The sequence below is a fragment of the Mustelus asterias genome, chromosome 14 (assembly GCF_964213995.1).
Source record: "Mustelus asterias chromosome 14, sMusAst1.hap1.1, whole genome shotgun sequence".
Lineage (NCBI taxonomy): Eukaryota > Metazoa > Chordata > Chondrichthyes > Carcharhiniformes > Triakidae > Mustelus > Mustelus asterias.
The window spans coordinates 3248416-3320504 of NC_135814.1; the positions used below are offsets into that span (position 1 = coordinate 3248416).

General features: G+C 45.9%; 2 protein-coding genes across 3 annotated transcripts in view; both read right to left on the bottom strand.

Annotated features, from left to right (window-relative positions):
• Nucleotides 1-23737: 23737 nt before the first annotated feature.
• LOC144504072 (C-X-C chemokine receptor type 2-like) lies at nucleotides 23738-27531 on the bottom strand. The gene is made up of 2 exons (XM_078229237.1): nucleotides 26430-27531; nucleotides 23738-23868 (listed from the first exon to the last, which is right to left on the bottom strand). Exons 1-2 carry the CDS (start codon nucleotides 27529-27531, stop codon nucleotides 23738-23740), a joined length of 1233 nt encoding a protein of 410 aa, XP_078085363.1.
• A 40754-nt stretch (nucleotides 27532-68285) lies between these two features.
• Nucleotides 68286-72089, bottom strand: part of LOC144503438 (C-X-C chemokine receptor type 2-like) — a 10081-nt gene continuing 6277 nt past the window's right edge. For both annotated transcript variants that reach the window (XM_078227746.1, XM_078227747.1), the window contains one exon: nucleotides 68286-69947. In XM_078227746.1, coding sequence (XP_078083872.1) covers nucleotides 68895-69947 — 1053 coding nt within the window. In that variant the 3' untranslated portion in view covers nucleotides 68286-68894. The remainder of the gene's footprint in view (nucleotides 69948-72089) is intronic.

Sequence of the window (72089 nt, forward strand, 5' to 3'; positions counted from 1 at the left end):
TCCTGGGACGTTGGAATCAGCCGCGAGAATGGCGGTTGAATTCAAATTCAAACCATTGCCCGTCCGCGCGCGCGCGAGCCTCAATCCTGAGCGGGAGCGGGAGCGGGGGGGGGGGGGGGGGGCCTGGAAACTGCTGACGGCGCGAGTCTCAACCCTGAACGGGAGCGGGGGTGCCTGGAAACTGCTGATGGCGCGAGTCTCAACCCTGAACGGGAGCGGGGGTGCCTGGAAACTGCTGATGGCACGCGCAGAGCGTAAAGAGTGGGAAAAGCAGCGTTGGGAATGGCTGCCATGCAAGGGTGCAAAGAATGGGACAAGGAGCAGAAACAAGCAAAGGTTCATTGTCCAATACTGCAATAAACTCACGATTTTAAAAGAAAAAATAGACAAAGCGAAACCTTAAGAGTCGGAATTCTTACAATGAAAGGGAGGGAAGTTTTTTTTTAAATTCATTTTTGGGAAGTGGGCATCAATGGCTGGGCGCGCAGTTACTGCCCTTCCCTAATTGTCCTTGAACTGAGTGTCTCGCTCGGCCATTTCAGAGGGCAGTTGAAAGTCAACCACATTGCTTTGGCTCTGGAATCTCATGTCGGCCAGACCGGGTAAGGACGGCAGATTTCCTTCCCTAAAGGAGATCAGTGAACCAGATGGGTTTTTTTCAACAATTAACAGAACGGTTCTGGAATGGAATGATCCCTGAACAGAGTGGCTTAATTGGGAATTTTGGAGACAGTGGGAAGTGCTAGTAAGTGAAATCTGTTGAAACTGAAGTCGAGTTTAGCAACTCATCTTAACATTAGAACTTTAGAAATTCTGAAAACAGAACATGCCTGCCAGTGGCAGTTAACTGTCAGTTTGTGGCACCTGAACATAATTGGGATTTTGGAGAAAAAGGAGAATGATCTCGTATATAACATTAATATATATAAATGACTGAGGAATGTAGATAATAAGAATTAAATTACAGCTACAGGAGCTGACCTGCAAGAGCACAGTGGGACCAAGCAGAGCATTCCCCACACACTCGGTAGGTAGTGGATAAGTTGTTTCCTCCACTTTAAAGCTACATGAAGAGTTCTAGCTTTTAAAAAAATAAGTAAATTTCTACTGGGCATAAATTTAATGTTAGAGTCTTTAAGCTAAAGTTATGGCAGGGGAGCTCAGTCCTGTGTGTTGTACCGCCTGCAGCATGTGGAATTTTGTAAACATGCTTTGCAGTTTGGATGACCACGTGTACAGGAAGTGCCATTGGTTTGACCAACTTGAGCTCCGGGTTTTGGAGCTTGAGCATCGGCTCGAGGCACTGAGGTGCATCCGCAAGGCTGAGAGTTCCGCGGATACCATATTTTTAGACATTGTCACCCCATAGTTTAAGGAAGTGCAGTCAGAGGGAATGGGTGACTGTAATAAGTCTTCAGAGGGAGAAGTCCCTTCACCAAAATCCCTTTATTTACAATTCCAATAGCAGTACACAGAGTGCGTTCGGGAGTGCCAGAGGAACTGTCACTTCCGGTTAAATACAAGGAAAAGACTTCCTGATTGGCCCATCAATTGATTCCTTAATCAGGGAGTTCATATTCCAATAGGCCAATCTCAATGGCCTGATTGAAATCATTACAGTGACCACCAGTCAGAAGAAGGGAGGCAGGCAGGGAGTTAGGAAGGCCCCAGAGTGCATCTCACTCAAGAACCATTTTTCTGTGTTGGAAAATGGTGGGAGATGGCTCCTCTGGGGGAACTGCAGCCAGAGCCAAGTTCACAGCACTGTGGGTGGCTCAGCTGCAAAAAGCGGGGAGGAGTAAAAGTGGAAAAGCAACAGTGAAAGGAGACCTAATAGTGAGGGGTGTGGACAGGCCTTTCTGCGGCTGCAGACGTGACTCCAGAATGGTGTGTTGCCTCCCTGATGCCATGGTCAGGGATATCAATAAACAGCTGCAAGGCATTCTGAAGGGGCAGGGTGAACAGACAGAGGTCATAGTTCATAATAGTCACATAGTTCATGATCCATCAAAGATGCCAAAAGACAATACCGACCAAGCTAGAGTCCCAGGCTAGCCTCACCGACCCCCCGCCGACTATGGCAAGGTCTGCAAGACATAACAAGGCTACAAGATGAAGGCATGTAAAATCACCGGCTACAACGCACCCCTCCCTGATGAGCTCAATGCATTCCATGCCCGTTTTGAGCAAGAGGTCAGCGAGAGCATGTCCTTCACCCTGGAAGCCCTGGATGAACCTGTATCTGGGGTCACCATTGCAGACGTCAGAGCATCTTTCTCGAAGGGCAACCCACGGAAAGCGACTGGCCCAGTCGCGACTAGACCAGCGTCTACTACTACCTCTGGCAGCTTGTTCCAGACACTCACCATCCTCTGTGTGAAAAAACTGCCCCTCTGTCTAAGAAAAACCAAGCAGCGTGCCTTAATGACTAATGGCCGGTGGCTCTGACATCCACCATTATGAAGTGCTTCGAAAGGTTAGTCATGGCACAAATCAATTCCAGCCTCCCGGACTACCTGGATCCACTACAGTTCACCTACCGCCGCAACAGGTCCACAGCAGACACCATCTTCCTGGCTCTGCACACAACCTTGGAACACCTAGATAACAAGGACACCTATCTCAGACACCCATTTATTGACTATAGTTCAGCCTTCAACACTATTATTCCCACGAAACTCACCTCCAAACTCATGGCCTGGGCCTCGGCACCTCCCTCTGCGACTGGATCCCGAACTTCCTAAGTCACAGACCCCAGTCAGTAAGGATAGGCAACAACACCTCCTCCACGATCATCCTCAACACCGGTGCCCCACAAGGCTGTGTTCTCAGCCCCCTGCTATACTCCTTATACACCTATGACTGTGCAGCCAAATTCCCCTCCAATTCGATTTTCAAGTTTGCTGACGACACCACCATAGTGGGTCGGATCTCAAACAATAACAAGACAGAGTAGAGGAAAGAGATAGAGAATCTGGTGAACTGGTGCGGCAACAATAATCTCTCCCTCAATGTCAACAAAACAAAGGAGATTGTCATCGACATCAGGAAGCGTAAAGGAGAACATGCCCCTGTCTACATCAACGGGGCCGAAGTTGAAAGGGTCGAGAGCTTCAAATTTTTAGGTGTCCAGATCACCAACAACCTGTCCTGGTTCCCCTCATGCCGACACTATAGTTATGAAATGCCTCTACTTTCTCGGAAGATTAAGGAAATTCGGCATGTCAGCTACGACTCTCACCAACTTTTACAGATGCACCATAGAAAGCATTCTTTCTGGTTGTATCACAGCTTGGTATGGCTCCTGCTCTGCCCAAGACCCCAAGGAACTACAAAAGGTCATGAATGTAGCCCAATTCATCACGCAAACCAGCCTCCCATCCATTGACTCTGTCTACACCTCCCGCTGCCTCAGCAGAGCAGCCAGCAGAATTAAGGACCCCATGCATCCTGGATATTCTCTCTTCCACCTTCTTCCTTCGGGAAAAAGAAACAAATGTCTGAGGGCATGGACCAACCGACTTAAGATCAGCTTCTTTCCTGCTGTCATCAGACTTTTGAACAGACTTACCTTGCATTAAGTTGATCTTTCTCTACACCCTCGCTATGACTGTAACACTACATTCTGCACTCTCTCCTTTCCTTCTCTATGAACGGTATGTTTTGTCTGTATAGCGCGCAAGAAACAATACTTTTCATTGTATGTTAATCCATGTGACAATAATAAATCAAATCAAATCAGATCAGAGATAGAAAATGGGATGAGGTCCTGCAACAGGAATTTAGGGATCTAGGTAGCCTACTGAAATGCATGACCTCAACGGTTGTAATCTCTGGATTACTCCCAGGGCCACGTGCCAGTGAGTATAGGAATAGGATGGAGCAGATCAATGCATGGCTGAAGAGATGGTGTAGGAAGGAGACCTCAGGACATATCAAAATGCCTATTGCCAATTATTTCTGGAGTGCAGTCAATGTCGTAAGGAAACTTAGATTGGCCAATAAGGAAAACAGCTGCTAAAAAAACAGTTACTTGAAATTTCAATTTGGTTGAAACTGCTTTGGTCACAATTGATCCTCAGTAATTTGAATGTTGAACAATGTGAGTTATTAAGACTTTCTAAACTACATTCTTGCAAGTGGTTCAATTGAAATTGCTTCATGGGAACGTCATTCTTTTTAACAAAACCAACAGGGGATTTTATCTCAAATATCTGAACTATATCATAGTCTGATGTCTTTTTCAACTTTCAACTATTTATCGAGAATGGAAGAATTGCAAATGTGACTACATAGTGGACTTGTTAGCAAAGTTAAGCTCCATAGGTGTCACAATCAGAAGAACATAAGGGCCGCTTGTTATGCCCAGCATTTATTGCCCATTCGTCATTGCCGTTAAGTTGATGGTGAGATGCCTTCTTGAACCGCTACATCTATGTGGTGTAGCTACACTCCAGTACTGTTAGGGAGGGAGTTCCAGGATTTTGACTCAGCAACAGTGAAGGAACAGCAATATATTTCCAAGTCAGGATGGTGGGTGGCATGGAGGGGAACTTTCAGGTGGTGGTGTTCCCACAACATATCAAGAGAACCAGTACCAGATTAGTCCAGTTGGGAAAGGTGACTGACCAGGGTCTGGGCCGGATTGATAGCGTGCATTGGACTGTCAAACAAAAGAAACATAGAAAATAGAAGCAGGAGTAAGCCATTCGGCCCTTTGAACCTGCTCCACCATTCATTATGATCATGGCTGATCATCACCTTCCCCCATTTCCCTTGATCCCTTTAGTCCCAAGAGCTACATCTAATTCTTTCTTGAAATCACACAATGTTTTGGCCTCAATTACTCTCTGTGGTAGTGAATTCACAACTCTCTGGGTGAAGAAATTTATCCTCACCTCAGTCCTAAAAGGTTTTACCCCTTATCCTCAAATTATGACCTCTAGATCTGGATTCCCCCGCCAGTGGGAACATTCTTTCTGAATCTACCCTGTCTAATCTTGTTAGAATTTTAAAAGTGTGATATGTGTGTATATATTGTATGTTGGGGTGTGGAGTGCCTCTTTTAAGAGTGCGGGTCAGGTGACCTCTGGGTAATTAGCTCCTCTCAGCCTGAGACCTTGTTGGGCAGTCTTAGACCTGACTGTGAATGAGTGCACACCTTAAATAAAGAGCTCCCAGTGTTCAAGTTATCAAGTCTACCTCGTGATTCTTTCTGCACCCCTAGTCCATTGGGGCATTCATAATAACTGGTGATGAGGCTGCTTCAGGGTCTGTGCATCCTGCTGGCATTCCGTTCTGGTGAAGGGGGGGGGGTGAGATCAAGTATCAACACAGGACTTCAAAGAACGACACTGGAAAAGAACCACAGTGTGGCAACCCGTGAAGAAAGGTAGGAGGTTCTGACCGCCATTTAGTCCATTCAAAGGGAGGTAGGACTTGCCTGGCAGCCGGCTGAAAACGTCGTGGGAAGTGAACATCAAGGGGACTTGGGCCGCAGGCGGCTATTGGTGACGGTGGAAGGAGATTTTGTGCCTAGGCTTGTGTGGAAGAGTGCGCCGAGGGGACTCGAGCTGCAGTCGACAATGGCCAATGAGTGTTAACGATGGTTGTCAAGGGAGCAGCTGTCATGGTAACATAGGAACAGAGGAAATGGGAGCAGAAGTAGGCAAATTCAGTCCTTCAAGCCTGCTCCGCCATTCAAACAGGTCATGGTTGATCTCTCCCTTGTCTGAAATCCACCTCCCCACCTGGTCCCCATATCCCCTTATCCCTTTTTTATTAGAAAAGAAATGGACGCCAAGGGGATTCAGGCTGTGGGCGGCTGCCAGCAAAGGTGGGATGAGGCTTCAGGGCTACACTCATTGACCAGGAAAAATTCCTGCAGCTGAAAAACATAGGCAAGTCTAGGAAAGAGGACCTGTTTAGAGATTATAAAGAGCTAGGATTCAAATTAAAAAACAGGTCCTCAAGGGTCATAATCTCCGGATTACTGCCCGAGCCACGTGCAAATTGGCATAGGGAGGCAAGAATAAGGGAAGTTAACACGTGGCTGAAAGAGTGGTGTGGGAAAGAAGGGTTCTTTTTCATGGGACACTGGCATCAGTTTTGGGGCAGGGGGGACCTATACCGTTGGGATGGTCTCCACCTGGACCGAGCTGGGATCAGTGTTCTGGCGAAGAGAGTAAATGGGGTGGTCAATAGGACTTTAAACTAGAGATTGGGGGGGAAGGGAAAATCAGGGAACCAAGAGGTGAAGGAATCAGTGGGAAGCGTAGCTGCTTAGGATTACAAAAAATCACGAAAAGACAGCACTCAGGAGAGGTTACGATAGTCCCCATCTCACAAAATATGACACAGTGTCTGGAAAGGCTCAGTAGACCAAGGTCCACCACACTACGAAAACAAAAAGGGACGGTCAATAGGGAATTAAAGGTGCTATATTTAAATGCCCGCAGTGTCCGGAACAAGATAGATGAGCTTGTGGCCCAGATTGTGACTGGCAGGTATGATGTGGTAGGCATCACAGAGACGTGGTTGCAGGGGGTTCAGGACTGGCAGTTAAACATCCAGGGATTCACAACCTATCGAAAAGACAGAGGGGTGGGTAGAGGGGGCGGGGTTGCCTTGTCAATTAGAAATGAAATTAAATCAATAGCACTAAACGACATAGGGTCAGACGATGTGGAGTCTGTGTGGGTAGAGTTGAGGAACCACAAAGGCAAAAAAACCATAATGGGAGTTATGTACAGGCCTCCTGACAGTGGTCAGGACCAGGGGCACAAAATGCACCACGAAATAGAAAGGGCATGTCAGAAAGGCAAGGTCACAGTGATCATGGGGGATTTCAATATGCAGGTGGACTGGGTAAATAATGTTGCCAGTGGACCCAAAGAAAGGGAATTCATTGAATGTTTACAGGATGGCTTTTTGGAACAGCTTGTGATGGAGCCCACGAGGGAACAGGCTATTCTGGACTTAGTGTTATGTAATGAGCCAGACGTGATAAAAGATCTTAAAGTAAGGGAACACTTAGGAAGCAGTGATCATAATATGGTAGAATTCAGTCTGCAATTTGAAAGAAGGAAGGCAGAATCAGATGTGAAGGTTCTACAGTTAAATAAAGGTAATTACAGGCGCATGAGGGAGGAACTGACAAAAATCGACTGGAAGCAGAGCCTAATGGGAAAGACAGTAGAACAGCAATGGCAGGAGTTTCTGGGAGTAATTGAGGACACAGTGCAGAGGTTCATCCCAAACAAAAGAAAGGTTATCAGAGGGGGGATTAGGCAGCCATGGCTGACAAAGGAAGTCAGGGAATGCATCAAGGCAAAAGAGAGAGCCTATAATGTGGCAAAGAGTAGTGGGAAGTCAGAAGATTGGGAAGGCTATAAAAACAAACAGAGGATAACAAAGAGAGAAATAAGGAAGGAGAGGATCAAATATGAAGGTAGGCTAGCCAGTAACATTAGGAATGATAGTAAAAGTTTCTTTAAATACATTAAAAACAAACGGGAGGCAAAAGTAGACATTGGGCCGCTCCAAAATGACGCTGGTAATCTAGTGATGGGAGACAAGGAAATAGCTGAGGAACTTAATAAGTACTTTGCGTCAGTCTTCACAGTAGAAGACATGAGTAATATCCCAACAATTCAGGAAAGTCAGGGGGCAGAGTTGAATATGGTTGCCATCACAAAGGAGAAAGTGCTAGAGAAACTAAAAGGTCTGAAAATTGATAAATCTCCGGGCCCAGATGGGCTACATCCTAGAGTTCTAAAGGAGATAGCTGAAGAAATAGTGGAGGCGTTAGTTATGATCTTTCAAAAGTCACTGGAGTCAGGGAAAGTCCCAGAGGATTGGAAAATCGCTGTTGTAACCCCACTGTTCAAGAAGGGAACAAGAAAAAAGATGGAAAATTATAGGCCAATTAGCCTAACCTCAGTTGTTGGCAAAATTCTAGAATCCATCGTTAAGGATGAGATTTCTAAATTCTTGGAAGTGCAGGGTCGGATTAAGACAAGTCAGCATGGATTTAGTAAGGGGAGGTCGTGCCTGACAAACCTGTTAGAGTTCTTTGAAGAGATAACAAATAGGTTAGACCAAGGAGAGCCAATGGATGTTATCTATCTTGACTTCCAAAAGGCCTTTGACAAGGTGCCTCACGGGAGACTGCTGAGTAAAATAAGGGCCCATGGTATTCGAGGCAAGGTACTAACATGGATTGACGATTGGCTGTCAGACAGAAGGCAGAGAGTTGGGATAAAAGGTTCTTTCTCAGAATGGCAACCGGTGACAAGTGGTGTCCCGCAGGGTTCAGTGTTGGGGCCACAGCTGTTCTCTTTATATATTAACGATCTAGATGACGGGACTGGGAGCATTCTGGCCAAGTTTGCCGATGATACAAAGATAGGTGGAGGGGCAGGTAGTATTGAGGAGGTGGGGAGGCTGCAGAAAGATTTAGACAGTTTAGGAGAGTGGTCCAAGAAGTGGCTGATGAAATTCAACGTGGGCAAGTGCGAGGTCGTACACTTTGGAAAAAAGAATAGAGGCATGGACTATTTTCTAAACGGTGACAAAATTCATAATGCTAAAGTGCAAAGGGACTTGGGAGTCCTAGTCCAGGATTCTCTAAAGGTAAACTTGCAGGTTGAGTCCGTAATTAAGAAAGCAAATGTAATGTTGTCATTTATCTCAAGAGGCTTGGAATACAAAAGCAGGGATGTACTTCTGAGGCTTTATAAAGCACTGGTTAGGCCCCATTTGGAGTACTGTGAGCAATTTTGGGCCCCACACCTCAGGAAGGACATACTGGCACTGGAGCGGGTCCAGCGGAGATTCACACGGATGATCCCAGGAATGGTAGGCCTGACATACGATGAACGTCTGAGGATCGTGGGATTATATTCATTGGAGTTTAGGAGGTTGAGGGGAGATCTGATAGAAACTTACAAGATAATGAACGGCTTAGATAGGATGGACGTAGGGAAGTTGTTTCCATTAACAGGGGAGACTAGGACGCGGGGGCACAGCCTTAGAATAAAAGGGAGTCACTTTAGAACAGAGATGAGGAGAAATTTCTTCAGCCAGAGAGTGGTGGGTCTGTGGAATTCATTGCCACAGAGGGCTGTGGAGGCCGAGACGTTGAGCGTCTTCAAGACAGAAATTGATAAAAACAAAATGGCAGCCAGTTTCAGTGCCAGAGGCCCCTTCGATGAAGAGGCATAGAGCTGGATACCTTATACAGAGAACTTCAGTTCTTACCTGGTGGCAAATAATGTGGATGAGGACTTGGTTGTACTGGTTTTCTTGAGTACCTTAGGAGCAAGACCATCGCTATTTCAAGGAGTTTGAAACAACTGGACGAACTGGCTGATGATATTTACTGAGAATTCTGCGATGCGTTAAATGCTCATTTCACTCCTAAGCCATTAGTGATTGCTGAGCTTTTTCAATTCTACAAACAAGACCAACTCAAAGGGTGTCCATTGTGCAGTTTATGGTAACTCTGAAGAAACTGGCTGAGTGCTATGAATTTGGAAACTCCAGGATGCTTTACAGGACCAGCTGGTTTCTGGATTCCAGCATGAAGCCATTGAGCAGAAGTTATTGGCTGAAAGTAATTTATACTTTAAGCCGGCATTAGAGATCACAACATCCATGGAATTAGCCGCCAGAGAAGCAGCACAGTTGGGTGTCAGCACCCAAGTACACATGGTAGCAGAAGCCCCGCTATCAGCATGTGCAACACCCTAATGATGTCATCATAAATCATGTGATCACCTTTTAAAGCAATCTTGCAACCACTTTAATATATAACAGTGATAATGATCATAATCCCGTTGGCATAATTATAGAAGATGACAAAGATAGAATGAAAGTTAGATTCATATGGTTCTTAATGAATACTTCACGTCTGCCTTCACAAAGTAGGAGGACAATGCAGATGTTGTCGTTGAGGAGGAGTGATAAAGATAGGGAGAGATGAAGTATTAATGGGATTAACATTCCTGAAAGGGCATACATCACCAGGGTCGCTCCCCAGGCTGTTAAAAGCAGTCAGGAGGAAATAGCGGGAGGTTTGACTACCATTTTAGTTTGGAGGATTGTAAACATTGTACCATTGTTTAAAAGGGGAATGAGGGATAGATTGAATAATTACAGGCCAGTCAGTTAAGCTCAGTAACCTCAGACAGAGGAAGAAATCAGAGCTCACTTGGGGGACATAGAATCCCTGCAGTGCAGAAAGCGGCCATTCAACCCATCATGTCTACACCGACTCTCTGACAGAGCATCTTACCCAGCCTACATAAAGGGCAAAAGAGTAACAAGGGAGAGAGTAGGGCCTCTTAAGGATCAATAAGGTCATTTATGTGCGGAGCAACAAGAGATGGGTGAGATCCTAAACAAATATTTCTCATCAGTATTTACTGTTGAGAAAAGCATGGCTGTTAGGGAACTTGGGGAAATAAATAGTGATGTCGTATAACAGAGAAGGAGCTGTTGGAAGTCTTAAAGCGCATCAAGATAGATAAATCCCCGGGACCTGATGAAATGTATGCCAGGACACTGTGGGAGGCTAGGGAGGAAATTGCGGGTCCCCGAGCAGAGATATTTGAATCATCTATAATCACAGGTGAGGTGCCTGAAGATTGGAGGGTGGCAAATGTTGTGCCTTTGTTTAAAAAGGGCTTCCGGGGAAAGCCTGGGAACTACAGGCCGGTGAGCCTTATATCTGTGGTGGGTAAGTTGTTGGAAGGTATTTTGAGAGACAAGATCTACAGGCATTTAGAGAGACAAGGGCTGATTAGGGACTGTCAGCATGGCTTTGTGAGTGGAAAATCATGTCTCACAAATTTGATTGAGTTTTTTGAAGGGGTAACCAAGAAGGTAGATGAGGGCAGTACAGTTGATGCTGTCTACGTGGACTTTAGCAAGGCATTTGACAAGCTACCACATGATAGGTTTGTAGTGGGGAAAAATAAAGGAATGGTTACCTGACACACAAAACGGTTGCCTGGCACACAAAGTGGTTACCTGGGAAAGGGACATTAACAGGCACTGGCTTTTAGCACAGACAGCTACTTAAAGTTAAAACATGCAGTAACCGAAATGCTGCAGGAAGCTAGTCAGAGCTTGAGGCATTTTAAAGATAAGAGCAGACCCAGGACAATAAGGTCTGATAATAAGATCAGCCATAGATGGGAACATAAATACATAAATGCAACAAAACCAACCACTGAATGTATAGATCGAAACTAGTTATTGATAGAGGAAATGTATCCATTCTATGAACAATGCTATGTTAACTGCCCATGTCTGCACCTGTCTAATTGTAACGATGTGTTAACTATTGATCACCACGATCTGTCTACTCAACTATAACGATGTGTTAAACGGCTAATGTCTGGACTACCTATTGTCTGAAAGGTATAAAAATGATCAATTGTATGATTGAGAAGGTAGCTGCCAAGTACTGCGGAGTACCAGTGCTTTCTCCCAAAGCTTCGTATCTGAAATAAAACTGTGTTATTGAACCTCCAGTCTGACTCCGGTGGTAAATCTCCACAACAAGTTGTTGCATAAGGTTAAATCTCACAAGATCCAGGGTGAGGTAGCCAAATGGATACAAAATTGGCTTGATGACAGAAGCCAGAGGTCTCACATTTACTGTGTTTACCCCAGTCCAATATCGGCATCACCACATCTTGATGACAGAAGGCAGAAGGTGGTTGTAGAGGGTTGTTTTTCAAATTGAAGGCCTGTGACCAGCGGTGTGCCTCAGGGATAGAACATAGAACATTACAGCGCAGTACAGGCCCTTCGGCCCTCGATGTTGCGCCGACCTGTGAAACCAATCTAAAGCCCATCTAACCTACACTATTCCAATATCATCCATATGTTTATCCAATGACCATTTAAATGCCCTTAATGTTGGTAAGTCCACTACTGTTGCAGACAGGGCATTCCACGTCCTTACTACTCTGAGTAAAGAACCTACTTCTGACATCTGTCCTATATCTATCACCCCTCAACTTAAAACTATGTCCCCTCGTGCTAGCCATCACCATCCGAGGAAAAAGGCTCTCACTGTCCACCCTATCTAATCCTCTGATCACCTTATATGCCTCTATTAAGTCACCTCTTAACCTTCTTCTCTCTAACGAAAACAGCCTCAAGTCCCTGAGCTTTTCCTCATAAGACCTTCCCACCATACCTGGCAACATCCTGGTAAATCTCCTCTGCACCCTTTCCAATGCTTCCACATCCTTCCTATAATGCGGCGACCAAAACTGTGCGCAATACTCCAAGTGCGGCTGCACCAGAGTTTTGTACAGCTGCAACATGACCTCATGGCTCCGAAACTCAATCCCTCTACCAATAAAAGCTAACACACCGTACGCCTTCTTAACAACCCTGCCAACTTTCAGGGATCGGTTTATTTGTCATTTATATTAATGATTTGGATGAGAATTTAGGAGGCACGGTTAGTGAGTTTACAGATGACGCCAAGATTGGTGGCATAGTGGACAGTGAAGAAGGTTATCTCAGATTGCAACGGGATCTTGATCAATTGGACCTGTGGGCTTACGAATGGAGTTTAATTTAGATAAATGCAAGGTGATGCATTTTGGTAGATTGAACCAGGACAGGACTTACTCAGTTAATGGTAGAGTGTTGGGGAGAGTTATAAAACAAAGAGATCTAAGGGTACATGTTCATAGCTCATTGAAAGTGGAGTCACAGTAGACAGAGTGGTGAAGAAGGCATTTGGCATGCTTGGTTTCATTGGTCAGAACATTGAATACGGGAGTTGGGACATCTTGTTGAACTTGTATAAGACATTGGTAAGGCCACACTTGGAATACTGTGTACAGTTCTGGTCACCCTATTTTAGAGAGGATATTATTAAACTAGAAAGAATGCAGAAAAGACTTACTAGGATGCTACTGGGACTTGATGGTTTGATTTATAAGGAGAGGCTGGATAGGCTGGGACTTTTTTCTCTGGAGCGTAGGAGGCTTAGGGGTGATCTTATAGAGGTCTATAAAATAATGAGTGGCATAGATCAGCTAGATAGTCAATATCTTTTCCCAAAGGTAGGGGAGTCTAAAACCAGAGAGCATAGGTTTAAGGCGAGAGGGGAGAGATACAAAAAGGTCCAGAGGGGCAAATTTGTTTCACACAGAGGGTGGTGAGTGTCTGGAACAAGCTGCCAGAGGTAGTAGTGGAGATGGGTACAATTTTGTCTTTTAGTAAGATGAGTAAGATGGCTATCAAGGGATATGGGCCAAGTGTGAGCAATTGGGACTAGCTGAGTCATTAAAAAAAAGGCAGCATGGACAAGTTGGGCCGAAGGGCCTGTTTCCATGCTGTAAGCCTCGATAGCTCTATGACTCTACATGTGACTCCAAACCCACAGAAAAGTGGTTGACTCTTAACTACCCTCTGAAATGGCTTAGCAAGCCACTAAGTTCAAGGACATTTAGGGATGGGCAATAAACGCTGGTCCAGCCAGCAACACCCTCATCCCATGAATAAATAATAAAGTGAGGGACCTTGGCATGAAATTCTACAGATCACTAAATGTAGCAGGACAAGTTGATAAGGTGGTTAAGAATGCATTTGGAAAACTTTTCTTCTTTAGCCGAGGTATGGAATATAATAGTAAGAAGTCTCACAACAAGGTTAAAGTCCAACAGGTTCTTTTGGTATCACGAGCTTTTGGAGCTCTGCTCCTTCATCAGGTGAGTGGAGAGGTGGGTTCACAAACACGGCATATAGAAACAGAGACTCAATTGCAAGGTAATGGTTGGAATGCAAGTCTTTACAGGTAATCAAGTCTTCACAGGTACAGACAATGCAAGTGGAGAGAGGGATAATCACAGATTAAAGAGGTGTCAATTGTCTCACATCGGCGAGACCATGCAGACGCTACGACAGCGGATGAACGGACACCGTGCAACAATCACCAGGTAGGAGTGTTCTCTTCCTTTCGGGGAACACTTCAGCAGTCAAGGGAATTCTGCCTCCGATCTTCGGGTAAGCGTTCTCCAAGCTGGCCTTCAAGACACACGACAAAGCAGAATGCCGAGCATAAGCTGATAGCCAAGTTCCGCATCCATGAGGACAGCCTCAACCAGGATCTTGGGTTCATGTCACACGACATGTAACCCCCACCATTTGGCCTGGGCTTGAAAAATCCTACCAACTTCCCTGGCTTGACACATGTCAACACAGCCTACCATTGACACATGTCCACATCATAGAATATAATGGCAGAAGTTATAATGGAACTGTATAAATCATGATTAGGACATAAATGGAGTACTGGTGTGCAGTTCTGGTCACCTCACAGAAAGGATCTATTTGCACTTAAGAGGGTACAGAGGAGATTTGTGAGGGTGTTGCCAGGACTGGAAAATTGCAGCCATCAGGAAAGATTGGCTAGGCTGGGGTTGTTTTCCTTGGAACAAAATAGGCTGGGAAGAGATTTTATTGAGATGTACAAAATGTACAGGGGCCTGGTTAGAGTGGATGTGAAGAGCCCATTTGCCTTAGCAGATAGGTCAGTGGCTAGGGGACATAGATTTAAAGTGATTAGTAGAACAATTAGAGTGGAGATGAGGAAAGATATTTAGACACCTAAATGAGTTGAGAGCTTCTGCCTCCACTACCCTTTCAGGCAAAGAGCTCCAGACCCCTAAAACCCTCCTGGTGAAAATATCTTTCCTCAGCAGTGAAAGCAGGATATATCCTTGGATCTGCAGATGGAGTTCATTGACATCAAACTTGAGAACGTTATTCAAATTTATCTGGTACATTCTGTGCAACACAAATGCCAACAGCTCCGAGAAGAAACGACAAAACATTCCACACTGCAGAAACTATGGAAACCCATGATTGAAGGATGGTCAATTCTGCATGTACATGAATATGTGAGTCCATTTTGGCCTTGCCAGGGTGAGCTAGGCATCTCCCGGCAGTTATTTTTAAAGGCAGGCAGGTCACCTTATTTGAACCGTTTTGCTTTTTTAAGTTCATCCCTCACACATGACAGTCTATTGACTGGGTATGAACAACAATATTGAAGTAGTCGTCAAGAAGTGTGGGACATGTCAAGAGCATTTGCCAAGTCAGCACAAGGAATCACTGATTCCACATGAAGTTCCTATCCATCCTTGGTCCAAAATCACATCTGATTTTTCATGTCGATTAAACTGTCTTCATCATCATCCTGTCTCCTTTATCCAGTGCCCCATTATTTGACAATTGCACAGTACATTCACAATCCAAGGGTGGAATTTTACAAATCAAAGGAGTAGCAATGGGTACCCGCATGGATCCTAGCTACGCTTGTCTTTTTATGAGTTATGTGAAACATTCCTTGTTCCAGGCCTACCCTGGTCCCCTCCCACAACTCCTTTACCGGTACACCGATGACTATTTTGGTGCTGCTTCATGCTCTCATCCAGAACTCGAAAAATTCATCAACTTTCCACCCCTCTATCGCCTTTACCTGGTCCATCTCAGACACTTCCCTTCCCATCCTTGACCTTTCTGTCTCCATTTCCAGCAATAGACTATCTACCAATATCCATTACAAGCTCACTGACTCTCACAGCTACCTGGACGACAGCTCTTCACACCCTACATCCTGTAAGGACTCCATCCCTTTCTCTCAGCTCCTTCGCTTCCATCGCATTTGTTCCGATGATGCCACTTTCCAAAGTGGTGCTTCTAATGTGTGTTCCTTTTTCCTCAATCATGGATTCCCATCTACAGTTTTCGACAGGGCCCTCAACAGCATGCAGTCCATCCCCGCACCACGACCTTCACCCTCTCCCCACCCTCCCAGAACAAGGATAGAGTCCCCCTTGTTCTCACATTTCACCCCACCAGCCTGCACATGCAAAGCATAATCTGCCGCCATTTTCGCCAAGTCCAGCGTGATGCCACCACCAAACACATCTTCCCTTCACTCCCTCTGTCAGCATTCCGTAGAGACCGTTCCCTCCAGGATAACCTAGTCCACTCCTCCACTATACCCAACACCTCTCCCATCATTCATGGCACCTTCCCATGCAATCACAGAAGGTGTAACACCTGCTCTTCCATGCTTCCCATCCAAGGCCCAAAACACCTATCCCAGGTTAAGCAATGTTTCACTGACACCTCTTTCAATTTGGTCTATTACATTCGCTGCTCCCAATGTGGCCTCCTCAATATCGGAGAAACTAAGCGTAGACTGGGTGATTGCTTTGCTGAGCACCTTCGGTCTGTGCGCAGTCAGGACCCTGACCTCCCGGTTGCTGCCATTTTAACACACGATCCTGCTCCCATGCTCACGTCATAGAAATCATAGAAACCCTACAGTGCAGAAGGAGGCCATTCGGCCCATCGAGTCTGCACCGACCACAATCCCACCCAGGCCCTACCCCCACATATTTACCCGCTAATCCCTCTAACCTACGCATCACAGGACTCTAAGGAGCAATTTTTAACCTGGCCAATCAACCTAACCCGCACATCTTTGGACTGTGGGAGGAAACCGGAGCACCCGGAGGAAACCCACGCAGACCCGAGGAGAATGTGCAAGCTCCACACAGACAGTGACCCGAGCCGGGAATCGAACCCGGGACCCTGGAGCTGTGAAGCAGCAGTGCTAACCACTGTGCTACCGTGCCGCCCCTGCCGCCCCGACAAGGACATGTCTGTCCTTGGCCTGCTGCAATGTTCCAATGAAGCTCAACGCAAACTGGAGAAACAGCATCTCATCTTCTGGCTAGGCACTTTACAGCCTCCGGTCCCAACTGCGAATTCAACAACTTCCGATGATTTACTCTACCCCACCTCAAATCCTTTGTTTTCATTTTATTTAATTTTTTACTGTTCTCTATCTTTTATTTCTTTATTGTCTTTCTTCATTTTTTTCTCCCCCCATTCTTTCCTGCTACTTTATTCCCCCTTTCCTTACCTTTTCTCCCCCTTTGCGCTTCCCCTTTTCTATATTTTACCTCTCTCCCACCCATTCCCCCTCCAACCCTCCCCCCCCCCCCCCCCCCCCCCGCCCGACCTGCTCTCGCCACCCCACATCTTTATCTGTCACAGCTTACCCTCTGATTTAGCTTCTCTGCCGTTTGGCCATTCACACCCTTTATTCTCTGTGGACAGCTATTAACAATCTTTTCCCCTGGTTTCTGTGGCTATGACTCATCTTTCATTCCCTCCCCCTGTAGTATGAATATCTCCCAGTTTCTATGCCTTTTAGCTTTGACAAAGGGTCATCTGGACTCGAAACGTCAGCTGTTTTCTCTCCTTACAGATGCTGCCAAACTTGCTGAGATTTTCCAGCAATTTCTCTTTTGGTGGAATTTTCCCATTTTCTTCACTGAGTGGTGCAGTGGGCAGGAAAAACATTGTTAAAGCCATCGGCTCCAATGCAGCGGGCGGCACGGTAGCACAGTGGTTAGCACTGCTGCTTCACAGCTCCAGGGTCCCGGGTTCGATTCCCGGCTCGGGTCACTGTCTGTGTGGAGTTTGCACATTCTCCTCGTGTCTGCGTGGGTTTCCTCCGGGTGCTCCGGTTTCCTCCCACAGTCCAAAGATGTGCGGGTTAGGTTGATTGGCCAGGTTAAAAATTGCCCCTTAGAGTCCTGTGATGCGTAGGTTAGAGGGATTAGTGGGTAAAATATGTGGGGGTAGGGCCTGGGTGGGATTGTGGTCGGTGCAGACTCGATGGGCCGAATGGCCTCCTTCTGCACTGTCGGGTTTCTATGATTTCTATGATTCTATGATGTATTGTTCAGTTCATAGCCAAAGAAAAATGAAGGGCTGGGACACAAAACTTAGGTTGTAATAAAATTTTTAAAAATATGAAAAGATAACAATAGAACCCCCCCCCTCAAACACCCACACCCTTGATCACCCCTCCAACAATCCCTCAGAACGCTCCCCCATTCACTTCCCCACAGAACATCACCACACACCAACATTCCCACCTCAGGAACTTCTGCAGTAATGTCCTGAGATGATTGCCCTCCAACAACCCCACAGCCATCTTCATTTGTGCTAAGTATGACTCCAACAAGTGGGGAGTTTTTGCTCTGATTCCCATTGACTTCAGTTTTTTCTCAGGCTCCTTGATGCCACACTCAGTCAAATGCTGCCTTGATGTCAAAGGCAGTCACTATCACCTCATCTCTGACCATATTTGGACCAAGACTGGAATGAGTTCCTCAGCTGAGTAGCCCTGGCACTCATTACTACTCACTGTGTAAACAGGTTCTTCTTCACATCCTCCCTATATCGCTTGACCAAAATCTTAAATCTGTGTCCCCTGGCCCTTGTATCATCAACTAATGAGTACAGATTTTCTTGGTCTACCTGACTCTATCAAATCCCCCCTCAATACCCTTTGCTCTCAGGAGAACAATCCCACCTTCTGAAATCTAACCTTTTACTAAAAGCCTTCATCCCAGGAACCATACTGATAAATCTTTCCTGTACCTCAGAAGGACCCTCGTATATCCTTCCTAAAGTGTGGTGACAAGAATTGGATGCAATACTCTCCTTGAGATATAACCTGGCTTTATAAAGGTTTACCACATTGTCCTTTTGTATTCAATGGGCTTGATGTTACCATCGCATTGCACCTCTTTTTGGGCGCAAAAACTTGGTAAAGTCAGGCGTGAGGCGAGTAGCACAATCTGCGCCCACCTCTGCGCTGGTTCCCCCTTTACCAAGGCCTGAAAATGACCGCGATCAGGACCATGCCCAAAACGGGCGCGACGGCCATTTAAATGCACTTAAATTGACTTAATGGGCTGCACGCCCAACCTTACCGGCACTTCCCCCTTTAACACCCAGTTCACCCATCCAGAATCGGCGCGAAACCAACATGCTCCACAAAAGTCCGATTTCAGGCGCTCCAGTTAGTGAGGAGGTAGCTGCCTAGTGTCCACTGCCACTCTGCTTGAGATCAGTGGGGGTGAAGGGGAGGTCTGCTGCCACTCTGCCTGAGATCGGGGGAGAAAGGAGGGGAGGGGCCCGTAATCAGTCTGGGTGGCGGAGTGGGTGGGGGTATAAGGGGGTCAATAATGTTGCGGGGGGGGGCAATGTCTGTGGGGGCCAGGGGGAAGCATTATCTGGCCTGGGAGCGATGTGGCAGGGGAACCGCATTCTTATCATTTTTTTTCTGTGCATTAAGTCCCGCCCTCAGGCTTCTGCAGCGCAATTCGGAATCTCTGATATTTTTCCAGGCAGTGTGTGTATGGAGGCGCCTGAGAACGGGTCTAAAAGTCGGATCTGAAACACTCCCAGTTTCAAGTCCACCCAGCACTTTGAATCAAAATGGTAAAGTAGGGCCCAATATTTCTGTTTATGAAACTTTATGAAGCCCAAGATCTTACATGCTTTGCTTGTTACTCTCATTATGGTCTGCCACCTTCAATACACTTTGTCTTGGGTGGCATGGTGGCACAGTGGTTAGCACTGCTACCTCACAGCGCCAGGGAACTGGGTTCAATCCCCAGCTTGGGTCACTGTCTGTGTGGAGTTTGCACATTCTCCGGGTGCTCCGGTTTCCTCCCACGGTCCAAAGATGTGCGGGTTAGACGGATTTCCCATTCTAAATTGTCTCTTAGTTTCAGCGAGATTAGCTAGTATAAATGCATAGGGTTATGGGGATAGGGCCTGGGTGAGATTATGGTCAGTGCAGACTCAATGCGCTTCCTTCTGCACTGTAGGATTCTATGATTAACCACCAGGCCCCTCTGTCCCTGCACACACTATGGAGCTGTACCATAAAGTTATTGTCTCTCCCTATCCCTATGTAAGGCTTCTAGAAAAAGTGAGAGGGCATGGGATACAGGGGGCTGCTGCCCGGTGGATCCAGAACTGGCTTGCCCAAAGGAGGCAGAGAGTGGGTACAGATGGGTCTTTTTCTAAATGGAGGTCGGTCACCAGTGGTGTGCCCCAGGGATCTGTTCTGGGACCCTTGCTGTTTGTCATTTTCATAAATGACCTGGATGAGGAAGCGGAGGGATGGGTTGGTAAGTTTGCCGACGACACGAAGGTTGGTGGGGTTGTGGATAGTCTGGAGGGATGTCAGAAGTTACAGAGGGACATAGATAGGATGCAAGACTGGGCGGAGAAGTGGCAGATGGATTTCAACCCAGATAAATGCATAGTGGTCCATTTTGGTAGGTCAAATGGGATGAAGGAGTACAATATAAAGGGAAAGACTCTTAGTACTGTAGAGGATCAGAAGGACCTTGGTGTCCGGGTCTATAGGACTCTTAAATCGGCCCCGCAGGTGGAGGAGGTGGTTAAGAAGGCGTATGGTGTGCTGGCCTTTATCAATCGAGGGATTGAGTTTAGGAGTCCGGGGATAATGATGCAGCTATATAAGACCCTCGTCAGACCCCACTTGGAGTACTGTGCTCAGTTCTGGTCGCCTCATTACAGGAAGGATGTGGAAAAGATTGAAAGGGTGCAGAGGAGATTTACAAGGATGTTGCCTGGATTGAGTGGCATGCCTTATGAGGATAGGCTGAGGGAGCTCGGTCTTTTCTCCTTGGAGAGACGAAGGATGAGAGGAGACCTAATAGAGGTGTATAAGATGTTGAGAGGCATAGATCGGGTGGACTCTCAGAGGCTTTTTCCCAGGGTGGAAATGTCTGCTACGAGAGGACACAGGTTTAAGGTGCTGGGGGGTAGGTACAGGGGAGATGTTAGAGGTAAGTTTTTCACACAGAGGGTGGTGGGCGAGTGGAATCGGCTGCCGTCAGTGGTGGTGGAAGCGAACTCAATAAGGTCTTTTAAGAGACTCCTGGCTGAGTACATGAAGCTTAATAGGATGGAGGGTTATAGGTAGGTCTGCAAGGTAGGGACGTGTTCGGCACAACTTGTGGGCCGAAGGGCCTGTTTGTGCTGTAGTTTTTCTATGTTTCTATGTTTCTATCCCTTCTGCCAAAATGCACCCCACAACTTTAGCTGTATTAAATTCCATCTGCCTCATCCAAAGTTTTGCTGCCCATATCCTAACTTGCATCAAGTCCTGTTTGTCCATCACCCCGGTGCTCAATGACCTACATGGTCCCATATCAGACAACATGTCCATTTTAAAATTCTGATCCTTGTTTCCAAATCCCTCCGTAGCCTCATCCCTCCCTATCTCTGTGATCTCCTTCGGCTTCACAACCCTCCAAGATGTTGGTGTGCATCCAATTTTGGCCTTTTGCGCAAACCAGATTTTAATCACTGCAACATTGGTGGCCTGGGCCTTAAACTCTGTAATCCTTCCCGCTAAACCTCTCCACTTCTCTATCCTATTCTATATCCTGAAAACTATTTTGAAGACTTAGCTCTTCCATTAAACTTTTGGAGACTTTTTCTCATATCTCCTTGTGTGGCTTGGGGTCCAGTATTGTTTAATAACACTCCTGTGAAGTGCCTTTGAATCTACTATGTTAAACGCAAGTTGTTGTTGTTAGAGTACAAGGTGAGGACAGGCCCATGCTTGGTTAACCCATGAATGTTAACTAGCAGTGATCACATATAAATAATTGTACATGAGGGCAACTGAATGCAGCCCTTTGATACTTGTTGAAAAGGAGAACTCTAAACTTGGAAAGAACACCCACAGTGCAGAAAGAGGCCATGCGGCCCATCGACTCTGCACCACCTAACCTACAAAGCTTTGGACACTAAGGGGCAATTTAGCAAGGCCAATCCACCTAACCTACATATCTTTGGCTTGTGGGAAGAAACAGGAGCACCTGGAGGAAGCCCACACAGACACGGGATGGAAATGCAAACTCCACACAGGTAGTCAGCCACCCGGGTCCCTGGCACTGTGAGACAGCAATGCTAACCATTGTGCTACCGCACTGCCCAAAGAAAGTAAAAATGATTTTTGCTATCATTCCATAAATTATTTGTTGCTGCAAACACAACAGAACCCGGTTATTTTGGGTTAAATAGTGAGCAACAGGAATATTTGCTTCCTTGCTTCAACTTCCTCTGTTGCTATGAAACCCCACCCAAAAACAGTTTGAAATCTGTGCTGTTTCATCAAGTTTTTCAAAAATTGCAACATCTGTTCTCAGGAAGTGAAAACAGGACACATATGTTACTTCAGGAAAATTGCTCCTTGTCAGTACTTGAGTGCTAAGCATGTAAGTCTCAGGTTTACTGCTTTCAGGCACATTTAAATCATGGTCTTCACCAATTAGCCTCCAACTGGAGGTGTTTCAACTCAGTTCACATGTGTTTTTAACCCAAATAATCCCTTCTAATTGTATGGAATTCAAGGAAACAATTTCAGGAAAAGTCTTGCATTAATTGAAGGTGGCAACACAGGTGGAGAAGGTGGTGAAGAAGGCATATGGTATGCTTGCCTTTATAGGACGGGGTATAGAGTATAAAAGCTGGAGTCTGATGATGCAGCTGTATAGAACGCTGGTTAGGCCGCATTTGGAGTACTGCGTCCAGTTCTGGTCGCCGCACTACCAGAAGGACGTGGAGACATTGGAGAGAGTGCAGAGAAGGTTTACCAGGATGTTGCCTGGTATGGAGGGTCTTAGCTATGAGGAGAGATTGGGTAGACTGGGGTTGTTCTCCTTGGAAAGACGGAGAATGAGGGGAGATCTAATAGAGGTATACAAGATTATGAAGGGTATAGATAGGGTGAACAGTGGGAAGCTTTTTCCCAGGTCGGAGGTGACGATCACGAGGGGTCACGGGCTCAAGCTGAGAGGGGCGAAGTATAACTCAGACATCAGAGGGACGTTTTTTACACAGAGGGTGGTGGGGGCCTGGAATGCGCTGCCAAGTAGGGTGGTGGAGGCAGGCACGCTGACATCGTTTAAGACTTACCTGGATAGTCACATGAGCAGCCTGGGAATGGAGGGATACAAACGATTGGTCTAGTTGGACCAAGGAGCGGCACAGGCTTGGAGGGCCGAAGGGCCTGTTTCCTGTGCTGTACTGTTCTTTGTTCTTTGTAATGAATTGGGCAATCTATTTTAGAAATGTTTATATTGCTATAATATTTTCATTCGGTCTTCAAAAGAGACAGTAGACCTTTTTTCCAAGTATAAACATGAAGTGAATTTATTAAATAAAAAATGAACAAACAAGTAATCTAACAATGATGTTTGACACAAATATTTTCATCTAAACTTCACAGAATGCTAAAATAACAAATAGCGTAAATCAGGAATTGGCCATTCAGCCTTTCGAGCCTCTTCCATTATTAAGTTATATCGTGGCTAATCTATATCTCAAGTCCAGTCTTCTGTCCTTCTCTATCCCTTGATACACTTGACCCCCAGCAGCCACAGCCTTTTTAGGATTTAACGATCTATTGTGTGAAAATGTGATTGTCCATTTCATTCCTAAATATCTTGGTTGTAATTTTAAGACCACATTCCTTTGTTCTGGACACCCGCACCAATTGGCTTCTCTGTATTCACCCTGTTGAATCCCTTTACCATTTGAAACACCTTAATTAGATCTCATTTTAACTCAAGAAAGTACAAACCAAGATATTGCAACCTGTCCTCACAATTTCACCTTACAACCCTTAATATAATTCTGGTGAATCTGTGATGTATCCTAGCAAATTGAAGAGCTCATCTAACCTCCTGTACTTGACTCAACAGAATCGACTTTCCTTCTTGGGCATCTGACAGCTGCAGTACACCAACCAGAGTGGAAGTATCTTCTGTGCTTTTCACCTCTGGCTCATTTGCCTGACCTCAGTGAATGCCAGGTGCAAGCTCATCTCCTGGCCAGACTTGGTGCCAGGAGACCTGGGAATAAGAGTGCAGCTCTGCTTCTGACCTCCATCATTGGGACCATCTCCTGGAAGAGCATCGGGAAGGTTGAGGTAAGAAATAGTACACTATAGTTACAGTGTAAAAGTAAGGAGCCTCCCAATTAATGAGGAGTTTCTTCTCCTCGACATCTTTGGAATTCTCTTCCACAGAGAGCAGTGGAGGCTGGGTCATTGAATATATTCAAGGCTGAGTTAGATAGATTTTTCATTGACATAGAAGTCAAGGATTATGAGGAACGGAGAGGAAATTGGAGTTAAGGCCACAAACAAATCAGCCAAGATCTTATTGAAAACAAGACAAGCGCAAGGGACCAAATAAGACCATAAGACCATAAGACATAGGAGCAGAATTAGGCCATTCGGCCCATCGCGTCTATTCCACCATTCAATCATGGCTGATATTTTTCTCATCCCCATTCTCCTGCCTTTTCCCCATAACCCCTGATCTCCTTATTAATCAAGAACCTATCTATCAAATGCGAGGTTATTCACTTTGGAAGAAATAATAGCAAATTGGATTATTATCTAAATGGAAAGAAATTACAACATGCTACTGTGCAGAGGGACCTGGGGGTCCTTGTGCATGAGACGCAAAAACCCAGTCTGCAGGTGCAACAGGTGATCAAGAAGGCAAATGGGATGTTGGCCTATATCGCAAGGGGGATAGAATATAAAAGCAGAGATGTCTTGCTGCATCTGTACAGGGCATTGGTGAGGCCGCAGCTGGAATACTGTGTGCAGTATTGGTCCCCTTATTTGCGGAAGGATATATTGGCCTTGGAGGGAGTGCAGAGGAGGTTCACCAGGTTGATACCAGAGATGAGGGGTGTTGATTATGAGGAGAGACTGAGCAGATTGGGTTTGTATTCGTTGGAATTTAGAAGGCTGAGGGGGGATCTTATAGAGACCTATAAGATAATGAAGGGGCTGGATAGGGTAGAGATGGAGAGATTCTTTCCACTTAGAAAGGAAACTAGAACTAGAGGGCACAGCCTCAAAATAAAGGGGGGTCAGTTTAGGACAGAGTTGAGGAGGAACTTCTTCTCTCAGAGGGTGGTGAATCTCTGGAATTCTCTGCCCACTGAAGTGGTGGAGGCTACCTCGTTGAATATGTTTAAATCACGGACAGATGGATTCCTGATCGGTGGGGGAATTAGGGGTTATAGGGATCAGGCGGGTAAGTGGAACTGATCCACTTCAGATCAGCCATGATCTTATTGAATGGCGGGGCAGGCTCGAGGGGCTAGATGGCCTACTCCTGCTCCTATTTCTTATGTTCTTATCTCTGTCTTGAAGAAATTCAATGACCTGGCCTCCACAGCCGTCTGCGGCAAAGAGTTCCACAGATTCACCACTCTCTGACTGAAGAAATTCCTCCTCATCTCGTTTTAAAAGGTCGTCCCTTTAGCCTGAGGTTGTGCCCTCTAGTTCTAGTTTTTCCTACTAGTGGAAACATCCTCCCCACATCCACTGTATCCAGACCTCGCAGTATCCTGTAAGTTTCAATATGATCCCCCCTCATCCTTCTAAACTCCAACTAGTACAGACCCAGAGTCTTCAACCGTTCCTCATACGACAAGCTCTTCATTCCAGGGATCATTCATGTGAACCTCCTTTGGACCCCCTCCAAGGTCAGCACACTCTTCCTTACATATGGGGCACAAAACTGCTCACAATACTCTAAATGGGGTCTGGTCAGAACGTTATGCAACCTCAGAAGTACATCCCTGCTCTTGTATTCTAGCCCTCTCGCCATGAATGCTAACATTGCATTTGCCTTCCTAACTGCCGACTGAACCTGCACGTTAACCTTAAGCAAATGGTCTACTCCTGCTCCTATTTATTATATTCTTATGTTCTTACTGCTTGCTGATCCCTCACCTTCAACAGATAGTGCCAAGGTAAGAAACACTGAGACCTGATGATGAGTGTGTGAGTAATACAAACTGGGAGGCATGGCCCTCTTGAAAGCTTTTCTAGATTAACCAATTGTTTCAGACTGAGTTCTGGTTGAATGTTCTTCGTAAAATTAAGTCAAGCTCTTCTCAAAAAAAGAACAGCTCAAGAAGGAACTCATTTTACTGGAGTGTTTTAGTCTGAAAAATGAGAAGACCTTGGAGTACAGGATCACATAGGCAACCTCTGTATACCAAAATAAAGGTGCCGAAGATCAGTCCTGGGAATTCTGTGAATGAAGCATTGACCTACATGTCCATAGTTGTGTTAATTAAATTCCATTACATGCAGGGTAAAAGAAGCAAATGTTCCTTTTGACTATTCTGTGACTGAGTAATATGGGTATCATTATAGCAAAACAGAGTCAATGTTCAGTGTGAGCAATCAGAACATTATCCAACCAATCATATGGTTATCCCTTATCATCAAGTGCAGGACACCAATGTGATCTGAACCATTACTGAAAAACATCTATATATCTTATTTTCTGTTAGATATTAATTCATTGTACCACCTCAAAACTATTTACTGTGTTCAGAATTGAAACCTTTACACCACTGTTTAGTTCAATGTTTTAGTTCTCAGAAACTTTGACTATTAGTGCTTCCATGTTTTTTATCTGCTGTCTCACTGACTGATCTGACATTTCTATCAGGAGTAACATACATGCTAGTTGAAATGAGTCCAGATTCAGTGATGGAGGTTACAGATCTCCTGTGCTTTGACATAATGGTTTGCTTAATGATCCCTTTCTTAATGAAAAGTTTGACCACATTCCTCCTGAATTTCACCCCAATGAATGCATATAGGATTGGATTAATGCAGCTGTGCAAGATACCCAACGTTTGGGTTATAGACAGAGCTCTGTCAATATGATTACGCATGTCACAAGTTTCATCAATGAGTTTACTCCTCAATAGTGTGTCAATGAGCACAGTAATATTGTACGGCAGCCAACAGATGAGAAAAGCCAGCACCACTGCTATGATGATTTTCATGGCTTTCTGTTTCCGGAATCCCTTTGTGTGACACAGTTTCTGGATCATCATACTGTAGCAGAAGATCATGACAGCCAGTGGGATGAGGAACCCAATAAAGTGCCGCAAAAACCTGGTGGTTACTCTCCATGTTTCAGCCGATTTACCTTCGAGTATCTCATAACACATGATTTGGCCAGAATATGTATATTCACCCTTGTACAGAATAGGTAAAGACAAAACAATAGCCAACAGCCAAACAGAAGCACAGACCAGTTTGATTAGAAATGGTCTCTTCTCTTTGTGGGTCCGTATAGAGTTGGCAATGGACAGATAGCGATCAACACTGATACAAGCCAGTAGCAGAATCCCACTGTAAAAGTTAATTTCCTGTAACATGCTGATGATCTTACACATGGCATCACCAAACACCCAGCCAGATATGGCATCCACTGCCCAAAAGGGCAAAGTCACAGCAAAAAGGAGATCAGCTATTGCCAGATGAAGTAGGTAGATATCTGTGGATGATATTGTGCGTCGATTGTAAAGTACAACAACCATTACAACCATGTTCCCTAACATAGCCAGGAAACAAACCAGACTATGGACAATTGCAGTTGTCATGTTCATTGACCCATTTGCTATGGGTGTACAGGGTGACATATCAGGATAAATCATGTAGTCATCATAATATGTATAGTTTTCAAAAAAATCACCAAAGTCGATATCACTAAGTTTGAAATTTTGGGTGTCCATTTTCTGAAATAAAGAATAGAACAGGGAGTAGGATTAATCTTGAGGTAAAATATCAGATTTGTATTGTTATACCATATATAATGAATACTAAAGATTTATTTGCACTGAACTATTTTTCTTATGATAGTATAATCACTTGATTCTTCAAAAACTCTGTATTGTTCAAATTCTGATCTCGTGCGCATCTCCAACTCTTACACTCTCTGATTGGCGACCGTGTCTTAAGATGTCGAGGATCTAAGCTCTTGAATTCCCTCCATAAAGCCTCTTACCCTCTGACTTTTTAAGCTGCAGATAAACCTGCTTCTTTGGCTAGCTATTGGTCACTTATCCTAATGTCTCCTCATGTCCACTATAAGTCAAAGTGTGCCCTTATTTCTCCAATACTTAAGCAAATATAGTGAGATCAAGAATGGAACAGAAACCTGTGGCTTTGTGCTTTATTGAAGTATACAGCTACCATCACTTAGAGTTAATGTTAGTTCACGTTGCCAGCACTATGCAGCAGAAGGTGAATTGAATATTCCTGCATTTAGAGAAAATGCACATTTTGTAATTGTTGGCAGTCTGCTGGACCGTGGCTCAAAAATAAAGATGCAACTCCTGTGCTAACCTGTAACCAGGGTGACTTCCTCTTGAGGAAAAAAAAAGGAATGCTTTGGTGAGGGGGCCATACAAGCAGGCAGGGGCTGTCCTTGTAGACCTGTGAGTGAGTGGGAGGTGGGTTTGAGGTGATGGTGAACCTGTCAGATTGGGCCACCAGGAGCAGCGCTAATGATTAAAATTTAAAGATCTGAATTCATGGAATCATAGAAACCCCACAGTAGAGAAGGAGGCCATTCGGCTCATCAAGTCTGCATAGCCAACAATCCCATCCCAGACCCTATCCCTACAACCCTGCACATTTACCCCACTAATCCCTCTAACCTACACATCCTGGGGCACTAAGGGGCAATTTAGCATGACCAATCAACCTAACCCACACATCTTTGGACTGTGGAAGGAAACTGGATTATTGAAAAAACAAAATCCAAGTGACATTCAACCCAGGATGTGCAGGTTGGGTGGATTGGCCATGCCAAATTGCCCCTTAGTGTCTCAAGATATGTAGGTTAGGGGGATGAGTGGGGTAAGTACTTAGGGTTACGGGGAACAGGTCTGGGTGGGATTGCCCCTTAGTGTCAGGGGATTACATGGGGTTACAAGGATAGGACCTGGGTGGGATTGTTGTCAGTGCAGACTCGATGGGCCGAGTAGCCTCCTTCTGCACTGTCGGGATTCTATGAGCACATGGGATTCACGCTGCTTGTAATATAAAGTTACCCTTGAAACTCTACTTTCTAGAAAGTGATACATTTCCACATGTTCCTCTGATGAGATTTGATGAACTGAGAGCAGACAGTCAAGAATAAACCTTCAAAAGATGCTAGTTGGCTACAGAACTATACATCAAATGGATTGTAAAGAAATGTCGTCCTGGCATTTTCATTGACTTGACTCATCTATATTCACAGACCCTTCTGAACCTTGCCATCTCACATGGCCTCCCTACTTTCATTATTACACATTTGATCATAGACAATGCCATCTCCAATCACTTCTATGCATCCCTCACCAGTCATAACACCCAATCTATTCTAACCAACTTCCTCCTCCTTATGGTCTCGTCATTAGAATCATTAAACAATACAAAGCAAATGGAAATCATTGAGCTGATTGTGCCTGTCCCTGAAAGGGCTATTAAATCCCACTCTCCATACTCTTTTCCAATAACCCTGATATATATGTAATTAATCAAATATATATGCAATACGTCCCTTAACTTGCTCTGCTCTAAGAGAACAACCGTAGTTTCTCTAGTCTCTTCACCTAACTGATGTCACTTTATTTCTGTTTTATTTACCTTTTCTGAATCTTATCCTGTAATATATTCAATGGAATGTTTCCTTTCATTTCAGTTTTAAGTTTTTTAGTGTCACAAGTAGGCTTATGCAATATCTTTTTAAAGTTACTATTAAATCTGTTTCCACTGCCTTTTAGGCAGCACATTTGAGATCACAATTAGGTGCTGCATTAAAAAATTGTGCTTTTCTCCATTTCTTTTGCCAGTTATCTTAAATCTGCTGTATTGGCCACTGGAAACAGTTTATCCTTATTCACGCTAACAAAGCTGCTCATAATTTTGAATGTCTCTTAACTTGCTCTGCTCCAATGAGCACAACCTTAGTTTCTCTAGTCCCTTCGTCTATTTGGTGTCATTTTACTGTTTTATTTACCTTTTCTTAATCTTATCCTGTCAGCTATTCAATTAAATGTTTTTTTTCATTAAGTTTTAAGTTTATTTATTAGTGTCACAAGTAGGCTTACATTCAGCACCGAGAGCAATTTTTTTCACATTTTGGTTCAGCAACCCTCCACTGTATGGGAGCAGTCACATGGCAGTATATTTCCATGAAATGGTCAATTAGTGGCATCCATTTCTTTTTTAATTATTCATGGGATGTGGGATTCATGGACTGGGCCAACATTTATTGCCCATCCCTATTTACCCTTGAACTGAATGAGTTGCTAGGCATTTCAACCAGACCAAGTAAGAATGGCAGAATTCCTTACCTAAAGGACATTAGTGAACTAGATGGGTTTTTAGGACAATTGACAAATGGTTTCATTGTCACCATTAATCCAGATGTTTATTGAATTCAAATTTCACCATCTACCTTGGTGGGATTTGGCCCCAGATCCCCAGAACATTACTTTGTGTCTCTGGATTATGAGCCCATAGAATCACAGGAGGTGATCTTACCAAAAAAAAAATTCTAAGTGCCGAACAAGCATGAAAATGGGAGAGAATCACGCACTTTTTATTGGCGAGAGAAAAAATAAAATCAAAAATCAAAGAGTAGGCCCACTCAAGAATAAAGGAGGGAGGTTATGCGTAGGGCCAGAGGAAGTGGGTGAGATCTTTAATGAGTATTTTGCATCGGTGTTCACCAAAGAGAGGGACACGGGGGTGTTGAGGTTAGGGAAGGGTATGTGAATACTCTTGGACAGGTCAATGTATTGAAGGAGGAAGTGTTGGGTGTCTTAAAATGCATTAAGGTAGACAAGTCTTCAGGGTCAGTTGGGATTTTTCCCAGGAGCTTCTGGGAGGCAAGGGAGGATTTATTTGCATTTGGAAGTGAATGGACTTGTTTGTGATAGGCAGCATGGAGTCATTTTGTGGGGGGAAGGTCATATTTCACCAACTTGATTGAGTTTTTTTGAGGAGGTGACAAGAATGATTGATGAAGGAAAGTTGGTGGATGTTGTCTACATGGACTTTATTAAGGCATTGACAAGGTCCTTTATGATAGGCTGGTACAAAAGGTAAAGTCTCATGGCTAGGGATCAGTTCTGGGACCTTTGTTGTTTGTAATGTATATAAATGATCTGGGGGAAAATGTAGGTGGTCTGATTAGTAAGTTTGTGGATTACACAGAAATTGGCAGAGATGCAGATAGTGACAAGGATTGTCAAACGATACAGCAGGATATAAATAGATTGCAGACTTGGGCATAGAAATGGCAGATGGAGTTTAATCCAGACAAATGTGAGGTGATGCATTTTGGAAGATCAAACTCAGGTGTGAATTATACAGTAAATGGCAGAACCCTTAGGAGCATTGACATAGAAACATAGCAACAAGAAGCAAGAGTAGGCCATTCATTCCTTCAAGCCTGCTTGGCTATTCATTTTGATCATTGCTGATTATTGAATACAATATCCTGATTCCCCCCTTCCCCCCATATCCCATGATCCCTTTAGCCCAAGAGCTTTATCTAATTTCTTCTTGAAATCAGACAACATTTTGGCCTCAACTACTTTCTGTGGTAGTGAATTCCACATATTCACCACTCTCAGGGTGAAGAACTTTCTCCTCACCTAAAAGGTTTACTCCTTATCCTCAAACTATGACCCCACTTCTGGATTCCCTCACCACTGGGGACATGTTTTGTGAATCTACCTTGTCAAAGCCTGTTAGAATTTTATAAGTTTCTATGAGATCCCCTCTCACTCTTCTAAACTCCAGTGAATATAATCCTGACTGACTTAGACTCTCCTCATATGACAGACCTTCCATCCCAGGAATCAGCCTGGTAAACCTTTCCTGTGCTCCCTCTATAGCAAGGACATCCTTCCTCAGATAAGGACACCAAAACTGCACACAATACTCCAGGTGTGGCCTCACCAAAGCCCTGTACAATTGCATCAAAACATCCCTATTCCTATACTCAAATCCTCTCGCTATGAAGGGCAACATACCATTTGAGTTCTTTACAGCCTGCTGTACCTGCGCACCTACTTTCAGTGACTGATGCACAAGGACACCAAGGTCTCACTGAATATCCACCCATCCAATTTATACCCATTCAAGTAATAATCTGTCCTATTGTTGCTACGAAAGTGGATAACCTCACATTTATCCACACTATGAGGGAGAGGGATGTGTTGACTGGGAGTGTCTCGGAGGGGAGTGTTGACCCGTTAGAGAAAATCTCCATTACAAGGGAGGAAGTGTTAGGTTTTTTAGGGAATATAAAGACTGACAAATCCCCAGGGCCTGATGGAATCTATCCCAGGCTGCTCAGGGAGACGAGAGATGAAATCGCTGGGCCTCTGACGCAAATCTTTATCTCGTCACTGGACACAGGTGAGGTCCCAGAGGATTGGAGGATAGCTAATGTGGTCACGTTATTTAAGAAGGGTAGGAAGGATAACCCGGGAAATTATAGGCCGGTGAGCTTGACGTCCGTGGTCGGAAAGTTGTTGGAGAAGATTCTTAGAGATAGGATGTATGTGCATTTAGAAAGGAATAAACTCATTAACGATAGTCAGCATGGTTTTGTGAGAGGGAGGTCATGCCTCACTAACCTGGTGGAGTTTTTTGAAGAAGTGACTAGAATGGTTGACGAGGGAAGGGCCGTGGATGTCGTCTATATGGACTTTAGTAAAGCGTTTGACAAAGTCCCCCATGGTAGGTTGGTGCAAAAGGTTGGATCTCATGGGATAAAGGGGGAGGTGGCTAGATGAGTGGAGAACTGGCTTGGTCACAGAAGACAGAGGGTGGTAGTGGAAGGGTGTTTTTCCGGCTGGATGCCTGTGACTAGTGGTGTTCCGCAGGGCTCTGTATTGGGACCTCTGCTGTTTGTGATTTATATAAACGATCTGGAAGAAGGTGTAACTGGGGTGATCAGTAAGTTTGCGGACGACACGAAAATGGCTGGACTTGCAGATAGTGAGGAGCATTGTCAGAGGCTACAGAAGGATATAGATAGGCTGGAAATTTGGGCAAAGAAATGGCAGATGGAGTTCAATCCAGATAAATGCGAAGTGATGCATTTTGGTAGAACTAACGTGGGGGGAGCTATACGATAAATGGCAGAACCATAAAGGGTGTAGATACGCAGAGGGACCTGGGTGTGCAAGTCCACAGATCCTTGAAGGTAACGTCACAGGTGGAGAAGGTAGTGAAGAAGGCATATGGCATGCTTGCCTTTATAGGATGGGGTATAGAGTATAAAAGTTGGGTCTGATGTTGCAGTTGTATAGAACGTTGGTTCGGCCGTATTTGGAATACTGCGCCCAGTTCTGGTCGCCACACTACCAGAAGGACGTGGAGGCTTTAGAGAGAGTGCAGAGGAGGTTTACCAGGATGTTGCCTGGTATGGAAGGGCTTAGTTGTGAGGAGAGATTGGGTAAACTGGGGTTGTTCTCACTGGAAAGACGGAGGATGAGGGGTGACCTAATAGAGGTGTATAAAATTATGAAAGGCATAGATTGGGTGAACGGTGAGAAGCTTTTTCCCAGGTTGGTGGTGACGTTCACGAGGGGTCATAGATTCAAGGTGGGGGGGGGGGGAGGTTTCACACGGATATCAGAAGGACGTATTTTACACAGAGGGTGGTGGGGGCCTGGAATGCGCTGCCGGGCAAGGTGGTGGAGGTGGGGAACGTTTAAGACTTATCTAGATAGCCACATGAACAGAGTGGGAATGGAGGGATACAAAAGAATGGTCTAGTTTGGACCAGGGAGCGGCGCGGGCTTGGAGGGCCGAAGGGCCTGTTCCTGTGCTGTATTGTTCTTTGTTCTTTCTTCTTTGTATACTGCATCCGCCTGCATATGCCCACACACTCAGCCTGTCCAAATCACGCTGAAGCATCTCTGCATCCTCCTCACAGCTCACCCTCCCACCCAACTTCGTATCATCTGAAAATTTGAAGATAATACATTCAGTTCCCTCTTCCAAATCATTAATCTATAATGTGAGCAGTTGGGGTCCTAGCACAGATCCCTATGGAACCCCATTCGTCATTGACTGCCAATCAGAAAAAGACACATTTATGCCAACTCTTTGCTTCCAATCTGCTAACCAGCTTTCTATCCATCTTAAGATCCTACCTGCAATCCCATGTGCTTTAACTTTACATAGTCTGCTATGTGAGACTTGTCGAAAGCCTTCTGAAAGTCTAAATAAACCCCATTCACTTGTTCTCCTCAGTAAACTCTACTAGTTACATCCTCAAAAAATTCTAATAGGTTTGTCAAGCATGATTTCCCTTTAGTAAATGCATGCTGACTTTGCCTGATTGTACCACTGCCTGTCAAATGCTGAATTATGCAATCTTTGATAATGGATTCTAGCAACTTCCCCAGTACCGACGTTAGGCTCACTGGTCTATAGTTCCCTGTTTTCTCTCTACCTCCATTTTTGAATAGCGGGCTTACATTAGCTACCCTCCAACATGTCGGAACTATTCCAGAGTCCAATGAATTTTAGAAAATGACTACCAATGGATCTACTATTTCCAGGTCCACTTCCTTCAGACATATAGAGGGATCTGGGCATACATGTCCACGGATCCCTGAGAGTGGCAACACAGGTGAATAAGGTGACCAAGAAGGCTTACAGCATGCTTGCCTTCATCGGCCGAGGCATCAAGTATAAATGTTGGCAAGTTATATTAGAGCTGTATAAAACTTTACTTCGGCCGCATTTGGAATATTGTGTGCAGATCTGGTCACCACACTACCAGAGGATGTGGATGCTTTGGAGAGGATGAAACAAACATTTACCAGGATGTTGCCTGGTCTGGAAGGTTTTAGGTATGAAGAGAGGTTGGATAAACTCGGTTTGTTTTCTCTGGAAAGACGGAGACTGAGGGGCGACCTGATAGAAGTCTACAAAATCATGAGAGGCATAGATAGGGTGGATAGTCAGAGGCTTTCCCCAGGGTTGAAGGGCCAACTACAAGAGTGCACAAGTTTAAGGTGAGAGGTTTAGGGGAGACATGCGGGGAAACCTTTTCACACAGAGGGTGGTGGGTGACTGGAACACACTGCCCAGTGGTAGTGGTGGAAGCAGGCACATTAACAATGTTCAAGGTATATCTTGATAAACACCTGAACGGGAGGCGAACAGAGGGTTGGAAACTACATATTGACGCAGGCTTGGAGGGACAAAGGGCTTGTTCCTGGGTGCTATTGTTCTTTGTTTTTATGCTACTTAGAGAAAAGAATTGAGGCAAAGTGTGATTCTTGCCAGTAGGGTGAATGGACGGAGACTATTCACATCGGGAAGCCACCTGCTGAATGCTAGAGAGTGCTATTGCTCATGCGCCTGTACTCACAACGCACAATATGCAATAGTACAAAGTGATTTGGGAGATTGTCATTCCTCCAATCCCCGGACATCACCTCCCCCACCTCCCCTCCCCTCCCCCCCCTCCCCAATTGCATCCTCCCGGCTGATCGCCGCCACCATTCACCCATCTCCCTGGTCAATCACCACCCCCACCCCCACCCCATTCACGCCACCGCCTCCCCCCAACCCCCCCCCCCCCCCCCCCCCCCGCCTCCTCGATCAATAGTGCCCCGTTCACCCCCCTCCAGTCGGCAATGCCCGATTGCAGAGTGCGTAACTCCCCACACACTGCCACCTTTTCAGGACCCGCCTACTATCCATTGGCCCTGCCCCTTGGCACTGCCAGGGTGCGTGGTGGGCAGTGCCAGAGTGCCAGCCTTCTACTGCCAGAGTCCCAGGCTGGAAGCCCCGTCGCACTCTGACCTCCAGGAGGGCCTCAATGGCCTCCGGTCCTGTTGGCGAGGCGATCAGATCTGGTCCTCATTGCAGGAGACCATCCATTATTATTTTTATTATTATTATTTATTAGTGTCACAAGTAGGCTTACATTAACGCTGCAATGAAGTTACTGTAAAAGTCCCCTAGTCGCCACACACCGGCGCCTGTTCGGGTATACTGAGGGAGAATTTAGCATGGCCAATGATGATCCTTGCCGGTGAGGACCTCCACCAGTGAGGCCATTAAGGCAAGTGAGCCCAGACAATTGCGTCCCAGGCTCACTAAACATCTTAGGCTGATCACGGCAGCAATTCAATGCCAGTATCATCACGAGAAGTGAGAAACCCGGCGTGAATTTCTTGCAATCTTACTTGCTCGTCATGACAATCAGCCAGCGGGATGAGCTGGTAAGATCGCTCCTCACAGATTTTTACAGCGCAGTAAGAGGCCCTTCGGCTACCAAGAAGCACCTATCTATTCTCATCCCATTTTCCAGCACTTGATCCATAGCTTTGTAAGTTATTGGGAGCAATTCTCCAACCTCACCGCGTGTCAGAAAATAGCACGCAGGCCTAAAAATCAACTGCAGCTGAGAGTTTGCGATGGTCCTGGCCCCTTTCTAATGTGGTGCACTGGATTGTGCCCAGAAAGCGCTTGAGGCTGACTTGCAAGAAATTGACTGAATTTCAATCTCATCAACAAGTTTGACATGCAACTGTCCCACCTCCCAGAATATTCCCACCTCTCCAGCAGGAGGTCACTAATGGTCTTCACTAGCAGAGATCTGGCGTGATGGGCAAGCCAAGGGGCTCGGAGGCCTTTGAAGCCCGGAGGTGGTTGGTGGCATGGTCATGCGGTGCCCATCGGGCAGTAACCATTTGACAGTGCCCACCTGGAATGCTTGCAGTGTCCGCCAGACACCCGGCAGTGTCCACCAGGCACCCCAGCATGGCCACCAGGCACCCTGGCAGTGCCAGTTGGATGCCATCAGTGTGTTGGGGCAGTGCCAAGAGGGTGAGGCTTGAATGGGTGCTGTGCAGGGAGCTATGATGGAGGGACTATACATTGGGGGGTTCTATGCGGGGAGTCATACAGGGGTGGATCATGCTGGGAATCCAATGGAGGGGTATATCAGGGGTCACGATGAGGAGGCATGTCAGGGGTCTTTGTCAGGGGTCATATCCGGGGTCACAATGGCGGACCCATCAGGAGCACCCCAATGCCGCCGACCTGTGTCGAGAACGGAGTAAGGGCACATGCTGTCGATGAGGATGGGTTCCCAATGTCGATGGGGGGGATGGGAGGGGGTTTCCCAGTGCACTGTGAGATGGGGAGCCCTTGCGAAGCAGTGCCCCAGCGCTCTGAAGCCGGGCTCACCAGCGTGTTTAGCAACCCCCACCCAGCCCACCACTCTTCAAGAATGTGACTGAAAAACTGGCACTTAAACCTGGCACATATTGACACTTATAACATGTGTTCATTTTGAACCTGATAAACATTGCAGCAGAACTTCCAGTATAGCTTATGACATATTTGAATCTCGACTGCAAATGAGTGTTACAAACCTGCTCCTGTGCAGGATGCATTTCAGGGGCAGCAAACGAGTATGGCACTATGGGATCTAGAGTTGCGATTTCAGTACAACCCGTGCCAGTCTTAAAAGAACTGACAGGTAATTATTTTTGGCTTTCTGAATTTAAAATGTGTCTTCACTGCTTCAGTACTTTTTACAGACCGCCATTTGTTCTTTCTGCTTAGGTAATTCAAGCAGCAAATGGTATTGTATAACCCCCTTGCTTTATTTCTTTCCCCAACCTTTCATGTTTGCGTAACATTAGACAAAGGGAAACAACCAAAAGTACCCTGACAATTGCTGAAGACGTTCACCGAGGCCTCCCTTGTTAACACACCAAAGAGATTTCTCTTCTCCTGAATTGTACATCTGCTTAATGCCACCGGAAATGTTAAAAGCAAATAAGCATCTTCCTCCTATTCCTGCACCAGTATCTTGGAATCCACAATTGTTCCATTAACCTCCTGTTGGCATAACATTACTGATCTCTTACCAAATCTCAGTAAACTGAGTGCGGATGTGCCCATATGGCTGCTTGAGGCTCTGCTGGTATTAAAACTCTCATTCAACAGCACAGGAACACTCACAGTAGATTGAATCCTTAAATGTTTCATAGCATAAAGATCCAAGTGTGCAATTTACAGTTTCTGGCATACGTGAATTAAAAAATTATACAAACCATCTGAAGATCCACATTAAATCCTGGTTCATTATCTTCAAAACCTCCAATTGAATTTTAACTCGACTTTCTCGTTAAGTTACTTAAAAACGGAATAACATGAGTTTTACAGGAAGGAAAGAAAAATGAAACCTGACTTTCATTCCTATATCACCCTTCACAACCTCAGGACTTTCTAAAGCATTTTATGGATAATGAAGTGTGCTCACTGTTGTGGTTGAAGAAATACAGCAGCCAATTTGCGCACATAAGCTCCCAAAAACACCATTGTGAGAATGACTAAGGTAAGCTATTCTTGTGTAGTGAATTGATGGATAAATATTAGGACACCAGGGAAAATGCCACCATTCCTCGGATGTAGTGCCATGGGATCTTTTGCAACCACCTGAAAGGGCAGCAGGGTCCGTGGTTTAACAACAGCTTAACAATGCAGTCCAACTGTGCAGCACTTCCTCAGAACTGCTCTGGTATGTCAGCCTAGGTTTTTGTGCTCAGGTCTCTAGAATAGAACAGAAGAACTAGGAGCAGGAGTAGGCCATCTGGCCCCTCGAGCCTGCTCCGCCATTCAATCAGATCATGGCTGATCTTTTTGTGGACTCAGCTCCACTTACCCGCCCGCTCACCATAACCCTTAATTCCTTTACTGTTCAAAAATGTATCTATCCTTGCCTTAAAAACATTCAATGAGGTAGCCTCAACTGCTTCACTGGGCAGGGAATTCCACACATTCACAACCTTTTGTGTGAAAAGTTCCTCCTCAACTCAGTCCTAAATCTGCTTCCCCTTAATTTGAGGCTATGCCCCCTAGTTCTAGTTTCACCCACCAGTGGAAACAACTTCCCTGCTTCTATTTTATCTATTCCCTTCATAATCTTATATGTTTCTTTAAGATCTCCCCTCATTCTTCTGAATTCCAATGAGTATAGCCCCTGTCTATTCAGTCTCTCCTCATAAGCCAACCCTCTCAACTCCGGAATCAACCTAGTGAATCTCCTCTGCACCCGCTCCAGTGCCAGTTTATCCTTTCTCAAGTAAGGAGACCAAAACTGTACACAGTACTCCAGGTGTGGCCTCACCAGCACCTTATACAGCTGCAACATAATCTCGCTGTTTTTAAACTCCATCCCTCTAGCAATGAAGGACAAAATTCCATTTGCCTTCTTAATTACCTGCTGTACCTGCAAACCAACTCCTTGAGATTCCTGCACAAGGACACCCAGGTCCCTCTGCACAGCAGCATGTTGCAATTTTTTACCATTTAAATAATAGTCCATTTTGCTGTTATTCCTACCAAAATGGATGACCTCACATTTACCAACATTGTACTCCATCTGCCAGACCCTCGCCCACTCACTTAGATTATCCAAATCCCTTTGCAGACTTTCTGCGTCCTCTGCACACTTTGCTCTGCCATTCATCTTAGGACCTTCTGAATCAGAGACAAGGCTGTTACTAACTGGACCATGGCTAACAGATGGCCCGATACACTAGTCTTCATAGTTTCCATGTGAGCAGCATAGTGGGATATCCAGTTGTTATGTAAATAGAATACTATGGTCTTCAAATAACTGAATAGCTGAAAAATAATAGTTACGTACCTTTTTGAAAAATTGTTTTGCCAGTCTCTAAGTTTGCACAATGGTTTTCCTGACCAGATAATGTGGCATACACAAAGATGGCAACTCAGTGGCTGCAACGATGTTCAATGGCATGAGCACAACTTTATAGCGCAGTAGAGTCACAGCACTGTCTAATGTGTATCCTGTCAAGTAGAAGAGCAAGATATTTTGTAAAGTGGTGGGGAGAGTGTTGCAATACATTTAGTAATTTAAAAGCACTGTGCACAACATCTGCAAGATGTGACTCAATTATTCTTAGTTCAATCCCATGTATTGTGGTAGCTGAACCAAAAGTACTATACATCATTGGCAGAAAGACAGTTTGCAACCAGAAGTGTCACAATGAATGTTGTACCACTCATTCTGGAATGTGATAGAAGGGTAAAATTTGGATTGGTAGTTTGCGGAGTGTAGTTTCGTACAGAACTTTCATGTCAACTGATTTTGTAATTTGGAAGTCATTTGTGGCACTGCTGTTTTTCATAGTCAGGGTCTGATTAACGTGCCTCAACTGAGAGATATGGGGCAGAATTTTCCCCAAAAATGGACAAGAAAACTGATGTGATTCACGCCGTGTCTGGCACGGATCTGATTGCAACCTTCCTGCATTGAGTCATATTTTGGAATGGGGAGTGTTTTGCACTAGCTCAGAGAGGAGCAGGGCTTCAACATACCAGCAAGCCTGGCTTCATAGCGATTGGGGCACCCTCTTTGAAAGTGAAAGACACCCCCCCCCCCCTCCCCCACCACGGAATCAGGAACCTCCACATTGATATTTCCCCCTCCGCCCTGAATATAGATCGCTGGCCTGATTTCTCACCACTGCCGGGACATGTCCTCGATGCCCGGGGGCTACAATGGCCTCTGAGCCCTCTGGCATAGTCACCACCTCTGGTCTTCCCTTGCAGAGACCAATTGTGATCTCCGCTGGCGCTACGTCATGCTGACAGGTGGGAACTTTGCATATTCCCAGAGGATTCGGCATCAAAATGCCTTTACATAAACAAATTTGCTTAAATGAATGGTAATCAAGTTCACGTTCTTGCTGATTATGTTTGCTGGGGTGGCCCAGGCATTCAGTACAAGCCTCGTTCCAGGGCTCTCCTGATATTTTGATTTGATTTGATTTGATTTATTATTGTCACATGTATTAACAGTGAAAAGTATTGTTTCTTGCGCGCTATACAAACAAAGCATACTGTTCATAGAGAAGGAAATGAGAGAGTGCAGAATGTAGTGTTACAGTCATAGCTAGGGTGTAGAGAAAGATCAACTTAATGCGAGGTAAGTCCATTCAAAAGTCTGACAGCAGCAGGGAAGAAGCTGTTCTTGAGTCGGTTGGTACGTGACCTCAGACTTTTGTATCTTTCTCCCGACGGAAGAAGGTGGAAGAGAGAATGTCCGGGGTGTGTGGGGTCCTTAATTATGCCGGCTGCTTTGCCGAGGCAGCAGGAAGTGTAGACAGAGTCAATGGATGGGAGGCTGGTTTGCATGATGGATTGGGTTACATTCACGACCTTTTGTAGCTTCTTGCGGTCTTGGGCAGAGCAGGCGCCATACCAAGCTGTGACATAACCAGAAAAAATGCTTTCTATGGTGCATCTGTAAAAGTTGGTGAGAGTCGTAGCTGACAGGCCAAATTTCCTTAGTCTTTTGAGAAAGTAGAGGCGTTGGTGTGCTTTCTTAACTATAGTGTCGGCATGGGGGGACCAGGACAGGTTATTGGTGATCTGGACACCTAAAAACTTGAAGCTCTCGACCCTTTCTACTTCATCCCCGTTGATGTAGACAGGAGCATGTTCTCCTTTACGCTTCCTGAAGTTGATGACAATCTCCTTTTTTTTTGTTGACATTGACAGAGAGATTATTGTTGCCGCACCAGTTCACCAGATTCTCTATCTCATTCCTGTACTCTGTCTCAATATTGTTTGAGATCCGACCCATTATGGTGATGTCGTCAGGGTTGAGTGCGGGGCCAGGGAGATGGCGTCTGCTGTGGACCTGTTGCGGCGATAGGCGATCCTAATGGTAGTCCGGGAGGCTGGAATTGATTTATGCCATGACTAGCCTTTCAAAGCACTTCATAATGATGGATATTTTCTGACATTGTTGGATTTGCACCAGGTGCAATGCGGCCAGAGATTTGTCCCCAGGATTTGGGGTTTTGAAGTAAAATGTTGATTAATTTCACCTATTCCCTGTACTGCACACTAGACTCCCATAAAAGAAAGACCTGTTCCAATTACACTCCTGTGTTATAGAACATAGAACATAGAAACAATACAGCACAAACAGGCCCTTCAGCCCACAAGTTGCGCCGGTCATGTCCCTACCTTATTAGGCTTATATATAGGCTTACCTATAACCCTCAATCCTATTAAGTCCCATGTACTCATCCAAAAGTTTCTTAAAAGACCCTATCGAGTTTGCCTCCACCACCACTGACGGCAGCCAATTCCACTCACCCACCACCCTCTGAGTGAAAAACTTACCCCTAACATCTCCTCTGTACCTACTCTCCAGCACCTTAAACCTGTGTCCTCTCGTAGCAGACATTTCAGCCCTGGGAAAAAGCCTACAAGAATCCACCCGATCTATACCTCTCAACATCTTGTACACCTCCATCAGGTCACCTTTCCTCCTTCGTCTCTCCAAGGAGAAAAGACCGAGCTCCCTCAGCCTATCCTCATAAGGCATGCCAACCAATCCAGACAACATCCTTGTAAATCTTCTCTGCACCCTTTCAATAATTTCCACATCCCTCCTGTAATGAGGCGACCAGAATTGAGCACAGTACTCCAAGTGGGGTCTGACGAGGGTCTTATAAAGCTGCATCATTATCTCCCGACTTCTAAACTCAATCCCTCGATTGATGAAGGCCAGCACACCATACGCCTTCTTAACCATCTCCTCTACCTGTGAGGCCGATTTAAGAGTCCAATGGACCTGGACCCCAAGGTCCTTCTGATCCTCTACACTGCTAAGAGTCTTACCCTTGATATTATACTCCTTCATCCCATTTGACCTGCCAAAATGGACCACTACACATTTATCCGGGTTGAAGTCCATCTGCCACTTCTCTGCTTAGTCTTGCATCCTATCTATGTCACGCTGCAGCTTCTGACATCCCTCCAGACTATCCACAACACCACCAACCTTCGTGTCGTCGGCAAACTTACCAACCCATCCCTCCACTTCCTCATCCAGGTCATTTATGAAAATGACAAACAGCAAGGGTCGCAGAACAGATCCCTGGGGCACTCCACTGGTGACCGACCTCCATTCAGAAAAAGACCCATCTACAACCACTCTCTGCCTTCTGCAGGCAAGCCAGTTCTGGATCCACAAGGCAACAGCTCCTTGGATCCCATGCCCTCTCACTTTCTCGAGAAGTCTTGCATGGGGGACCTTATCGAACGCCTTGCTGAAGTCCATGTAAACCACATCTACCGCTTTTCCTTCGTCAATGTGTTGAGTCACATTTTCAAAGAACTGCACCAGGCTCGGACGGCACGATTTGCCTTTGACAAAGCCGTGCTGACTACTTTTGAGCATACTAAACTTCTCTAAATGTTTATAAATCCTGTCCCTCAGGATCTTCTCCATCAACTTACCAACCACAGAGGTCAGACTCACCGGTCGGTAATTTCCTGGGCTATCCCTATTCCCTTTCTTGAATATAGGAACCACATCCGCAATCCTCCAATCCTCCGGAACCTCTCCCGTCTCCATCGACGACGCAAAGATCATCGCCAGAGGCTCTGCAATCTCTTCCCTCGCCTCCCACAGTAACCTGGGGTACATCCCATCCGGACCCAGCGACTTATCTATCTTGATGCTATTCAAAATTTCCAACACATCCTCTTTCTTAATGTCCACATACTCAATCTTTTCAGTCCACCTCAATCCTGTAGTACAACCACCCAGGTCTTTTTCCACCGTGAATACCGAGGTAAAATATTCATTTAGCACCTCTGCTATTTCTTCCGGTTCTGTACAGACTTTCTCACCCTCCCTTATCATAAAGGGGTTTGTGAAATAATCTTTTATTAATTTACCTTGGCCAACATTTATTGCCCATCCCGAATTGCTCTTGAGAAGGCGGTGATGAGCTGACTTCTTGAACTGAAGCAGTTCATGTAGCGTAGGTACACCCACAGTGCTGTTAGGGAAAAATTTGGCCCAGCAACAGTGAGCGAACAGCGATATATTTCCAAGTCAGGATGGTGACAGACTTGCAGAGGAAATTCCATGTGGTGGTGTTCCCAAGTATTTGCTGGCTTTGTCCTTCTTGATTGGAACAATCATATGTTTGGAAGGTGCTGTCTAAAAAGCCTTGATGAGTTCCTGCAGTACATGCTGTAGATGGTACACTGTTGTCACCGTTCCCAGCCTCTGGCCTGTTCTTGTAGCTGCGGTATTCGTATGGCTGGTCCAGTTCAGTTTGTGGTCAATGGTCACCTCCTAGGATGTTGATCATGGGGATTCAGTAATGGCAATGCCATTGAATTTCAAGGGGTAATGGTTAGATTCTCCCTTGTTGGGTCATTGCCTGGCACTTAGGTGGCACGAATATTACTTGGCACAGTGGTTAGTACTGCTGCCTCACAGCACCAGGGACCCGGGTTCGATCCTCAGCTTGGGTCATTATCTGTGCAGAGTTTACACGTTCTCCCCGTGTCGGTGTGGGTTTCCTCTGGGTGCTCCGGTTTCTTCCCACAGTTCGAAAGACGTGTTGGTTAGGTGCATTGGCCATGCTAAATTCTCCCTCAGTGTACCCGAACAGGCCCCGGAGTGTAGTGACTAGAGGATTTTCACAATAACTTCATTTTAGTGTTAATGTAAGCCTACTTGTGCCACTAATAAAAATAAATAAATACATTTGTCAGCCCAAGCTGGATATTGTCCAAGTTCCAGCATTTGGACATGGACTGCTTCAATAACTGAGGAGTCACAAATGTGCATTGTGCAATCATCAGCAAACATCTCCACTTCTGACCTTATGATGGAAGGGACGTCATTGATGAAGTAGCTGAAGATGGTTGGGCCTAGGATACTAGTCTTAGCGAATGATGGATGCCTCTCTCTCTAATGTTGTGGGGAAGCACTGACATGGGAACATATAAACAGATAGCCTTCCATGTTGTAAGACAAATGTTTGCGGCATTAAGTTTAAGTTTATTTATTAGTGTAACAAGTAGGCTTACATTGCAATAACACTGCAATGAAATTACTGTGAAAATCCCCTAGTCGCCACATCGCGGCATGGGGCATCTGTGTCGAGGATAATCACGAAGGAGATGTTGTGCCTATCCTTACTGATTTGCCGTCTGTGGGTTAGGAAGTCTAGGATCTAGTTGCAGAGGGAGGAGCTGAGCCCTAAGCCATGGAGTTTGGAGATGAGTTTTGTAGGTATAATGGGCAGGTATGGTGGCACAGTGGTTAGCACTGCTGCCTCACAGTGCCAGGTACCCGGGTTCAATTCCTGGCTTGGGCCACTGCCTGTGCGGAGTCTGCATGTTCTCCCCATGTCTGCGTGGCACTCCTCTGGGTTCACTGGTTACCTCCCACAGTCCGAAAAACATGCAGGTTCGGTGCACTGGCGATGCTAAATTCTCCCTCAGTGTACCCGAACAGGTGCTGGAGCGTGGCGGCTAGGGGATTTTCATAGTAGCTTCATTGCAGTGTTAATGTGAGCCTGCTTATTACACTAATAATAAATAACTTTAAACTTTAATGTTGTTGAAGACTGAGCTGTCGTCGATAACTAAGAGACTGACATAAGTGTCTTTGTTGTTACGCGTTCCAGGGTTGAATGTAGGGCCAGAGAGATGGAGTCTGCTGTGGACCTGTTGCAGTGATAGGTGAACTGTAGTGGATCCAGGCAGTCTGGGAGGCTGGAATTGATCCATGTCATGACTAACCTTTCGAAACACTTCATGATGGATGTCAGAGCCACCGGGCGATAGTCATTAAGGCACGCTGCCTGGCTTTTCTTTGGTACAAGGATGATGGTCATCTTCTTGAAGCAGGTAGGGACCTCAGATCGGTATAAGAAGAGGTTAAAGATGTCTATGAATACACCCGCTAGCTGGCCCGCGCAGGATTTGAGTGCTCACCCGGACCAGTCACTTTAGTGGGTTGGCTTTCAAGAAGGCTGATCTGATGTCTGCGATGGTGACCTTGGTTCGGCTGAGGCTTCCGGGGTGGAAGGTGTGCTCTCGCTGACCTCTTACTCAAAATGTGCATAGAATGCATTGAGCTCATCGGGGAGGATGATTGCTGCTGGCGATTCTACATGCCTTCATCTTGTAGCCTGTTATGTCTTGCAGACCTTGCCATAGTTGGTGGGAGTCCGTGTGGCTAGCCTGGGACTCCAGTTTGGGCCGGTGCTGTCTCTTGGGATCGTTAATGGTTTTCCACAGATCGTATCTGGATTTCTTGTATAGGTCAGGGTTGCCTGGCTTGAATGACTCAGACCTGGACTTCAGCAAGCAGTGAATATCCCTGTTCATCCATGGTTTCCGGTTGAGAAACACACAGATTTGCTTCTTTGGCACACAGTCTTCTATGCACTTACTAATGAAGTCTGTTGTAGTGGCATACTCATTCAGGTTCGTCGTTGAGTTCTTAAATATTGACCAGTCCACTGATGTGAAGCAGTCCTGTAGAAGATCATCCAATTCCTCAGACCAAAATTGCATGACTTTCTTTATCAGATTCTCCCATTTCAGTTTTTGCCTGTAAGCCAGGAGCAGGAGCACAGCCTTGTGGTCTGATTTGCCAAAGTGTGGGCGGGCGATAGAGTTGTAGGCATGTTTGATGTTTATGTAGCAGTGATCTTCGATGTTTGAGCCTCTGGTGGAACAGGAGATGTGTTGGTGGTATCTTGGTAGGACATTCTTGAGCTTGGCCTGCTTGAAGTCCCCACCCATGGTGAATAAGGCCTCGGTATGTTTCGTCTCAAGGCTATTTGTGGTGGTGTATATTTCTTCCAGCGAGGTCTTCACATCCGCATGGAGTGGGATGTAAACTGCTGTCAGGATAACAGAGGTGAACTCCTGCGGAAGGTAGTAGGGACGCCATTTCAGTGTCAGATATTCTAGATCCGGGGAGCAGTGTTGCTACGTCTGAGCACCAAGAATGATTAACACTAAGCTGGGTGGCAGTGTGTGCTGTAAGAGGCTGCAGCGTGACTTGGACAGGCTGGCTGAGTGGGCAAATACTTGGCAAATGCAATATAATGTGGATAAATAAAGGAAGATTATTATCCAAATGGTGGCAGTTTAGGAAAAGGGGAAGTGCAATGTGACCTGGGTGTTATGGTGGAACAATCGCTGAAAGTTGGCCTGCAGGAACAGCAGGGGGTATAGAAAGCTAATTGTATGCTGGCCTTCATAGCAAGAGGATTTCAGTATAGAGTGCAGAAAAGATTTACTAGGATGCTATCGGGACTTGATGGATTGAGTTATTAGGAGAGGCTCGATAGACTGGGACTTTTTTCTCTGGAGCGTAGGAGACTGAGGGGTGACCTTGTAGAGGTCTATAAAATAATGAGGGCATAGATAAGGTAGATAGTCAATGTCTTTTCCCAAAGGTAGGGGAGTCTAAAACTAGAGGGCATCGGTTTAAGGTGAGAGGGGAGAGATACAAAAGTGTCCAGAGGGGCAATTTTTTCACACAGAGGGTGGTGAGTGTCTGGAACAAGCTGCCAGAGATAGTAGTAGAGGCGGGTACAATTTTGTCTTTTAAAAAGCATTTCGATAGTTACATGGATAAGATGGGTATAGAGGGATATGGGTCAAATGTGGGCAATTGGGATTAGCTTAGGGGTTTCAAAAAAAAGGGCGGCATGGACAAGTTGGGCGGAAGGGCCTGTTTCCATGCTGTAAACCTCTATGACTCTCTGATATAAGTAAGGATGGCTTGCTGCAGTTATACAGGGTCTTGGTGAGGCCACACCTTGAGTATTGTGTGAAGTTTTGGTCTCCTAGTCTGAGGAAGAACGTTCTTGCTATTGAGGGAGTCCAGCGAAGGTTCACTCTTGGAATGGCAGGACTGACATAGAAGAGAGACTGGATCGACTGGGCTTGTACTCACTGGAATTTAGAAGAATGAGAAGTGAGCTCATAGAAACATATAAAATCCTGATGGGACTGGACAGGCTATATGCGGGAAGAATATTCCTGATGTTGGGGAAGTCCAGAACTAGAGTTCACAGTCTAAGAATGAGGGGTAAGCCATTCAGGACTGAGATGAGGAAGAATTTCTTCACTCAGAGAGTTGTGAGCCTGTGAAATTCTCTACCACAGAAAACTGTTGGGGCCAGTTTCTTAGATATGTTCAAGAGGGTGCTGGAAGTGGCCCTCTTGGCTAAAGAGATCAAGGAGTCTGAAGGGAAAGCAGGAGTGGGATACTGAAAGTGCATGATCGACCATGATCATATTGAATGGTGATGCAGGCTTGAAGGGCCAAATGGCCTACTCCTGCACCTATTTTCTATTTTTCTATGTTTCCATTAGAAAGCAGACCCTATCTCCCCTAGCCTTGCCTGAGGCTGCTGTACGATGCATGCGATGGACTGAGAAGCCCTCCAGTTGTAGGGCACAATCCGGTGAATCAGGAGTGAGTCATGTCTCCATGAAACAGAGCACACAGCAGTCTCTAAAGGAGTGTAGGAAAATGCTCAGACATGTTGCTGCCAAGTCAAACTGCTCTCTTCCTTGGGGCTTCCTGTAAGAGGACATGATGAGTCATCAGTGTCAAGTTGAAGAGGTAATTTTTTTTTACCTGCCTTGAATACCTCAGTGAATTTGATGAGATTCTCAAAGATTCTCTTTTCATTCTGAAAAGCTATCAATATTGTGGCTCAGGGAAGACCAACCTTTAAACGCATAGAATCTACAATGACTTCATCACTATAATGGCAGAGCAGCTCAGAAACCAATTCACTAATGAAGTAAAAGATGCACAAATAAAAGCAAATTACTGCAGAAGCTGGAATCTGAAACAAAAATAAAATGCTGGAAAATCTCAGCAGGTCTGACAGCATCTGTGGAGTGAGAATAGAGGCAATGTTTCGGGTTTGCTCATTCCTAACCCACAGACCACTAGCTATCTCTATTGTTCCAATGTACACAGTATCCTCATAGACATAAATCCCTCTTCAGAATCAGCACAAAACAAATAAGCTCATGTGGATGCCTCATTTTCAGCCTTTTAACCCCACTGAACAGATACCGGCTTCTGACTCTCACACAGCAACCTCCAGAGGATGCTCCGAAAGCTTATGGTATTTGCTACCAAATAAACCTGTTGGACTTTAACCTGGTGTTGTGAGACTTCTTACTGTGCTTACCCCAGCCCAACACCGGCATCTCCACATCAATGGAAGAAGCCAGAGAGTGGTAGTGGAGGATTGCTTCTCTGAGTGAAGGCCTGTGACTAGTGATGTGCCACGGATCGGTGCTGGGTCCATTGTTGTTTGTCATCTATATCAATGATCTGGATGATAATGTGGTAAATTGGATCAGCAAGTTTGCTGATGATACAAAGATTGGAGGTGTAGTGGACAGTGAGGAAGGTTTTCAAAGCTTGCAGCGGGATTTGGACCAGCTAGAAAAATGGGCTGAAAAATGGCAGATGGAGTTTAATGCAGACAAGTGTGAGGTATTGCACTTTGGAAGGACAAACCAAGGTAGAACATACAAGGTAAATGGTAGGACACTGAAGAGTGCAGTAGAACAGAGGGATCTGGGAATACAGATACACAATTCCCTAAAAGTGGCGTCACAGGTAGATAGGGTCGTAAAGAGTGCTTTTGGTACATTGGCCTTTATAAATCAAAGTATTGAGTATAGGAGTTGGAATGTTATGGTGAGGTTGTATAAGACATTGGTGAGGCCTCAATTTAGAGTATTGTGTGCAGTTTTGGTCACCTAATTACAGGAAGGATATTAATAAGGTTGAAAGAATGCAGAGAAGGTTTACAAGGATGTTGCCGGGACTTGAGAAACTGAGTTACAGAGAAAGGTTGAATAGGTTAGGACTTTATTCCCTGGAGCGTAGAAGAATGAGGGGAGATTTGATAGAGGTGTATAAAATTATGATGGGTATAGATAGAGTGAATGCAAGCAGGCTTTTTCCACTGAGGCTTGGGGAGAAAAAAAACTAGAGGACATGGGTTAAGGGTGAAGGGGGAAATGTTTGAAGGGAATATTAGGTGGGGGGCTTCTTCACACAGAGAGTGGTGGGAGTTTGGAATGAGCTGCCAGATGTGGTGGTGAATGCAGGCTCACTTTTAACATTTAAGAAAAACTTGGACAGGTACATGGATGAGAGGGGTGTGGAGGGATATGGTCCAGGTGCAGGTCAGTGGGACTAGGCGCAAAAATGGTTCGGCACAGGCAAGAAGGGCCAAAAGGCCTGTTTCTGTGTTGTAATATTCTATGGTTCTATGGTAAATGCTGAAAAGGTATTACCCCTCATGGGAGAGCCCAGGATCAAAGGGCATAGTCTCAAAATAAAGAGGCACCAATTTAAGACTGAAATGAGAAAGAATTTCTTCTCATAGAGGGTTGTGAGTCTTTGTCCCCACAACTCTCTGTGGCAAGGAGTTCCAGAGTCCTTGAGTATATTTAAGGCTGAGGTGGATTTTTGATCAATAAGGAAGTCAAGGGTTACGGGGAAAGGGCAGGAAAGTGGACATGAGGCATGCTGGATCAGCTATGATCTCATTGAATGGTGGCACAGGCTCAAGGGGCCGAATGGCCTACTCCTATTTCTTATGGTCTTATTAGCTACCCAACAATCTGTAGGAACTGTTCCAAAGTCTATAGAATCTTAGAAGATTACCACCAATGCATCCATTATTTCAAGGGCCACGTATGTAAGTGCACTGGGATGTAAATTATCAGGCTCTGATAATATAATTAGCAGACTCCCACACTGTATTATTCCCCCGTGTTAGAAATACTTCCACTCTTCCCCTCCCACTCTCTCCCCCTACCCTTCCACCCTCAATATGCTTCAGAATCTTGGACAACCTCTTTCAAGCATCCCAAGTTACTGGAGCAGTGCCACTAGTGGTGACTTCACAAGATCCTCCAAATTTGATGGCAAGAAAGGCAGTCCAACAGCACGGTAATCATTCAAAATCACCTCTGTTGATGAGACATGCTGTTTATATATGTGACACCAGACTCACAAAGCAACTGCTCTACTCAGAACATGGTTGTGGCAAGAGGCTTCCAGAAGGACACCGGTAACGGTCAGGCGATGTCCTCAAAACATCTCTGAGGATATCAAGCATCTCTGCTCACTCATGGGCGTCCCTTTATTTACTTTTTATATTTTTCATGGGATGTGAGCGTGGCTGTTTAGGTCAGAGTTTATTGCCCATTTCTATGTAGTAGAAAGACGTCCGTGGTGGGGAAGTTGTTGGAGAAGATTCTTAGAGATAGGATGTATGCGCATTTAGAATTGAATAAACTCATTAACGATAGTCAGCATGGTTTTGTGAGAGGGAGGTCATGCCTCACTAACCTGGTGGAGTTTTTTGAAGAAGTGACTAGAATGGTTGACGAGGGAAGGGCCGTGGATGTCGTCTATATGGACTTTAGTAAAGTGTTTGACAAAGTCCCTCATGGGAGGCTGGTGCAAAAGGTTGGATCTCATGGGATAAAGGGGGAGGTGGCTAGATGGGTGGAGAACTGGCTTGGGCACAGAATGTGGAGATGCCGGCGTTCGAAAGCTTATGGTATTTGCTACCAAATAAACCTGTTGGACTTTAACCTAGTGTTGTTGGGCACAGAAGACAGAGGGTGGTAGTGGAAGGGTCTTTTTCCGGCTGGAGGCCTGTGACTAGTGGTGTTCCGCAGGGCTCTGTATTGGGACCTCTGCTGTTTGTGATTTATATAAACGATCTGGAAGAAGGTGTAACTGGGGTGATCAGTAAGTTTGCGGACGACACAAAATTGGCAGGACTTGCAGATAGTGAGGAACATTGTCAGAGGCTACAGAATGATATAGATAGGCTGGAAATTTGGGCAAAGAAATGGCAGATGGAGTTCAATCCTGATGAATGCGAAGTGATGCATTTTGGTAGAAATAATGTAGGGAGGAGCTACACGATAAATGGCAGAACCAAAAAGGGTGTAGATACGCAGAGGGACCTGGGTGTGCAAGTCCACAGATCCTTGAAGGTGACGTCACAGGTGGAGAAGGTGGTGAAGAAGGCATATGGCATGCTTGCCTTTATAGGATGAGGCATAGAGTATAAAAGTTGGGGTCTGATGTTGCAGATGTATAGAACGTTGGTTCGGCCGCATTTGGAATACTGCGTCCAGTTCTGGTCGCCACACTACCAGAAGGACGTGGAGGCTTTGGAGAGAGTACAGAGGAGGTTTACCAGGATGTTGCCTGGTATGGAGGGGCTTAGTTATGAGGAGAGATTGGGTAAACTGGGATTGTTCTCCCTGGAAAGACGGAGGATGAGGGGAGACTTAATAGAGGTGTATAAAATTATGAAAGACATAGATAGGGTGAACGGTGGGAAGCTTTTCCCCAGGTCGGTGGTGACGTTCACGAGGGGTCAGAGGTTCGAGGTGAAGGGGGGGAGGTTTAACACAGATATCAGAAGGACATATTTTACACAGAGGGTGGTGAGGTCCTGGAATGCGCTGCCAGGCAAGGTGATGGAGGCGGACACACTGGGAACGTTTAAGACTTATCTAGATAGCCATATGAACGGAGTGGGAATGGAGGGATACAAAAGAATGGTCTAGTTTGGACCAGGGAGTGGCACGGGCTTGGAGGGCCGAAGGGCCTGTTCCTGTGCTGTATTGTTCTTTGTATTCGGCAGGAGGTTTCCTTGCCCATGTTTGACCAGATTTCATGGGATCTCAACAGGTCTGGAGTCAATGATGAGGACTCTCAGAGTGACTCCCTTCCAACTGTATGTCACCTACTGCCAGCCCTGGTCGGTCTGTCTGTGAGAGAAGGCATACTTTGGCATGGTGATGATGGAAGGTATGTTTTTCTGATTACAGCTGTTGCTTAACCAGTCTGTGGGACAGCTCTCACAATTTTGGCACAAGCCCCCAGATGTGAATAAGGAGGATTTGCTGTTGTCATTTCCGGTGCATCATTTCTGGTTGATGCTGGGTTACCTGTCCAGATTCATTCATTTTAGACTTTTTGGCAGTTTGATGCAACTGAGTAGCTTGTGAAGTCATTTCAGAGTCAATCACATTGCTATAGGTCTGGAGTCAGGAGGCATGTGCAGACCTGATTTCCTTCCCTCAGTGAACCGGCTGTCGTTTTACAAATGGTTTTATTGTCACCATAATTGAGGTAACTGGCCGAAATATTCTGACTGTTCACACATCAGGATTTTCCCAATCTGTTGCAGTGAACGGAGATTTGGCTTGTCGCCAAATTCTTCGTCTTTGCTGCAACGGAAAAATAGTGTGAACAGGTGGTAAATTGCGCCCACTTTTAATTCCAGATTTATTCACTGATTTCAAATTTCAGCTGTCTTGATAGGATTTGAACCCATGTCCCCAGAACAGGGGCAGCACGGTAGCACAATGGTTAGCACTGCTGCTTCACAGCTCCAGGGACCTGGGTTCGAATCCCGGCTTGGGTCACTGTCTGTGTGGAATTTGCACATTCTCCCTGTGTCTGCGTGGGTTTCCTCCGGGTGCTCCGGTTTCCTCCCACAGTCCAAAGATGTGCGGGCTAGGTTGATTGGCCATTCTAAATTGCCCTTAATGTCCCAGGATGCATAGGTTAGAGGGATTAGTGGGTAAATATGTGGGGATATGGGGATAGGGCCTGGGTGGGATTGTGGTTGGTGCAGACTCGATGGGCCAAATGGCCTCTCTCTGCACTGTAGGATTCTATGATTTCTATGAACATTAGGCTAGGCCTCTGGATTACTAGTTCAGGGACATTACAATTATGCCCCCATCTCCTGACTGATCAAAATTGAGAGATTCAGCCAGGTTGACACCAAACAGATCGAAATACGTCATTGGGACCTCACAGGGCTAGGTCGAGGCATCAGGGAAAGTGCAGTAACCTCAAAACAACTCATCTATCCAAAGCTCCAAGCACCACCTAGCCCACATGTGGCAGAGTTTGCAGATCACTCATTGGGCTTAAGCCATCTCAGAACCCATCAAACCTGGAAGCTAGTCATCTTCAATCCTGAGGGACTACGTAAGAAAAAGGGAAATATTCTTTCTTTATTCATGAAAATCTATTTTTTGATCTATTTTCACCTGAGGTATAAACTGGGAGCAAAATTGAATAACACGGCAGTATTTCAAGCTCTGATTTGTACTAGACAATACACATCTCTTTAACCTGTGCTTAATGCTTAATGCTCTCTCCATTCACATTATCTGTACCTTTAAGACTTGATTACCTGTAAAGACTCGCATTCCAACCATTATTTTGTAAATTGAGTTTGTGTCTTTATATGCCCTGTTTGTGAACAGAATTCCCACTTACCTGATGAAGGAGCAGTGCTCCAAAAGCTAGTGGATTTTGCTACCAAATAAACCTGTATGTCTTTAACCTGGTGTTGTGAGACTTCTTGCTTTCTTGATGTGCCAGCAATTTTCCTTGATATGTTCTGGGTTGCCACAATATTGCCACAATATGGAACCAGGCAAGGTGTGGCCCTGCTTGTCTGCCTTCTAAGCCTTTTCTTTTAGCACTTGGGGATTTAAAAAATTTTCTACTATTGTTCATAACATTTTAATGGCATGAACCTGAGCACTCTCTTTGGGCCTCCACTATGTCTGGCTTAACACCATTTAGAAAGTGTGCTGTTCTAACCTTTTTAGGTCCAAAGGGGAATTACTTCACATTTAAGAATATTGAAATGCAGCTTTTTCATTTACTTAATCTACCAGTGGTTAGCACTGCTGCTTCACAGCACCAGGGACCCGGGTTCGATTCCCGGCTTGGGTCACTGCTTGTGTGGAGTTTGCACGTGTCTGCGTGGGTTTCCTCCAGGTGCTCCGGTTTCCTCCCACATTCTGAAAGACGTCTGGTTAGGTGCATTGACCCGAATAGGTGCCGGACTGTGGTCACTCGGGAAATTTCATTAGTAACTTCATCGGAGTGTTAATGTAAGCTTTACTTCTTTTTTCTTTTCTTCCAATTTTCTGAATAAATTCTGAATAGCAACTGGAATTCATTCAGAATCATTACTTGCTCATTCAAAATGTATGTCATCCATAAGTAAATGCAACTGCCCAAATCGGATTGCTGTTCTTTATATTGTATTGCTAAGATACAGGGCCTAGGTGCAAAAATGTGGTAAAGTCGGGCATGAGGCCATTAACGCGATCCGCGCCCGTGGCCGCGCAGATGACCACTTTACTGAGGTCATGATCCACTTCGTGCCCGAAACAGGCGCAACGGCGATTTAAATGCATTTGCATGCATTTCAATTGAATTAATGAACTGCCCGCCCAACTTTATAAGCATTTCCCCCTTTACCACCGCGTTCGCCAATCCGAAATGGACATGCTAAATAAAAGTCTGAATCAGGCGCTTCATCTGTGAGGGTTGGCGAGGAGGTAAGTGCATGGCATCCGATGGCTCTGTGCTATTCACAGGAGTCCTGTTGTTGCGGTCATTTTCTGTCTCGGGTCGGTGGCGGCTCTGCGAGTGTGTGGGGGGTGGGGGTCTGTTACTCTGCACGGTCTCCGATGTTTGTCTTGCAGCACGCACCTGGGTCTCAGCACTGACCTCGGGTCTTGCAGTGCTGCTGGGTCCTAGCGCACTCAGCTCACTTCAGGCTGAAGGAGCCCTTGCAGATTGCACTGCTGCAGCCTCTCAGCTTTATCAGGAGCTGTGATTGAGGGGAGCATGTGGCTGGGAGGATTGAGGGGCATGGGGAGGCTGTGATTAGGGTGGCCATTTCCAAATTTCCAAAAAGGAGGACATTGCAAATGTGGTCATAGGTTACCATATATGTACAGTGCGTTTCAAAAAAAATTATTTTTAAAATAAAATTTAAACCATATTGCAAAAACAACAAATGCAAACAGATGATCACTTTAGTTATTTTATTAAATAAAAATTCTAACATGATACTTTTTTTTGCCTATATAAACCCAGCAAAAACCTAGCTATTTCATCATTAATCAGTGATTTTCTGCCAGAGCCCTTTTTCCTATTCAATGATTCATCATTCTGCATATTACATACATGCATTCATACAGTATAAATAAAGAACTGACGGAAATGAATATTCATTTTTACTCCTGCTGAAGCAGATATGCTAACCAAATTAACTTACTTCACAAACTAAAGAAAGTAGCCTCTGTAGGCCTACCATGGGCTGCCAGGTATGGATGTCTATGTTTTGTATTTCTGCCCTTTACTTGCCATCTCCAGGAGTTTTCTGTTGGCCAGGAGTTTTTTGGACATGGCTGGGCACTCTTCTGAGAAGTTGTTACATATTTGGAGCTCTGCTTTGACTGAGTCCACTTGCAGACGTTTCTCTCGTTTCTCCAAGCTGAGGTCATCATTGAAAAAACTCATTCTGTGTGAGCATTGCTGCATGGAATAGAGAAGATATAAGCACTCACCTTCTTCAGGTTTGTAAAAGAGACCTCAGACTTACTGAACAGCTTGAGATAACGTTCTTCACTATGGCGGCACGGTAGCACAGTGGTTAGCACTGCTGCTTCACAACTCCAGGGTCCCAGGTTCGATTCCCGGCTCGGGTCACTGTCTGTGTGGAGTTTGCACATTCTCCTCGTGTCTGCGTGGGTTTCCTCCGGGTGCTCCGGTTTCCTCCCACAGTCCAAAGATGTGCGGGTTAGGTTGATTGGCCAGGTTAAAAATTGCCCCTTAGAGTCCTGAGATGTGTAGGTTAGAGGTATTAGTGGGTAAATAAGTGGGGGTAGGGCCTGGGTGGGATTGTGGTCGGTGCAGACTCGATGGGCCGAATGGCCTCCTTCTGCACTGTAGGGTTTCTATGATTTCTATGATCTCAGGAGTATTGATAATTGCCTCCACAATCCCATACTCTTCATATAATTCATCCATATCAATATCTTGAAGGTTACAGGCCTTGACTGCACCACAGAATTCTCCAAAAGGTATGGCACTTGTTAGGCTCAATTTTGACACTTTGTTATGAAAGCTGTTTCCAGAGAAGTCATACTTGTCACTTAAGTACATTATGACTCTTTCATGGAAAACAATGAAGTCTGCTTCACATTTCTTAGACACATCAGGGGTAAGCTGGCTAAGCTTGGTGTTCACTGCAAAGCCAAAAAAAACACTTCTTTACTCTTCTCTCAAGTTTGCTTTTCAGTTCAGCCATTAGCTTAAATACTGAAATTATGCTGAATGGCTTGGCTTCTAGTGCTTCAATAGTGTCTGAAAACAATTTAAGACTGTGACTGAGGAAGAAGAAATAGATCTCTGACGATTCACAGGCATTTCCTTCATCTCCAAAGCACTTCCACAGTACCTTGGGGCACTCCTCCTCACCTAGACTCTGAAAATAACTTTTTAGGACTTCCCAACACTTAATTATTCTGTCAATAGATGGCAAAAGAGAGAGCCATCGAGTCACAACATGCCGTAACAGATTACAATGATCAACATCCACAAATTCACACAATTCCTTTAACTGTGCTGTTCTTTTAGCTGAGATGCTGAAATGATTGTACACTTTGAGCACAATATTTTCAACATCAATTTCCAGTTTTCCTGTAGCAAATCTTGTTGTATTGTACAAAATATGGGCTAGACAATTTGTAGCAATGATGTTCTTTTGAGCCATTTTCAGTTTTTGATAAACACTGTTGCGTTTTCCATAGTTTACACTTGTATTGTCAGCAGTGTATGCAGACACTTCATTCAGTCCAGACCTGACGCCTCTAGTTTAACCAGTAGCTGATTTGTTATGTCCTCTGATGATTCATTGTTATCGCTGTAAAAGTCAAGTAACACATGTTACACTCCCTTCTCAAAATGAAAGTATCTCAGAAGTATTGGGAAACACTTTGTTGCACCTTTGTTTGAAGCATCAGTTGCTACTGAAAAAGCCATGTTCTTTGATATACTCCACATGCTTTTGTACAGAATACGGTGCTAGAATATTTTCACGCAGAGCTTTTGCTTTAGTTTTCCCACATGTTACACCTTTCACTATCAATGAGTCACTGTATATTTCTTTGTCAACTTTTACTCCACAATCAACACTTCTGTATGACTGATGATGCTTCACAGCATGATACACTTTACACAGTTCTGCAGCCAGGATTTTGTCATCTTGAGTTGATCGAGCTGGGGAGAAAAATGATAGTAAGAAGTTTAACAACACCAGGTTAAAATCCAACAGGTTTATTTGGTAGCAAAAGCCACACGTGTGGCTTTTGCTACCAAATAAACCTGTTGGACTTTAACCTGGTGTTGTTAAACCTCTTACTGTGTTTACCCCAGTCCAACGCCGGCATCTCCACATCGAGAAAAATGATAACAATGATGACGTACCAGTACTCAAAAGCCAGACTGTCCAGCCTAAAGCCGGACGTCTGGCCTCTCTAGCTGTGATTGTGGGGAGGATGTGGCTGGGGGGATTGAGGGCATGGGGGGGCTGTGATTGAGGGGAGCATGTGGCTGGTGGGATTGGGGGCATGGGGGGTTGTGATTGAGGGGAGCATGTGGCTGGTGGGATTGGGGGCATGGGGGGTTGTGATTGAGGGGAGCATGTGGCTGGGGGGATTGGGGGGCATGAGGGGGCTGTGATTGTGTGGAGCATGTGGCTGGGGGGATTGGGGGGCATGGGGGGCCTGTGATTGTTGATGTGCTAGGGGCAAGCAGCGTTGCATGACTTCCACATTTGTTCATCTCCACCCCTCCCCCTCACATCCCTTTCAGAGTGACGAGATGGCTTTTGCGATGCAACCAATCGATCTTGCTGTTCTTTTGGAGCTGAGGAGGAAGAACTGGAGGAAGAATTGCGGGCCCAGGAGGCCCAGGCCTTACCACTTGCAAGAGCAGAGGGAGACGACCACCAGAGGCAGGAGGTGGCCGCCATTCACCCAGAGCGGAGGCATAGGAGAAGGAAGGAGCGGAGACCTCGGCAGTTCCGTGCACGAGTGTCCTTCGAGGAGATGTTGGACACCGTATGCCGCCAACGTCTCCCACTCCGAAAGGATACCATGCGACACCTGTGCAACCTGTTGCAAGAGCTGGCGCCTCGGGGCAGTGAGGGGCACCCCCTCTCGGTGGCTGTCAGATTGACGGCCGCTCTGAACTTCTATGCAACTGGCGCCTTCCAGAGCCCAAATGGAGATGTCTGTGGCATCCCCCAGTCTTCAATGCACACCTGTGTCAAGCAGGTCACTGAAGCCCTGTATGCCCGGGCTGGGCAGTACACCAATGGACCAGGCCCATCAGGAAGCCCGGGCTGCGAGGTTCGCTGCCATTGCGGGGATGCCGAATGTGCAGGGGGCGGTCGACTGCACCCACATCGCCCTCAGGGCCCCCCTACAGAATCCACGATGATTTGTTAATGGGAAGGGGTTCCACTCCCTGAATGTACAAATCGTGTGCGACCACAATACGACCATCGTGCACGTCTGCGCCAGCCATCCAGGCAGCGTGCACGACAGCTTCATTCTGAGGAGCTCGGACATCCTGAAAGCATTTGAGGAGGAGCCCAGGCTGCAGGGGTGGCTCCTGGGTGATATGGGTTACCTGCTTCGGACATGGCTGATGAAGACTGTGCAGAGGCCTGTGACTGAGGCGGAGACCCACTATAATGAGGCCCATGTAGCCACCCGCGCGACAGTAGAGAGGTGCATTGGGCTTCTCAAGATGTGATTCTGGTGCCTGGACCGATCCGGAGGGGCCCTCCAGTACAGCATCTCCTCCCGCATAGTGGTGATGTGCTGTGCCCTGCACAATCTGGCTCTGCAGCGAGGTGACCTCTTGGAGGAGGAAGAGGACATGGAGGATGACCAGCCGGCCGTCACTAGGGAGGATGACCAGCAGGAGGAGGAGGATGAGAACACCGTGGAACACCAGCCAGGCGGTGGAGGGCTGACATCTCAGCTGAAGCATGCGAGGGCAGCAAGGGAGGCTCTGATAACCAGGCGGTTCAGTTGCTAGGGGATGGTGATTGTGGGTTCCATTCCTCCCCCCTCACCGCCAAAATGCCTTCCATTTATCCTGCACATTGTCACACCAGAGTGGTGGGCCTGGGTACTCTGTGTTAGTGAGTTTTTTAGCAGGCAGGAAGGTGATGACGACTCGCTAAGCACCATTCTGATGATGCCCTGGTGCAAACCAGTCTGACTCCTGCCTGAGCTCCACATGCACGCTGGCACCTGGGCCCACGTCTGTCTAGTGGGTAAGGCATCCGAAACCCCCATACAGGGCCCTGGGGCGGGTGGGTTGGGGGACGGGAGGTAATCACTCGTGGGGTATGAGAGACCAATGGCTTCTTTTTCTCAGTGACACCGCAATGAGGGGCCTCCCCAACTGATCTCACCATGAGGCATCCGTCAGGTGATCGTCAATGGGGCAGGAATCATATTCGAGACAACCTGTTCACAGGTGGTTGTTGAGAAAAAACATTTATTTACAATAAAGGTGTTCAGATAAGCTGGTGAAACATAAAAACTTGTGAAAAGAAAACGTTAAGGTGCTTACATTTCTATCTAACTAGTGCAGCCCTTCACTGTGCCATCTCAGTGCAACTACAACTTCCTAACCTCACGTGGCCTATCACTTCGCATCAGTGACTCCCCAGAATGTACATCGGAGGTGGAGGGGGCCAGCTGCCGACCTCGCCCCGTGGCCTGTGATGCATGTGGCGGGGTCCTCTGGAGGCCCTGGAGCTTGAGGGCCCTGGCCTGCTTCCAGGTGTCTGAGATGTTTCCATGACACCCCCTTCATCCCACTGCCTCTGAGATGTCCCGGTGTCAGGAAGGGGGGAGTCAGAAGGTGTTGCCATACCCTGGCTGGAAGGCCTCGGCGTGGGCTTGAGCCCTTCCTCCTCCCTTGGGGTCCCCTTTGGTCCCTGGGTCACTCGATGGGACACTGGTGCTTCTGCAGTGAGGTCCAGAAGCTCCGGTGTCACCTGGCACTGCCAGTCCTGGAGGATCACCTGTGTCCTACCCGTGGTGGTCGACCCCTTCGCGATGGCCACTTGAGTCGTGGGCCACCTCTCAATGGCCACAGCAAGTGTCCTCTGGAACTGGCCCACACTCTGCAAGCCCTCAGCCGTGGCCCTCTGAGACTGGGCCATGCTCTGCAAGCCCTCAGCCGTGGCCCTCTGAGACTGGACTACTTTCTCAAGGGTTGCTGCCATTGCCCACTGTGTCTCAGTGCTGTCCTGCTGGGTCTCCTGCAAGCTCTCAAGCCTCTCAGCCATGAGCCGCAGAATCTCGAGAAGCCTGCTCAGTCCCTCCACTATGGCCTGCTGTGATTCGGCCATTGCTTGGAGCCTGCCACCCATGGTGAGGATCCCCTGCCCCAGGCTTTCCACTGATGACGCCACCCGTGCAGTGTTGGCCTGGGAAGCAGCTGAGGGAGAAGTGATCTCAGAGGCCCAGCATGTAGCCTGGAGCCAGCTGAGTCCTCGCCTCCAGCAAGCCCCTGCATGCCAGAGGCCTCCTCCACCCAATGTACATCAGCAGATGTGTCGTGCTCACCAGATTGTGACCCAGAAGCCTCGCCACTAACTGGACCCACCGATGTGTCCGTTTCTGCGATGGTGAGTTGTGAGGTACAAGCTCACAGATAAACGGTGCCACCCTCGGAGGTCCCTTTACCCATATCCTCCGAGGACTCGTCCGAGCTATCGTTCTCAGGATAGGTGGGAGCTGTAGCCGGGGCCTGCGGTCCAGAAGGCCCCAGGGCGTCAGGATCTATCCCTGAAACACAGGACACAAGGTTAAGTGCAAGGGAGGGAGGGGAATCCGGGATGCCAAACATATGAATCATATGTCTCCCTTGAACGTAGAACAAAGAACCCAGAAAATTACATCACAGGAACAGGCCCTTTGGCCCTCCAACCCTGTAGCGACCAGGCTGCCCAACTGATTTGTTTGCCCCTACCTTTCTGGGGGCGATATGCCTCTATTCCCATCCCATTCAGAGAGCTGTAGAGATGCCCCTTAAATGTCCCTATCATTTCCGTATCCACGACCTCCCCCGGCAATGAGTTCCACACACCCACTATCCCCTCGATGCAAATAAACATGCCTCGTACATCTCCTTTATACCTTGCACCCGAAACTCGTGCCCCCCAAAGAAGTCGCCTCAAAGTGAATGTAGGAATGACAGCTGCTCATGTCTGGTCGGCAGACCGACTATGCTGTGGCTGACAGCCTGCGTCTCTCCTTCTCTGGGGAGCTCCAGCACCCGCTCCTTGAAGGGGGTGAGGACCCGGAGGTCTGGTTCACCAACCCCTATCTTCACCCTCTCACGGGTGTTGTGCTCAGTCTTCTTCTGTGGAGACAGAAGGAGCCGTGAAATAAATGGTGGCGTGACTCATGCAGAGAATCAGGTGGTGACCCTTAGAGGGCAAACACATTGGAGCTCATTGGGGGAAAAGGAAGGAGGTGCTTGGGGGTCAGGAGCTGGAAGCATGCAGGGTGCTGGGAATAGGAGGATCTGGGGGAGATATGGGGGAGCATGCTGAATGGGGTTCAGCACTCACCCTTGCTGCACGGATGAAGTCACTGATTTTTTTCCGGCACTGCCTCACGGTTCAGGGGCCAGTGCCCTGGCACTGACCGAGGCGGCAACTGCCTCCCAGGCCGCATGGCCATCAACCCCCCTGGGTCTGCGTCCTCCTGGGAGGAAGAGGGTGGCCCACCTCGCCTCGGTTGCATCCAGCAGCCTCCCCAAGTCGTCATCAGAAAATCGGGGAGCTGGTCGTGAGCTCATTTTCTCCCTGCACTGCCTGCCTGTCCATTCTTGAGGTTTTTATGGAGCTGCCCCTCGTTAGGGCAGACCAGCTGTAGGCAGTTGGACAGAGCATTCCAGCAAGTTCCATGCAGTTTGCTTGTTAGCATTGAGGGGAAAGCAAGTGAGCACTTGCAGGTGTGCTGCTGGGGAGGGGGGGGGGGGGGGGGCGGTGCGGTGGAGGTGGATGAGTGCCTCAATGATTAGTGACAGGGGAGAGAGAGGGAGGTGTCACACAGCCATCGGAGTGCAGAGGAGATGGGGCTTTGTGCGGGAGGGTCCGGGGTGGGTGTGAGGGGGTTCACTCTGCCTGATATCTGTAGGGTGGATGGGAGAGGATGGATCTCTCTGCCTGAGATCAGTGGAGGGGAAAGGAGGAGGGGGCCGTGATTGTTCTGGATGGTGGAGGGTGGGGGGATAGGTGGGTCAGTAATGTTGTGGGGATAGGCCAATGTCTGTGGGGGCTAAGGGGAGGCATTATCCAGCCCGGGAAAGATGTGACAGGAGCGCAATTTTCAATTTTTTTTTCGAACAGTGCATGCGCAGTTCAGAGCTTCGATAATTTCGGGCGTGCTAAGCCCCGCCCACAGCACAATTCAGACCCGTGAATTTTTTTTTCAGGCTGAGTGTGTATGGGGGGCGCCTGAAAGCAGATTTCCAAGTTGGATCCAATTATGCCCAGATTCAGCACTTAGAATGAAAATGGTAAAATCAGGCCCACAGTTTCAAAATTCCAGAGTCAAATGATCACTCTGAATAGAACAAAGAACAAAGAAAATTACAGCACAGGAACAGGTCCTTTGGCCCTCCAAACCTGCACCGACCATGCTGCCCGACTGAACTAAAACCCCCTACCCTTCCGGGGACCATATCCCTCTGTTCCCATCCTATTCATGTATTTGTCCAGACGCCCCTTATGTTTGGTTGCAGTAAGTGCCACAAGAAGTTTGACATAGAAGATGTCACAGCAAAGTTTGTACGTGTCCATATCCAACAATAACACAGGCACATTCTCAGAAGAGGGAATCACTGGATGATGATATCACAAGTTGAATCCATGACTGGGGTTTTCTCTTCCCTGGTGAAGGCTTATTGTAACATTACCATCATTGAGATCATTTAAAGAAGGCACTCACTGAAATAGTTTAGTTGCTGGACGGCTGCAATCTGAATATATGAGGATACCCTGGAGTACTGTCTATACCAAATTAAAGGTGTTAGCAGGTCAATTCTGAGCATGGTGTGCATGAAGAATGCCTGTATCTAATTCAGTACCATTACATTCAGGGTGAAAAGTGTAAAGCAAATGATTCTTGTGACAGTTCTGCAACCGATACCAATCAAGAAGCAAAGCATGGGGGCGGGGGGGGATTCTCTGGTCTCCCCACCGTGTGTTTCTTGGAGGTGGGAGGCAGCACACTGCTTGCTGGAATCTTCTGTTCCAGCCGCTGTCAATGGGATTTCCCATTGATTCCACTCCACACTGCCAGGAAGCCCATGCCGGTGTTGCACCATTAGCAGGACCGGAAGAGCCCGCCGGCATGAACGCCCAGAGATTTCCTGCCATAATCTGTGCTCAGAGTATTAGCAACCAGCAACATTATGAAGTCAATAATGCAGTGGGGAAAGCCTTATTGGAGTAAAAGTTTTATATGATTCAAACACAGGACACACTGCAAAAACTCAAGCTTTATTTCTGATCAGCATGCATTGAATACCAACAGAGTGAAACACCCAGGAAGGAGTCTGATGATGCACTGTCTCATGAAACAGATTACTGTGTAAAGTTAAAGCACATGGGATTGCAGGGAGCGTTTTGAGAAGGATAAAAAAACTGGTTAGCAGACAAGAAGCAAAGAGTTGGAATAAATGGGCCTCTTTTGATTGGCAGGCAGTGACTAATGGGGTACTGCAGGAATCTGTTCTAGCTGTGCTGTGATAACTGTGATCACTAATAAGTGTGAGTTCGTCCATTTTGGCAGAAAAAATAGAAAGGCAAATTATTACCGAAACGGAAAGCAGATTCAAAATGCATCGGGGCAGAGGGATCTGAGTGTCTATGTTCATGATTCGCAGAAAGTCAGTATGCAGGTGCAGCACGGAATAAAAAAAGGCAAATGTGATGTTAGCATTTATTGCAAAGGGACTGGAGTATGAAGGAAATAACGAAGGAAATAAAGGAGAGTATTAAAATAAAAACAGCTGCGTACAGAGTGGCCAAAAATAGTGGAGAAACAAGTGATTGGGAAAAATTTAAGAAACAACAAAGAGAGACTAAGAAAGCGATAAAGAAAGGAAGGATAGACTATGAAGCTAGGCTAGCAATTAATATAAAAAATGATAGTAAAAGTTTTTATAAATATATAAAAAGGAATAGAGTGGCTAGAGTGAATGTTGGACCCTTGGAGGACGAGAGGGGGGAGTTAATAGTGGGAAATGAGGATATGGCTGAGTCTTTAAATAAGTTTTTTGTGTCGGTCTTCACGGTGGAGGACACAAATAGTTTGCCAAATATTAACGATAGAGGGTTGGCAGCAGGAGAAATACTTAATACGATTAATGTTACCAGAGAGGCAGTGCTGGGTAGACTAATGGGACTGAAGGTGGACAAGTCCCCGGGTCCGGATGGAATGCATCCCAGGGTAGTGAAAGAAATGTCAGAGGTAATAGTGGATGCGTTAGTGATTATTTATCAAAACTCGTTGCATTCTGGGGTAGTGCCGGTTGATTGGAAAACGGCTAATGTTACGCCGCTGTTTAAAAAAGGAAGGAGACAAAAGGCGGGTAACTATAGGCTGGTCAGCTTAACGTCTGTAGTAGGGAAAATGCTGGAATCCATTATTAAAGAGGAGATAGCAGGGCATCTGGATAGAAATGGTTCGATCAATCAGACGCAGCATGGATTCATGAGGGGAAAGTCATGCTTGACGAACATGTTGGATTTTTATGAAGATGTGACTAGAGCGGTTGATGGAGGAGAACCGGTGGATGCGGTGTTTTTGGATTTCCAAAAGGCGTTTGATAAGGTGCCCCATAAAAGGCTGCTGAAGAAGATTCGGGCACACGGAGTTGGGGGTAGTGTGTTAAAGTGGATTGGGGACTGGCTATCCGACAGGAAGCAAAGAGTCGGAATAAATGGGTGTTTTTCCGGTTGGAGGAAGGTCACTAGTGGCGTGCCGCAGGGATCGGTACTCGGGCCGCAACTGTTTACCATTTATATAGATGATCTGGAGGAGGGGACGGAGTGTAGGGTAACGAAGTTTGCAGACGACACAAAGATAAGTGGAAAAGTGAATCGTGTGGAGGACGGAGAAGATCTGCAGAGAGATTTGGACAGGCTGAGTGAGTGGGCGAGGATATGGCAAATGGAGTATAACGTTGATAAATGCGAGGTTATACACTTTGGAGGAAATAATAACAAATGGGATTACTATCTCAATGGAAACAAATTAAAACATGCTACCGTGCAAAGGGACCTGGGGGTCCTTGTGCATGAGACGCAAAAGCCCAGTCTGCAGGTACAACAGGTGATCAAGAAGGCAAATGGGATGTTGGCCTATATTGCGAAGGGCATAGAATATAAAAGCAGGGATGTCTTGATGCACCTGTACAGGGCATTGGTGAGGCCGCAGCTGGAATACTGTGTGCAGTATTGGTCCCCTTATATGAGGAAGGATATATTGGCATTGGAGGGAGTGCAGAGAAGGTTCACCAGGTTGATACCGGAGATGAGGGGTTTGGATTATGAGGAGAGGCTGAGGAGATTAGGTTTGTACTCGTTGGAGTTTAGAAGGATGAGGGGGGATCTTATGGAGACTTATAAGATAATGCGGGGGCTGGATAGGGTGGAGGCGGAGAGATTCTTTCCACTTAGTAAGGAAGTTAAAACTAGAGGACACAGCCTCAAAATAAAGGGGGGTCGGTTTAAGACAGAGTTGAGGAGGAACTTCTTCTCCCAGAGGGTGGTGAATCTCTGGAATTCTCTGCCCACTGAGGTGGTGGAGGCTACCTCGCTGAATATGTTTAAAGTGCGGATGGATGGATTCCTGATCGGTAAGGGAATTAAGGGTTATGGGGATCAGGCGGGTAAGTGGTACTGATCCACGTCAGATCAGCCATGATCTTATTGAATGGCGGAGCAGGCTCGAGGGGCTAGATGGCCTACTCCTGCTCCTATTTCTTATGTTCTTATGAAAGTAGAGGAGTGTTATTGCAATTGCATAGCTTGTTGGTGAGACCGCATCTGGAGTATTGTGTCCAGTTTTAGTCTCCTTATTTGAGGAAGGATGTTGTGGCATTGGAGGCAGTTCGGAGGAGGTTCCCCAGATTGATTCCGGGGATGAAAGGTTTGACGTATGAGGAGAGATTGAACAGTTTGGGCTGATACTCGCTGGAGTTTAGAAGGATGAGAGGGGATCTGATCGAGGTATATAAAATTTTAAAAGGGATTGAAAAGGTTAATGTCGACCAAATGTTTCCTCTTATGGGGCAATCTCGAAGAAGAGGTCACAGGTATAGGTTGAGAGGCAGTAGATTTAAAACTGAGATGAGGAAGAACTACTTCTCGCAGAGGGTAGTGAATTTATGGAACTCACTGCCCCATAGCGTGGTGGAAACCAAAGCCAATTGTTGAATGGTTTCAAGAAGGAGATAGATATATTTCTAATAAAAAGGGATAAGGAGATATAGGGACCAGGTGGAGGGTGGGTCTGAGACCAGGGAGAGATTAGCCATGATCTGATTGAATGGCGGAGCAGGTTAAAAGAGCTGAATTTGCCTACTTCTACTCCTAATTCCTATGTTCCTATGACCCCATCTGTTCAAATTATATATTAACGATTTGGATGAGGGAACTGAATGTATTATCTCCAAATTTGAAGATGATACAGAGTTGGGTGGGAAGATGAGCTGAGGAGGATGCAGAGATACTTCAGCGTGATTTAGATGGGCTGATTGAGTGGGAATATGCCTGGCAGATGCAGTATAAAATGTGAGGTTATTAGCTTTGGTGGCAAAAATAGGAAGGCAGATTATTATTTGAATGGGTGCAAATTGAGAGAGACCTTGGTATCCTTGTGCATCAGTCACTGAAAGTAAATGCGCAGGTACAGCAGGCAGTTTAGAAGGCAAATGGTATGTTGGCCTTCATAGCAAGAGGATTTGAGTATAGGCATAGGAATGTTTTGTGCAATTGTATAGGGCATTGGTGAGGCCACACCTGGAGTATTTTGTGCAGTTTTGGTGTCCTTATCTGAGGAAGGATGTCCTTGCAATGGAGGGAGCACAGCGAAGGTTTACCAGGCTGATTCCTGAGATGACAGAACTGTCATATGAGGAGAGACTATGTCGGTGAGGATTATATTCACTGGAGCTTAGAAGAGTGGGAGGGGATCTCGTAGAAGAAAATTACATCTCATGGAAAATTACAAAATTCTAACAGAGCTTGACAGGGTAGATTCAGAAAGAATGTTCCCAATGGTGGGGGAGTCTAGAACTAGGGGTCATAATTTGATAATATGGGGTAAACCTTTTAGGACTGAGGTGAAGAGAAATGTCTTCACCCAGAGGGTGGTGAATGTGTGGAATTCACTGCCACCGAAAGTTGTTGAGGCCAAAATGCTGTGTGATTTCAAAAATAAAGTAGTACTATCTCCTGGGGCTAAAGGAATCAAGGGATATGGGAGAAGGCACGATCAGTGTACTGAATTTGATCATCCATTATCAAAATGAATGGCGCTTCAGGCTCGAAGGGCCGAATGGCCTACTCCTGCTTCTAGTTTCTGTGCATCCCTTTCCCTGAATCAGGATCCCGGGATTCAAGTCCCACTGCAGGACGTAATGGCCAAATAGACTGGCACGGCGGCACAGTGGTTAGCACTGCTGCCTCACAGTGCCAGGGACCTGGGTTCAATTCCCGGCTTGGATGACTGTCTGTGTAGAGCTTGCACATTCTCCCTGTGTCTGCGTGGGTTTCTGAACAGGTGCCGGAGTGTGGCAACTAGAGGATTTTCACAGTAACTGCATTATGAATTTAAAGCTACTTGTGACTTATAAATAAACTTTACTTTAGATTGATTGTTGACTTGCAAATCCTGGTAAAAATGGGAGTCTCCTGCTCAGCCATGCTTGAAGCAGTGTGGTGTCCCTCAAGCCATAGCTTCAGGCTAGCGACCTGTTTCAGGAAAAACAAGGTGCAGAAACAGACATTAGCACATGTTTTATCTGTCTCGTACACGAAAGAAGAACCACCCTGAAAAAAGTTTATTTACTGTGTTCAGAATTGCAACATGCACTGAAACATGCAAAATAATGTTCCTTGAATTCATTTTTAGGAGCTTCATTCCATTTCTCCTTTCATAATTTTCATCTGCCAACTTTCTAATTGGCTTGACCAGTTCCAATGCAAAGAGCCTATATTGTGGTTTCAGTGAGTCCAGATACAGATGAAGAAGATACTGATCTCTTGTATTGTGACTTGGCACTTTGTTTAATGATTCCTTTTGTAACCAAGAGTTTGAGCAAGTTGTTCCTGAATTTCACCCCAATGAATGCGTATAGGATCGGGTTGATGCAGCTGTGTAGGAATCCCAAGCTTTGGGTTCCAATTAGAGCTCTGTCAATATGATTTCGCCTGTCACAAGTGTCAGCAATGAATTTGCTCCTCATCAGTGTGTCGATGAACACAGTAATATTGTTTGGGAGCCAACAAATGAGAAAAGCCAGCACCACTGCTATGATCACCTTCATGGCTTTCTGCTTCTGGAATCCCTTCGTCTGACACAGTTTCCAGATTGTCGCACTGTAGCAGAAGATCATGACAGCCAGCGGGATGAGGAACCCAATAAAGTGCCGCAAAAACCTGGTGGTTACTCTCCATGTTTCAGCCGATTCACCATCAAGTTTCTCATAACAGATCATTCTGCTGATACCAGGTGGAGTATATTCACCCTTGTACAGAATAGGCAAAGACAGAACAATAGCCAGCACCCAAACAGCAGCACAAACCAGGTTGATGAGAAATGGTCTCTTCTGTTTGAGAGTCTGTGTAGAGTAGACAATGGACAAATAGCGATCGACACTGATACAAGCCAGTAGCAGAATCCCACTGTAAAAGTTAACTTCCTGTAACAAGCTGATGATCTTACACATGGCATCACCAAACACCCAGCCAGATATTGCATCCACTGCCCAAAAAGGCAAAGTCACGGCAAAAAGCAGATCGGCCACTGCCAGATGAAGCAGGTAGATATCTGTGGATGATATTGTGCGTCGACTGTAAAGTATGACAACCATTACTGCCATGTTCCCTGTCACAGCGAGGATACAAACCAGGCTATAGACAACAGCAATTGTCGTGTTGATTGAATGACTATTACCTACTTGTATACAAGGGGATGCCTCAATATCATAACCGTAGTCAGTATAATTGGTAGAATTGTCAAACATATCAACAAAGTCTTCCATCTGAAAGAAACAATAAGTAAATCAGGTTATGAACATTAAGTTAAAATGCAGATTTGTACTGTTACACTAAACATATTTACTGAATTTTAAGGACACCTTTACAATAAGAACTTACAATCATACAGCGTCTAACATAAAGGAACATTCCATTTTACTTAAGAGAAGCATTCTTAGAGAAAGACAAAGAATTAGGAGGAATGGCCAAAAGCCTGATCAAAAGAATCGGTTTTAGGAGTATCTTAAAGGAAAAGAAAGATGAAAAAGTGGAAAGGTTTAGGGAGAAAATTCTAGAACCAACATACTTGAAAACTGAAGGCAAAAGAGTCAATGATGGGACAAATGAAATGTGGAATAAGTAAGAACACAGAGTTCTCAGAGAGTTGTTAGGTTGTAGGAGGTTACAGGGATAGAGTGAGATGGGTCTTGAAAGGGTTTAGACATGGTAAGGAGAATTTTAAATTGGAGACACTTGGGGACCAAGCACTATCAATGAACGCAGAGGGAATGGCTGGGCAGCATAGAGTCATAGAGGTTTGCAGCATGGAAACAGGCCAACTTGTCCATGCTGCCCATTTTTTTAAACCACCAAGCTAGTCCCAATTGCCCGCATTTGGCCCATATCCTTGTATACCCATCTTACCCATGTAACTGTCTAACAGCTTTCTAAAAGATAAGATTGTACCCGCCTCTACTACTACCTCTGGCAGCTTGTTCCAGATACTCACCACCCTCGGTGAAAAATTGCCCCTCTGGACTCTTTTGTATCTCTCCCCTCTCACCTTAAACCTATGCCCTCTAGTTTTAGACACCCCTACCTTTGGGAAAAGATGTTGACTATCTAAATGATCTGTGCCCCTCATTATTTTATAGACCTCTATAAGATCACCCCTAAGCCTCCTATGTTCCAGGGAAAAACGTTCCAGTCTATCCAGTCTCTCCTTATAACTCAAACCATCAAGTCCCGGTAGCGTCCTAGTAAATCCTTTCTGCACTCTTTCTAGTTTAATAATATCCTTTCTATAATAGGGTGACCAGAATTGTACAAGCATGCCGAATGCCTGCTTCACCACTCTGTCCACTTGTAACTCCACTTACAAGGAGCTATGAACCTGTATCCCTAGATGTCTTTGTTCTATAACTTTCCCCAACACCCTACCATTAACTGAGTAAGTCCTGCTCTGGTTCAATCGACCAAAATGCATCACCTCGCATTTATCTAAATTAAACTCCATCTGCCATTTGTCAGCCCGCTGGCCCAATTGATGATACAGGATCTGATACAGACTGCAGAGCTTTGGAAGGGCTAAAATTTCTGGAAGGCAGTGGGTGAGGGACCAGCCAGGAGAACAGTGGGCCGGATGTAGTGAAAAAGGCAGGTTGAGAGTTTCAACAGCAGATAAGCTGAGGGAGGGGCATATACAGGTGATGCTCCCTCTGAAGGTATAGTCTTGAGGCTGAATAATACACTCCATGATTGGGAGTATTTCCCACTTTGCAGAGCATATTGTGCGCTGTGATGATCTCAGGCACTGTTTATAATGTCAACTTGCCAGTTTGTGATAATACCCATCTGTGGGAGGTTAGAAAGACCAGGCAGACTGTGAGCAGGATAACACAGCCTACTGCACACCATTGCATCAAGGTGTTCACACATGCAATGTTCCACAGGACCAGCAATTATATTGCCTTCAGGCAGGATGACCAAATCCAGATTGAGGGAATCACATCTGGAGGAAACCCATGCAGACGTGGGGAGAACATGCAAACCTCACACAGACAGGCACCCAAGGCGTTGTGAGGCAGCAGTGCTAACCACTTTGTGACCTTGCTGCCCCGAACCTGAGGATTTTCTGCCATTACTCGTTTCCCTAGGGTGCAAGGGGCTATCAACTGCACACACATATAGCATTAAGGTTCCTGCAGGATGACTTTACAAATTCATAAATGGAAAGGGATTCCAATCAACATGCAGCTGGTATGCCAGATAGCCGGGCATTCACGACCCATATATTCTTAGAAATTCCCAAATTCAAGAACCTTTCACTTGCCTGAATGTGTTAGAGAGATGATTTCTAAGCAGTAAGGGCTGTTATATCAAAAGTTGGCTCATAGAACAAAGAACAAAAAACAGTACAGCACAGG

Bases quoted from the DNA above. Each gene is read 5' to 3' on its own strand.
- LOC144504072 (XM_078229237.1), bottom strand. From the start codon at position 27,531: ATGGACACCCAAAATTTCAAACTTAGTGATATCGACTTTGGTGATTTT. The intron at 23,869-26,429 runs GTGAGACAGCAG...ATGCTCTTCCAG, and splicing joins TAGAAATGTCAGATCAGTCA to GAGATGGTCCCAATGATGGA.